Source organism: Magnolia sinica, chromosome 11, assembly GCF_029962835.1.
Source record: "Magnolia sinica isolate HGM2019 chromosome 11, MsV1, whole genome shotgun sequence".
Taxonomy (NCBI): Eukaryota; Viridiplantae; Streptophyta; class Magnoliopsida; order Magnoliales; family Magnoliaceae; genus Magnolia; species Magnolia sinica.
Genome location: NC_080583.1, coordinates 4,904,438 through 4,976,526, shown reverse-complemented (window position 1 = coordinate 4,976,526; position 72,089 = coordinate 4,904,438). Strand labels below are relative to the sequence as shown.

At 40.1% G+C, this 72,089-nt stretch overlaps 3 protein-coding genes and 1 non-coding gene across 7 annotated transcripts in view; 2 read left to right on the top strand and 2 right to left on the bottom strand.

The window, feature by feature from the left end:
• Positions 1 to 2,124, bottom strand: part of LOC131218614 (pollen-specific leucine-rich repeat extensin-like protein 3) — a 3,609-nt gene extending 1,485 nt beyond the window's left edge. The window contains exon 1 of the mRNA XM_058213262.1: positions 1 to 2,124. This exon is cut by the window's left edge and continues 1,485 nt beyond it. Within this exon, the coding sequence (XP_058069245.1) occupies positions 1 to 976 (976 nt within the window). The 5' untranslated portion in view covers positions 977 to 2,124.
• A 1,426-nt stretch (positions 2,125 to 3,550) lies between these two features.
• On the bottom strand, positions 3,551 to 7,447 carry LOC131218617 (CCG-binding protein 1). The gene is made up of 3 exons (XM_058213264.1): positions 7,197 to 7,447; positions 4,116 to 4,189; positions 3,551 to 4,014 (listed from the first exon to the last, which is right to left on the bottom strand). The coding sequence occupies exons 1-3, from the start codon at positions 7,402 to 7,404 to the stop codon at positions 3,700 to 3,702; spliced, it is 597 nt and encodes a 198-aa protein (XP_058069247.1). The 5' UTR covers positions 7,405 to 7,447; the 3' UTR covers positions 3,551 to 3,699.
• A 14,819-nt stretch (positions 7,448 to 22,266) lies between these two features.
• LOC131219680 (small nucleolar RNA R71) lies at positions 22,267 to 22,373 on the top strand. Its single transcript, XR_009158326.1, has one exon. It is a non-coding gene; the product is annotated as a small nucleolar RNA R71 (small nucleolar RNA).
• An 11,304-nt stretch (positions 22,374 to 33,677) lies between these two features.
• On the top strand, positions 33,678 to 70,972 carry LOC131218612 (uncharacterized). 4 transcript variants are annotated; one of them, XM_058213256.1, is made up of 15 exons: positions 33,679 to 34,004; positions 38,360 to 38,762; positions 38,865 to 39,042; positions 39,165 to 39,304; positions 50,892 to 51,744; positions 52,847 to 52,947; positions 53,234 to 53,378; positions 53,463 to 53,531; positions 53,686 to 53,731; positions 58,102 to 58,571; positions 59,725 to 59,804; positions 62,369 to 62,504; positions 66,198 to 66,390; positions 70,205 to 70,290; positions 70,402 to 70,972. In XM_058213256.1, exons 1-15 carry the CDS (start codon positions 33,905 to 33,907, stop codon positions 70,522 to 70,524), a joined length of 3,123 nt encoding a protein of 1,040 aa, XP_058069239.1. In that variant the 5' UTR covers positions 33,679 to 33,904; the 3' UTR covers positions 70,525 to 70,972. The 4 variants fall into 4 exon arrangements, with proteins under 4 accessions (XP_058069241.1, XP_058069239.1, XP_058069240.1 ...); XM_058213257.1 differs by having other exon boundaries at positions 66,198 to 66,393; positions 70,211 to 70,290; XM_058213258.1 differs by lacking the exons at positions 70,205 to 70,290; positions 70,402 to 70,972 and adding an exon at positions 69,350 to 69,884 and having other exon boundaries at positions 33,678 to 34,004.
• Positions 70,973 to 72,089: the final 1,117 nt, after the last annotated feature.

Here is a 72,089-nt window from a genome sequence, read left to right as displayed (position 1 = left end):
GGCAGATGCTCTCTGGCACGAACCCAGTCAGCATGTTATTTGAGACATCCAGCTCCCAGACAGACTTCAATTCAGAGAAGCTCTTCGGAAGAACCCCTGTCAATGAATTCGATCCGGCATGGAATACCGACGTATTCGCCAACATCCCAATTTCAGGTGGTAGACACCCTTCAAGGCCGTTATTCAACATGATAATCTCATTCAAAGTATTCGTCATCTTTCCAATGCTACTTGGAATGCAGCCGCCGAGATTATTATTGGCTAAAACAATTACAGATGTCGGCGAGTTCCCAAGATTTTCTGGAATGTGAGAACTGAAACGATTGTCATTCAAGAACAGAGCATCAAGTTCCTTGTCAAAGAGCTCTGGAGGCAGAGCCCCCTCAAAATTATTAAACCGGACATCGAGGAACTTCAACGCCGGGAGCCCGATGACCACTTTCGGGAACGGGCCAACAAAGCGGTTATTGCTGATGTCTAGTTCATGGAGGATCAAGAGTCTGGAGAAGCTATTGGGTATAATTCCGCAGAAGCGGTTGGTGTTGATGTGGAAGAGGGCAATGTCAGTGAGGAGTCCCAATTCAGCAGGGAGGAACCCGGCGATATCTTGATGATTTAGATCGATGCCGGAGACCACCTCGAGCGATTGGTCGTCAAGGGCCGATGAACAGAAGACACCATTGTAGGAACAGACGTCGATGCCGTCCCAATTGGCGGTGGCCTGAGATGGGTCGGAGTACATGGCCTTCTTCCATGCCTGGAGGGCGATGTAGGCTCTACGGAGCCTGGGATTTTTAAATTCTAGATTGACATCAGCCTGGAGATCATAATCATCAGGGAGATCACCATTCTCGGGGAGGTTGAGGAGCTGGCGGCGGGTGATGAAGGCGGCCTCGGCATCAGAGAGGGCGGAGGAGAAGGTGGAGAGAGAGAGGAAGAGGGAGAGGATGAGACAGAGGCAGCCAGAGGCTTGCATTGTAATCTGAGGCAGAGGGGAAGAGAGAGAGAAGAGAGAGGAAGTGGGAAAAGGGAAAAGACATGTATCTCTCTTTCCTATTTTTTTCAAATTTCTGTTTTTTCTGTTAGGGGGTTTTGGCGGGGGAACTGAGAGCCTCTTATTTGCCCCGGGAAATGAGGGGTATCTGCCACTCACCCTTACCACAAGAGTTTTAGGTTGGGGTTGACATTAACCACCTTCTGACCAAAATGCCCCTAGGTGGGGCCCACCGATGTGATGGATTTTATTTTTTTTTCCTGGATTGGAATAGGTGGGTGGGGTTCATGGTAGCCCGTCCATACTGCGGATATGATGGACGCGGTTTGGCTAGTGATGCTGACACTAGCTAGCCAGGTGGCTACTGGTCGGTGCTCTATGGACTCCACCATTATGTATGTGTTTCATCCACGCCGTCCATTCATTTTTTCTGATCATTTTAGGCCTTGATACCAAAAATGAGGCAGATCTAAATCTCAGGTGAACAACACCACAGAAAAACAGTAGTGATTGAATGTCCAACATTAAAAACCTTATCGGGCCCACTGTAATGTTTATTTGACATCCATCCTGTTGATTAGGCCGTATAGACATGGATGAAGCGAAAAATCAAATACCAGCTTCATTCAAAATTTACGAGGCCACCAAAAAGTTTTTAACGGTGGGCGTTCAATCAACACTGTTTCTTGCGATGTGGTCCACTTGAGATTTGGATCTAACTCATTTTGTGGGATCCTACGATAAAATTATCTTAAAAAATGGATGGAGCGTGGATGAAACACATTCATCATGGTGGGAGCCACCGAGCACGACCAATAACCCCTGGCTAGTGGCAGCGGCACTAGCCAAACAGCGTCCGGATGTGATAGCCTCATCGTGAATAGAACCTGTACATAGAGCTCAGCGGGTGTCAACCCTTGGATTCGTGGGCCGCGAATAGATGGGCGAGAAAATACAGCGATGTTCCACGTTCAACCACAGAGAAGGAAAAGATCCAACGGCTCTGATCTTCCAGTGTGGGGAAATTTTGGTGCGGGGGAAACCACCCTGGGGCCCATCATTCTTGGATCGTTAACCATTGCCATTGCATAATACCTCACGGGAAGCCCCCCTAGAGTGACTGGATGTTCCTATTCTTAAGTGATCTGAACCGTTAAAAAAGATGGATCGCATCATGGGTCGGGAACACTAACATATTAGAGGTGGGAAGATATAGATATGTAATTCGCCACGTTTCTTCTTGATCATTGTATCGACTACTTGTATACCAATGATCCATGAGTTTGGATACTCGAACTTGGAAAAATCTCGGGAGAATCCCTCATCCAACGACGAGGCCCATCCGATCAACGGTTTGGATCACCCAGATACTCGCCCTGGGCTTTGCACGGTACACCTGGGTTGTAAGTTAGGACGCATGGTTCAGTCATCAAGACCATTGATCTGTTAAGCCACACAGGAGATGGGACTATGCCCTCAAAATCCTCCATTTGTGGCCCACACGTAGCCTGCTGAAAAGACATACCCAGCAGTCCACTTCAACAGGAAAAAGGCACAAGATTCAAGCTATCGATGACTACCGAATTGGCAGAGGTCCTGGGCCATCCACTTTGGAACGCAGCGTTTCAATGGTCCGTATTACTGCAACATACGCGCCCCACTTGGTCCTTGGTGATGGCAACCAACTACATTTACTATGTAATGTAGAGCAGCCACGGACCTATTCTTTATTCTTGGCAGAACTGGACCGAAAGAAGCCCAAACGGAAGCAGACATAATCCGTTGGATTTGAGGCAATCCTAAGCACTGTAACCAGCCGTTCAAAGAAAAATTCAAACGGGGTAAAGAGAAACTGTGATTCAAAGTGTGAATAGTAAATCGGCCATAACTTTTGATCCAGGAATCATCACCTACACATGTTTTTTCAGTTTAATATTTTGCAGTTTTTGATAATTACAAATTAAGACTTTGTTTTTTCTTTACAAATGATGTAATGAAAAAGTACGAGACATTATTGAATAATAAAATTTTAAATTTCTCCTTTTCTTTTCATCTCATGTATTTAAGAATAATTTTCTGAATTCAAGGTTTTGCTTACTCGAGTAAGGCTGATCTTTCTCATTATTATTTCTGGCTAAAACATGTACTTTGCTCACGCAAAGCACTGGAATGGCCCGCCTCAGCAAGGCATGCAGAATTCATCCTGCACAGTTGTTTGTAGGCGTGGGACGACCAAACAAGAACAAGCCGACTTTGAGCCAGGCCTAGACCTACTAGCTTTTTCCATGGGTCTTGAATCTCATAATGCATGGCCCGAACAATTTTCAGGTTGGGCTTAAATGTCATTTTAGCCAACCTGACCCAACCCAAACTTTTTATACATATGTTTATCCTAAAAATATGACATTCTAGTCCTTAGCAACCATCTATCTTGATGTTCAGATTACAGAGGTTTAGGTCGAGGAGGAAGAGGAAGATGTAAGAGTAGAGAGGTTTGGATCATGCACTGCATCTGCAACGGATTCATGAGAAAGAAAATAGACAACCTTAGTAATGTAGAGCAAAGGAAAACCTCATATATTAACAGAGAGAGCTTCAGCTGTTTCTACATATGTGCATGCTTAAATAACACAAGACGGAATCAAAACATAAAACACACTGACGTATCTACAAGAACTCGACAGTGATATTGAAAACAAGATCTATCAGTCAGTTTCATGGTCGGGGGCTGGAGAATACCAGGCGGGATGTTTTCCCTTGCTTCTGAGGAGCCTGGTGAAAGGGGAGTCCGGCATTCTTCCTTTCTCTTCTTCTTCAATCTCTTCTTGGGATTTTGGGAGTCCATCAGGTATAGGGAAAGGCCTTTCGCTTTGCTTCTCCATGTTTGATGGCTTATGGTTTTCGAGATCTTTGTTTCTCATTTTCCGGAATGCCGAGATGCCGTGTAAACAACCGATCAGAGATTTCACTCCGCCGGATTGCCTGATCAGGTTCTCTATCTCATCTTTGGAAGATTCCCTCTAAGGTTGAACAAATAAAGAAGAATGGTTAGAAGCTAAACCAGAGAAGTTTCAAATGTGTTATTAGACATGCGCGATGCATTGCAGTCAAAAGAACTTACTTCGAGATCTTTCAGTTCGAAGTAGGCTTTCCAGCAGCTGTAGGAATCATCGCCTTCAAGTGTTGAACAGTAATCTGAAACAACATGAACAAAGAGAATGTTATATACTAAAAGAATAAAAGAACATAATCAATTTCAAATCTTTCTCTATGCTGAGCATGCTGCTCTTTCGTAAAAGATGGTAAATCTAAGATGGAATTGAATGACAAAGGCTTAAAAAGAAGAGCAAAACCGCAACAACAGAGATCCACTATAGAAGAATTATGGGGGTCTTGAGCCCCAGCAAACATATAGCTTGCTCATGTTCAGGATTCCTAACATGTAGGCCCAACAGTTTTGGGAACTGGAATATTGATCTGACAGTCCAATTGGAAGATCCTAACACTTCAATCTTTGGTCTATATATATATATATATATATATATATATATGGCTTAAATATGCTCTTCTTTTTTAAAAAGAATGGCTTAAATAGGCAATTAGGTATTGTAATTGATAGAGTGGCCTTCTTGTGAAACCTCTTCCGCACTAGTCACAAGAGTCTCCTACTTCAACTCAACATCCTCCGCTTCCTCCTAAGTACTAAACTTCGATTGCGCCTACATCACCTATCAATTAGATATTTGTAATAGTAGTAGGGTTCAACCTTCTTGCCTTTATATTTCATTTGCAAATATAGTCATCTGCTACTGTTTGCTTACAGTTTGTTCCCAGAAGACCTTTCCCTTGAAGGCGAGCCACATATGACACTCTTGGCTGGACAAGGGATTTGAACAGCTTGGATCGTTCAGAGAGGTGTTCAATGGGCCACACAATGATGCGTTCGTATGTAGGATTTAAGATTCGAATGGACTCTGTCCTTATCGTGAGAAGTGTGGAGGCATGAGGGATAAGAGTGTTTAGTGATGATGGATAGAACCAACTCCCAACCACATCATCTATAAAAGGGGTCTTGTTCCCAACTCGGATTAGGCATTCAAGAATCCCATTACAGATAAGTGTGGGAACAGGGAGGAAGATCCAAGTCGACCATAATCATCTTCGACCTTCATCAATGGTGGATCATGGGTGTATGTTTGGTTCCTTTTCCTTGTGATCAGTGCATTGCAAGCTTATATGAATATTGACCAACATAGAAAGTCCAGTTGACATTGTTTATGTGCCATGAGCCCGATTGTTGCAATGGGACCTGGGAGCTCGCCATCACCAAATTGGGATATGAACTGAACTCTCACTCGAGAAAGCGCTCTGACCATGTGCATAGGCATTCGTGTGAAGCACCATAGATTTCGATGTACATAAATAGGTAGAGAATCGGACACAAGATATGTAGTTCATCACATCGTGACTACATCCATGGGGAAGTGCTAGAAATCATTCCACTAGCAAATTAAGTAGAATACAAGATACATGGGAGGCAATGCTCAAATACAAGAAACATCTATCACCTCTTCTCATCATGCTACTAATAACAATAATACCAGGACTGATTACAAGCCATATCATGCATCAGACAATAAAAGGATCTAACTGAGAACTGACTAAAGCTGTGGACACACCAAATCAAAGAGTCTGTTCCGTGAACCACGGTATTCTATCCTTTAAAAAGGCCAAGAAGCTTTGCCACCTCCTCGAAGGAGGAGACCACACCAGCGGAGGAGATTTCGCTCCACTCCTCCCAATCTTCACTTTACTCCTCCCAATCTTCACTTTACGCCATCCCGTAGTCCCTCAGATTTCGGACATAGGAGGTCGAGACACGGCCTCAGGGCTATGGGGAAAGATGTGAATCGATCACCCTAGAAAGAAAACTACATAGGGAGTTTCTACAAGTATATATCTATATATACAATATCGGTAGTTGTCCGATCGTACCCAAAAGTAATATTCCAGAGGGAGATGCATCTAAGATCCAATATTTCGAGCTGGAAAATTCAGACTTTCTTTCCAACACATGAGAAGAAATTCATGGAGAAAACTCTCATCTTGAGAGAAACCCCCTCTTATCTTCTCCATCTTGCTAGCACAAGAACCCTTCTATGCTCTAAAGAGAAAATACCATCCCCTAACTTGGAGACAAATGAAAAGGCCATTTTCCCTTAAAATAATGGCCCCTCATCAAACATGCAGAAAATGACAACTTTACCCTTAGGAAAATTCAGAATTTCTTTCCAACACATGAGAAGAAATCCATGGAGAAAACTCTCATCTTGAGAGAAAACCCCTCTTATCTTCTCCATCTTGCTAGCACAAGCACCCTTCCATGCTCTAAAGAGAAAATACCATCCCCTAACTTGGAGAGACAGATGAAAGGACCCTTTTCCCTGAAAATAATGGCCCCTCATCAAATATGCGGAAAAAGACAACTTTACCCTTAGGAAAATTCAGACTTCCTTTCCAACACATGAGAAGAAATCCATGGAGAAAACTCTCCTCTTGAGAGAAACCCCCTCTTATCTTCTCTATCTTGCTAGCACAAGCCCTTCTATGCTCTGAAGAGAAAATACCACCCCCTAACTTTGAGACAGATGAAAAGACCCTTTTCCCTTAAAATAATGGCCCCCTCATCAAACATGCAGAAAATGACAACTTTACCCTTAGGAAAGTGTCCTTCACCTGAAGCCAAGATGATTTGTCACTACCCCCAACCGGCTAATGTTCAACGTTTTTTTGTCACTCAGAACATGGTGAGTTGACTCAGCTAGATGTGATCTGTTCTAATTGCCATGTTATACATAGAAAAAAATCACAGATTTTAAAAACCCTTTCCCAGAAGAGAGAGATATCTTACAATCTGATGACTTTGAGAACCTAGGACGACTCGGAGAGAGAAATCGAACAATCAGACACAAGGAAAATGACCAGATTTCGATGGTCTGTATTAAAAACACCATAAAACCTCATAAAATCAACAGATCTCTATCGATTTCCACAACATGATCGTATAAATCAAAGAAAAGCAGCAATCAACCACGCAATTTCAACAACTACATAGAATCCTGTGCGAATGGCAGATCTTCGCCGATTCAAGTTCGGAAAAGGTCGAAAATTTACAAAAGAAAACTGGAAAAGGAAATCATACCGGCAAGCTCGGTCTCTGATTTTTGAAGGAAGGAAGGCTCTTTGACTCCTCGATCGATCTTGCTTCTGCTGAAAGGCTCGAGCTTTGGAATGTAGGCGTTGCTTCTCTGAGCATTGCAGATCGTAGAAGCAGCTCTCGATCGAGAGATTTCGGAAGCTTCTATAAGAAGTGATGAAGAAGATGAAGGAAAAGGAAGAGATGTTATCATCTTTGCAGAGAGAGAGATATTTCCTTCTTCTTTTAATCGGAGAAAGATCAGACGAACGGATGAAGATATATATCACGGAGTACTTCGGTTCGTCTCGATGAACTGGGATTGGTTTGTTGCAACTCGAAACTGTATACGGGGCTGTAATACGGTCGGTAAATCTGGACTGTCCATGCGATGGGTCTGACTTAGGCTGTTTCTAAATTAAGAATATACAACTTTTGGAAGATCGTAGCGTTTATTTATTTAGTTTATACTTTGAATGTGGACCGTTGGATCATTTTAGGCTTTACGGTTCAAATTGGAAAGGTAGGTGACCTGATTGGCTTTTTATTACTAATTTGGGCCATCTATGATGGGATTTATTAGATGAACGGTCTAGATTCAAGACTTTTTGTTGATGGTACAGATATCCACCGTGAAGTTGGTATTGCGGGACGAACTGGATGGGTAGTCTTTTGGATGAGGATTCGAATTATTGTATGAGTTCATTTTTTATCCGTCGCGATTGGGAATACTGCGTGTTTTTGCAGCCATTGGGGCCCACATGGTAGATATGCGAATATTTGAACCGTTCATATTATCTTTTATGTGATAATTAATCAATTTGTGGATAATAAACCTTTAATTGTGATCATATCCTTTGATTTTTATCATTGAATATGATCCATTGTATACTTTCTTCTACTTGTTTTAAATTCATCTACAGATGGTGATGGACAAAATCATCCGGAATAGCCTTTACATCATAGAGACAAAACATGGACGGCTTTGATCTTGGACTAGCATGTGGGCCCCACCTCCCCAGTGGGCGCAACAAACACTGAATCCAGAGTCGCGACAGAGGTAAATAACTCATGGATCAGGTGTATGCTAACGTAAAACCGTGGGTATTGGACGGCGTACGTTAGCGATGTGTTTTTGAAGTGGTTTCGTTCCTAATCCCACACGCGGGTACAGCCCAGCCCATGTACAAGCCCGTATAACTTCTCACAAGGAACAAGTGTGAGATCATATCGGTCCATAGCGTGGACCCCACATATTTTGTTCTCTGACGTAAAAATCGTTAGGTTTAAATCATCAGATAATCCACAATATCCGATGAAGAAACAAGTTTTCCTAGCCGTCCATCTGTTTTGTACACGGAGATTCATCATTGCACAGACCTATTTCTGATCAGAGGGCCCACATGATGAACTCTATGTTCACCGTACATATTTTCACGTGCGATGGTATGGTAGTATGTGGGACCGACGGGTTATAAAGGCGTGTGAGATTAGCCAACGTCCGTAAATACGAATACATCAATGTTAAAACCGTGGATTTTCCGGGAGAGCGAATTAGGCCTCACCCAAGACAGTGCGGCCCTTACTGTGGGTCCCATTCTGTTGCATTTATTATTTATCCACGCCGTGCATAAGTTTTTTCAGATCATTTTGTGGTATTAGTACAAAAATTAAGCAGATCCAATTATCATGTGGACCATAACATAATAAAAGTGTTGATTGACCATTAATGGGCCACGAAGATTTGGATCAAGCTTATATTTGTTTTTTCCCTTAATCCAGGATTTTTTGACCTTACCAACAGATTTGATGGTAAATAAACGTTATTAAAACATTATTTTCCGCCATAAGAAGTTGTTGATGGTAGGACAGTCAATCATCACTGTTTATTATGGTAGGTCCAGCTGATAATTAGATCTAGTTTATTTTTGGGATAATACTCTAAAATGATCTGAAAAAACGGATGGACGGAATGGATACATGATTCATACATCAAGGTGGTCCCACGGTAATCGGACGGTAAGGGGTGCACCGTTTTGAGTGAGTCATGGGTCTCACATAATCCACTCTCATTTTCCGTGACGTCACTAAATTCTGTGGGCATGTATGTGTTATATCCGCATCGTCCATTCATTTTGTGGGATGAGGTAGATAAAAACTTCAAGTGGACCACACCACATAAAGCAGGGGATTGAACGGTTACCATTGAAAAGTTATTAGGGCCACGGTAGTTTTGCATGATTTTTATATTTGTGTTTTCACTTCATTTATGTCCGTGTGACCTTATTAATTTTTGGTGTGGAAAACATGAGCTTTGGATCTGCCTTATTTTTTTTTTCATGTTTTAAAATAATCTCGAAAAACGGATGGACGGTGTGGATATAACATTTATACCATTTTGGTGACCAGGGAGCCTGATGAGGTCGGTGATATGTCACACACTGCAGAAACCGCTTCCAGATTTTTCCTACCTTCTTCTCTGCACGTGCTTGTCACGTGCCACTCCCTCTGATAATATCTAATGAGTCTCGGATGTGAGAGGCGAATAGAGACATTTCGTGCCCATCGTTTTACGCTTTTTCATTTTTCTTTTTCTTCCGGACAGTAGATAATACCGAGAGCGGATTAGGTGCAGCCCCGGCCTCACCCATGACGGTGTTGACGTTACCGTAGGGCCCACCTTGATTCATTTATTTTATATCTATGCCGTCCATTTATTTTTTTAGATCATTTTAGTGCATGATACCAAAAACGAAGTACATATAATTCTTATCTGGACTATAATATAGGAAACAGTCGTTATTGACCATTAATGGGTCACATTATCTTTGGATCAAGCTGATATTTATTTTTTCCCTTATACATGTTTTTTAATACCTTATCAACTGTTTAGATGGAAAATAAACATTAGGAAAAAATTGCGGTGGGCCTTAGGAGGTTTTTAATGGTAGGGTATTCAATCACAACTGTTTCCTATGGTATGGTCTACCTTGGATTTGCATCTTATTCTTTTTTGTTCCCGTTACTTAAATTAATTTGGAAAGACGGATGGACGGAGTAGATATATAATAAATATATCAAGGTGGGCCCCACGGTAAGATCCGTACCGTCTTGGGTGGGAAGGGGTCATCACCGCATCCGCTCGCGATAATATCTAAATATACGGAAGCGTATTGGCTGGTGCACCACACACCAGCTATATAGCTGCTGTAAGTACGTGTCGTGCGAAGACGAGCACGGACGCTCCTCGAGCTCCGAGTAGTACGAACGGTTCGAAGGAGATCAAAGTTAAGAGCCCTTGTATTTGTTATATGTACACCGTCCATCTATTTTTATAATCATTTTAGAGCATTATTCAAAAAATGAATCGTATTCAAAGATCATGTAGACCACACCACAAATAGCAGCGGAGATAATATTTTCACCATTAAAAAATTCATAGCGCCCACCCATCACGTTGATTTTCAATCTATTCTGTCCATATGGCCACAAAGGCCTTAATGGAGAGAAAACCAAATTTTATATTAATCCAAAACTTATCCTAAAATGGGTTTCAATAGTAGACGTTCAATACCCCCACTGGTTTTTGCAATGTGGTCCACTTGATAGTTACATATATGTCTTTTTTTAGTTTCAAGCTTAAGACGAGCTCACAAAATGGATGGACGGTTTGGATATAACACATACCTCTTCATCAGACCCACGTAACTTCCTTACGCCAATACAGCAGCTATACAGCTGGTGTGAGGTACACCAGCCAATCCGCTTCCTAGACGCTCCTGACCGTACGTGGCAAACATATCTTTTATCTGGTGATGGGATTGAATGGTCTCTTTTGTCACCTTCCCTTCGAACACGCCAAAAGCGAAAGAGTAGTGGTTGGACGAGCATGACCGTCCAATCTAAATCTATCATAGCCATTCTTGCTTGGTGCACTCGCCCGTGTGCATCTGTTTCTGTTCCCGCTGACAAGGGCCTGGATCGGGTATTACCCCACTCGAAAGGCGAACCTAGGAAGAGACGGACGGTCATGTCAGAGGATTTGTAGGGCCACAACGATGTATATGTTTTATCCACACCGTTCATCTATTTTTACAAATATTTTTAGGGCATGAGCCTAAAAATAAGGTAGACTGAAGGCTCAATTGGACCACACCATAGGATGCAATGGGGATTGAATTCCTACCGTTGAAAACTGTCTGGGGCACACCAACTTCTTAATAAGGTCGCACAAATATCAGCTTGATCCAAAAGTTTTGTGCTTCCAATAAATTTTCAACGGTAACCTTTCAATCTCCACTATCCCACTGTTTCTTGTGGTGTGGTCCACTTAAGCATTCAATCTTCTTCTTCTTCTTCTTTTTTCAGGCATTTGACTTAAAATGATCTTTCAAAATGGATGGACCGTGCAGATAAAACATATAGATCATAGTGGCCCCCACATAGGTCTAGTAACCAATTCGCACCCTGCCTAAATGTAGCAGCATCGCACACACGTGCAACATCTAATCCAAGTCACTAAATGAGTCCCACCGAATAGATGCATGGGGACAAATGCCAGGCTGGCCTGCTTATTAAATGTGCCAGAAGAAATGGATGGTTTAAAGATATTGACCATATGCATATTGGGACTACTCTAAGGGCGTATTTGGCCCCAGTATTTGGAAGGATTGAGAGGAATAGTATTGTAAAATTCCTCACAATCCCAATATAATCTTCTTTGGACGGCGATGGATGGTAGACTGCCTGTGCATCCGTCGAGCGGATTTCGGTGAAGATGCGGAGGGATTGCGAAATCCCCCTTTAGATTTGTCACCTTCTTTTACTCTGTTATTGAGCCCATCCCGTTATCCTCCTCAGTCCATCGTCCGAACTGCGGGATGGAAAGTTTCAGCCATCTACAAGTGGACGAGATGGCGTGAAATGATTTTGTTAGCGCCAAAGAGGGGGTTATTTAGAGGTGGTGGGTGGCCGCCGAGCGGATTGGGTGGAAAGGCATTCATCATGGCCAGCTGCCGGATTTTCCAGGAAGAGGTAAGTCTTCTTTCCAGCGTCTGGTGACATGTGGATCATGTATGCCACTTTGACACACGGTTAATATGTGTTTTCCCTTGCACACGTGTGGGAGCAAATCTTGAGTAGTCCCACCATGTGGCATGCAGTTAAATTCAAATTAAACCGTCCAAATTGTGGGCCCCTTAGATCACAAATCAAAGATACACTAATCTGCTTTTTCTAACTTGACGATTGTTGGACATTGATGGATTGTTGAAGTGCAAAGCAACTAATACTTTAAATTCAACACTTAAAATTACTCTTTCACAAGCATCGTTTGGAAAAATGTATTTTAATTTCTCCAAAATATCCTTAAGTAGGATGCACCATTTTTCTAAATAGACCAAAGTGGATGCAACTCAATTGAGTTGACTCGGTTTGTTTCAATCTGCCTGACTCGACTGGCCCTAAGCTAGTAGAGCGACTCAGCTGCTCTGTTGGCTTTGGGAGATTGAATTCTCAACCTATGGAGTGTGCCACCCAATTTAAAAGGAATGTGTTCACCCGTAAAAATACATTTCATTTATGACCTTTCGCTTATTGTCTAAATGGAACTTTGGATCCGATCGGGACTCTCCCCTCTCACTCATTAGGGAAGCGAGATAGACCTCACGAATGGAAGGAAGATTTCTTCCATGCTGGGAAGCTGAGTTATACTGGATACACATTTCATAAAAAATGACCAACCCACTAATTAATGAGAGCCCAATCTGAAACATGAAAAGTAAAAGAAAATAGTCATTGAACCGATCACAAGAATGCCAATTATAGTACATATCGGCCCAAGCAGAATCCAACTAATCAATCAAGACGCAACACGAAAATTAGTGGAGAAACCAATTGTATGACTCGGGACACTGTTGTGGCCTACCTATGGACGTACATAGTTGCTCCCAGTAAGTGATCAACGGTGGGGCAAAATCAGGGTATTTGGCAACAAATCAGCCGAAACTTAGCTGACTCGGTGTGACTCGAACAGAGTCAATTGCTAGCATTACACAAGTAGAAGTTGTGCTTTAAAAAATAAAATAAATTTATATATGAATTTTAAATATTTATTGCAGACTTACATTCATCAATTATATGTTGTAATATCAAGTCGAGTCAATTTAAAACTCGTTCAAGTCAATCTGACTTGACTAGACATCAAATCAAGTCTAATTTTCTAATTTTTGGACTATGGTAACATGGAACCTTCTAATTAATCACAAAGAAATATTAGCCATATGAAAGTCTTCTACTCGAAATAAAGAAGAAATCATCTATGTAATAAAAGCTTGTGGCTGGACAATATCTTCTTTGGTGATGCAGATTGTATATGGGAACCCTGCCCAAGGTACTTGGGTTATTTTCACCAATGTGGGAGAAATGATTTAACATGCATGTGATCCTGATCATCAATCATGTATACTCCCTCGTGTTGAGCTTTGATCCAAAAAATCAAGATGATTTAATAGTCAGGTGTGCCTCGCCAAAAAGTACGTATCTAAAATGTTTAAATTCATGTTATATGGCCTACCTGAGTTTTAGAATACTCTAATATTTTGGTAAGGGTTACGAATGCGGATTGAGTGCTACCCACATGTCCAGAGCTTGACACCGGTCCATATTGTCCATCCATTTTGTCATATTATTTTAGGGTATAAGCCACAAAATGATATGATTTCAAGCTAAAATGGACCACATTACATGAAGCAACATGTTCACTCCCCAAGTATAGGGTTGTGATGTAGTAATAAACTCGGTAAGACCGAGGTCGAATCCACAGGGACTGATACCTGTACGTTATCTTAAACCAAGTAGAACTAGAACTAATCTAAGATGTTATCTAAACCAAATAGAATTTAAGGAATAATTGTAGAATAATTATCGAAAACTTAAGGAATCTAGAGGAAGGAAACTAGGGATTCAGAGGATCTACTTGTAGAGATCAGGGAGATCTTATGCCTGCTTCGCAAATCATGGAAATCAACTAGACTTCCTTTGATATAGTTTTCAAGAGATGAAAGGTATATGAATTAGAATGGATTCCATCATCTAACCATGCCCAGGAGACAAAGCAAACAACAAGATTAAACTAATTACCAACCAATCAACAATGTATGAGGATCAGGAAGGGTACTGTCATCCTACCATGCCCATGGAGCAATGATGAACAACAGGGGTTCCTGACTTCATAAACTTAAAAAGGGGAAAGAAATACTCAAAGTCATTGCAAACCCATTGTAATTTCAGTCACAACAGACCATAAAAGACTAAGAAAAATATTCCTTTAATAATCAACTATATCAAATTCAATTTAGAAATTTTAAATTAAAGGCATAAAGTAGGTTCTCCCATCTCGCTACAGGCCTCACCTCTTAGCCCTAGCTAAGAGGTTTAGCCACACATGATATGGGCTAAATTAAAAATCAACAACAGAAGAAGGAGAAAAGAAAAAGGAAAACAACCAGGTCCAGGTCTAGCCCAAGCCTTCTAATACTTCCTCCACATGCTCATCTCCAAAACCGAGCTCACGTGCCGGCAAGATCATGCCAAATTCCACGTTCCAGCCGGTAGCCTTGTCAATCCCAGCAGCCAAACAAACCTGTGCTCATGTTGCAGCAGCAAAACACCTCCCGTTACGTGCCAGCAGCCACGTCCCTGCTCCCTTTCTCTCTCCGCTTCTCTTCCTTCGTCAAAGCCAAAACGAGAACTCCTCCACTGCCTCCAACTCCCTGGTCAAAAAGCTCATTTCCTCCCCACGCCAATTCCCTTTTAATAGGGCTTTGCTGACGGTGAAACGCCCTCCGCAAGTCTGTTTACGCAACAGGGGGCAGTCGCTGCGAATCAGAATGCGAAAGGACTTCCGCATCGAGAGAACGGGTGTTGCATACGCTAAATCTTTTTCTTTTTTTTTTAAGAGAACAACGTCCCCTGGGACATTTTGGGATGGTCTACCCGATGGACGGTCCAGATCGTTCACACGATCATCATCATGACTGTACAATGATCGCAGAAATCGGCCAGCGGCCGGACGCGGAAACAGGGGTAGCGCTGATCTCTGCGTGACCCACTTGTGATGTTATTTTTGTAAATCAGGTCCGTTCATTGGCCTTGCAGTTGAATTTCGGTGTAGAAAGGGATGATTTTTACTTCCACTATTGCGGCCCACTGACTCTGTTCTTCATCCATCCGACCGGCGTTTGGACTCCCTGTACATGCATTACTTTTGTAAAATCGGACCGTAGATCAGTGTGCGGTCGGTTTGACCTCCTGATCACGTTGAACGGTGTGGATCATAAAAACATATGCTAATATTGGCCCACTTGCAACGCCCTGCCACGAATCGGGGTCTCTGTTTCCTCTTAAAACACGGACGTCGGGTCAGCGCCAGCTGACCGACTCCGTCTGCTCGATGTACAGCGAGTGCATCCTTCCTCTATACACTGCTCGCATAAAATGGGCCCCACCTTGATGTATAAGCAAAATCCAATCCATTCATCCGTTTTGCCATCTCATTTAGACCGTCTAGACCAACTTTGAAATATATCCAGATATCAGGCAGGTCCCACATAACGATTAAAGGGGCTGATCTGTCCGTTGGGCCACTTCCAGGGGGATCCAATGGCTGAATTTTGACATGTACGGTTAGTTTTTGATTTTTAGGCTATATGTGAAGTTTCGAACTGAACGGATGGTAGAAACCCTGTGATCTTGCATTCTGGTTGACTTTCAGGCCGTTTGAGCTTCAGTTTCTCGATTTTTCCGGGTCCCTGATGTGTAATTCTGTTGATCTTGGGTTTCTGCAGTCCGTCCCATGCTTTGGTGTCATTAGAGCGTTAAATCCATGCTTTAAGCACCCTTTTCGGTCCAGGCTCGTACATACACTCTGCATTACAAACACGATTAATCAGGCCATTAAGCGGTATCATGCGTGTTAATCTATGCAACAACTAGGTCTGATATGCAATATTTGACCCTCAACACAACCCCCAACCAGTATTTTGCTAGTCCCGAGCAAAATATGCGAAAAATAAGTTGAGAATTACAGAACAATTTATAAACTCGAGTGATTTTTGCAGAGTAATCCAGATATGAGAATTTTTATATTCATGACTGTTGGATATTACTTTCTCTTAGACTCCAGCGCACGGTAAACTTCATAATCAAGTTCAAAGTATTATTCCATTAATTAGAAAAATTCTAACCATTGAGATCTATGAATATATAGTCTAATCTTGACTTGTCAACATTAAGATTCACCTCGATATTTAAGGATATCATTGGTAACAACTAAGAGAATTCACGATAATTCAACTTGGCTTACACATTATCTTTTTATTCTTTTAATTTTTTTGATTTTTTCATTAGAAGTAACGCCAAGAAGAGGGATCAGATCCTCACCTATAGGGAGCAAACCTAAGGTAAAGACTGTACACCCAACTTTTTCACATATCATTCATGGGGAATCGAATCCTCACCTAGAGGGAGCAAACCTATGGTAAAGACTGTTTGCCCAATCCATTCAATTTTCCAAGTTGGTTCCTTTCATGTTTAGTGATTACCAAGTTAATCTTTCAATATCAAACTGAAACCTTAATATGCACGCGAGATATGTCCTGCGAATTCATGTCTCAATCAGTGTTTACAATTTCTAGTAATGGATTAACAATTCAAACTTAGCTGTGAAATTTGATAGATAACTGAATCCAAGAGTCATAAAGTACCAACATCACGCATCTTGTAGTTCTAAATCCAAGATGGCCGTCAAAATCGCTTCGAATTCATATGAAATTCTAGAAAAATTTAAAAATTTTCATAATTTCTGCTCAAGACTAAGAAAATACCGATTAAGAAACCTAATCTCCCACCCCCAACCTAAAATCTACATTGTCCTCAATGTAAAAGAAATAAGCATGCAATGCACATGGGACAAAATAAGTAAATGAGAAGTGATGGAAAGATAATACCTGGATGAAATAATCAAGAGGCTTTCCAAAGATATCTACGTAAGAGCAGGTCAGCACAAGAGAGAAACCAACAGAAGAAAAATGAAATCCTACCTACACCACTTTCGTAGGTGCTCTCGATTGCATTTAGCGCATGCAACAAGCCTTTAAACCCCTAGGTTACCCCTAGTGGACGAGTTGTAGTCTCGTGAGGGTTTGCAGTAATGTTACCCACAAACATTGAACTAGCTAATGAAATGAAGAGCTGGATTGCCTTATAGGAGCGCTAAGTTTACCGTCTTCAGCCAGACAAATAAAGTAACTACTCTAGTCCTAAGAAAACAGGAAACCTACCTATACCTCCATCAAACTAGGAGATCAATCCTGGTAAACAGGATCAGTCAGAGGCATGGACACGTCCTCTGAATCAAATTTCTCGACAAATGGTTTCAATCGATGGCCATTAACTTTAAACTCCTTACCATTGTCGGGATCTCTTATCTCAACGGCCCCATGAGGAAAAACAGTAACAACAATGTAAGGGCCGGTCCAACGAGATCGAAGCTTACCCGGAGAGAGATGTAATCGAGAATTGTACAAAAGGACCTTCTGACCAGGCGTGAATGATTTTCGCAAAATGTGTTGGTCATGAAATGCTTTCATCTTGTCTTTGTAAATTCTCGCATTATCGTACGCATCATTCCGGATTTTCTCAAGCTCATTCAATTGAAGTTTGCGTAGCGAGCTAGCGTTGTCAAGATTGAAATTAAGATTTTTGATCGCCCAGTACGCTTTATGTTCCAGCTCCACAGGCAAGTGACAAGCCTTCCCATAGACAAGTCTAAAGGGAGACATTCCAATAGGGGTTTTAAATGCAGTACGGTATGCCCATAAGGCATCGGTCAATCGAATTGACCAATCCTTACGATCAGGGTTGACCGTCTTCTCCAAGATGTGTTTAATTTCCCTATTAGAAATCTCGGCTTACCCACTTGTCTGTGGATGGTATGGGGTGCTCACCTTATGAGAGATACCGTATTTCTTCATTAAGCTCTCAAATGGTTTATTACAAAAGTGTGAGCCCCCATCACTAATGATGGCTCGAGGCGTTCCGAATCGAGAAAGGATGTTTTCTTTTAGGAATTTAATGACTGTGCGATGGTCATTCTTTCGACACGGAATCGCTTCGACCTATTTAGTGACATAATCCACGGCGAGCAAAATATACAGATTCTCAAACGATTGGGGGAATGGTCCCATGAAATCGATGCCCCAGCAATCAAATGCTTCAATGATAAGGATGGGATTCAAAGGCATCATATTTCGACGGGACAATGCTCCCAATTTCTGACAACGCTCACAAGCTTTGCAAAACTCATGAGTGTCCCTAAACATAGTGGGTCAGTAAAAGCGACACTGCAGAATCTTGGCCGTGGTCTTTTTAGCAGAAAAGTGACCACCACAGGCCTCTGAGTGACAGAAGGAGATGACGCTCTGATGCTCATCGTCTGGTACACATCTCCTTAGAATTTGGTCTGGGCAATATTTAAATAAATAAGGATCATCCAAGAAAGAGTTGCGCACCTCGGTGAAAAATTTCTTCTTATCTTGCGCAGTCCACTGTGTCGGTATGGCACCTGTAGCAAGATAATTAGCAATATCAGCGAACTAAGGTGAATGGGAGACTCGAAACAGTTGTTCATCAGGGAACATGTCGTTGATATGAGTCGTCTCAAGGGACTCGGAGGTATTAAGGCGAGAAAGGTGATCAGCCACTACGTTCTCCACTCCCTTTTTATCTTTAATTTTCAAATCGAATTCTTGGAGTAGGAGGATCCATCGTATCAGGCGGGGCTTAGAATCATTCTTAGAAAGAAGATACTTAAGTGCCGCGTGATCAGTGTAGATAATGATCTTGGATCCGATCAAGTAGGACCTAAATTTGTCCAAGGCGAACACTACAGCTAAGAGTTCTTTTTCCGTAGTCGAGTAGTTCACCTGAGCAGAATTTAAAGTTCTACTTGCGTAATGAATGGCGTAGGGCCTCTTATCTTTTCTCTGGCATAGGACCGCCCCAAGAGCATAATCAGAAGCGTCGCACATAAGCTCAAAAGGAAGGCTCCAATCGGGTGGCTGCATGATAGGTGCAGTGGTTAACGTGCCCTTAAGCTTGGTGAAAGTTCCTGGCACTGCTCAGTCCACTCGTACGGAGCATCCTTTTGAAGAAGATTACATAAAGGACGAGAGAGAAGACTAAAGTCATTTATGAATCGCCTGTAAAATCCTGCGTGTCCTAAGAAGGATTGCACGTCTCTGGTGTTCTTGGGTGGAGGTAGGTTAGAAATAAGATCGATTTTTGCCTTATCTACCTCGATTCCTTTGGACGAGATGATATGTTCAAGGACAATTCCCTTCTGAACCATAAAATGGCACTTCTCCCAATTAAGTACCAAGTTCTTTTCTTCACATCTTTTCAGCACACATTTAAGACTTTCCAAGCACTTGCTGAAAGATGGACCGTAAACAGAGAAATCGTCCATGAAGACCTCTAGATATTGCCCTACCATATCAGAAAAGATACTAAGCATACATTGCTGAAAGGTGGCAGGGGCATTACATAGTCCGAATGGCATCTTTCGATAGGCAAAGGTGCCGTAGGGACATGTAAATGTGGTCTTTTCCTGGTCTTCAGGGGCTATCTCTATCTGGTTGTAGCCCGAATACCCGTCAAGGAAACTGTAATAGGAATGACCAGCTAACCTTTCCAGGATCTGATCAATGAATGGTAAAGGAAAGTGGTCTTTCCTCGTGACGGTATTCAACTTCCTGTAGTCAATGCACATTCTCCAACCAGTAGTGACTCTAGTTGGTACGAGTTCATTATTAGCATTGGCTACAATGGTGATTCCGGACTTCTTAGGGACCACTTGAGTTGGACTCACCCATTGACTATCAGATATAGGGTATATAATACCCACATCCAATAGTTTAAGAACCTCGGCCTTAACCACTTCTTTCATGTTTGGATTTAGTCTACGTTGTGGTTGCCGAGCGGTTTTTGCATTATCCTCAAGATATATGTGGTGAGTACAAATCGAGGGATCGATTCCCTTGAGGTCCGCTATCGTCCATCCCAGGGCTCCTTTATGCTCAATGAGAGTAGATATGAGCATACTCTCCTGTTCTTTCTCCAGTTGGGCAGAGATCACCCCGGGTATGTCTCATCTTGACCTAAATAGGCATATTTCAAATCAGAGGGCAAAGGTTTTAGGTCAAGCTTCGGCAGCTTGAGGTTAGACGGTAGAGGCACTACATCGGTTTGTGGCAATTCTTCAAATTGTGGCCTCCACCGGTTAACTTCAAGTACCGGTGCAGTATCAAGCAAGGCACACGTCTCCCTAATCATGTCATCATCAAAATCATGGGAGTGGGCCAGGAACGTCTCCAGATGGTCGAAGGATAAGGTCAGCGGTGTCGTATCTTCCACGAAAGAGTCAATCATGTTAATGTCATGAAAATCGTCATCATCCTCTGTGTTGCTGCCGTTATTGAAAAAAATGTTTGACTCCAATGTCAAATTTTCAAAAGACATAGTCATAATACCATTCCTGCAATTGACAATTACATTTGACGTGGCAAGGAATGGGTGACCAAGAATAACGGGAATCTGAGTGCTCATGTTATTGATGAGTTCGGTGTCCAGGATGATAAAATCTACAGGGTAGTAAAATCTATCAACCTGGACTAACACATCCTCAATTATCCCTCTTGGTACACGAACAGAGCGATCAGCAAGTTGTAGTGTGGTTAGGGTGGGTTTTAATTCACCCAAACCTAACTGTTTGTATACCGAGTAGGGAATCAGGTTAACGCTCGCTCCTAAGTCAAGAAGTGCGTGATCAATTCGATGGTTCTCGATTACACATGATATGGTTGGGCTACCGGGATCCTTGAATTTCTGCGGCACGTCTTGCTTCAGGATGGCACTCACTTTCTCAGTCAAGAAGATTTTCTTTTGAATAATTTTCCGTCTTTTGGTCGTGCATAAGTCTTTCAGGAATTTGGCATATGAAGGTATCTGTTTAACGACATCAAGTAGAGGAATGTTGACTTTCACCTGTTTCAACACCTCTAGGATATCCTGAGAGTTAGAGAGAGATTTTGGTGAAACCAACCGTTGGGGGAATGGAGCAACTGGCTTCTCTAGAAGTTCCGGTTCTACTTTTTGTGGGGCATCACTGGATCCATCATTGTTGTCCTCTTCTGGTTCTTGAGGCTTTTCGGGCCTAACCGAAAGAGTTTTATCAATGATCTTCCCACTCCTAAGAGTGGTGATGGATTTAGCATGCCCCATTTGATTTGAAGAGCTGGGATCATTACTCTCGTACTGCGGTTTAGGATTGGGGAGAGGTTGTGCAGGAAGCATCCCCTTTTCTATAACCGTCATACGAGAGTCTATCTTTTGAATAAAATCTGTAATTCCCCGCATTGCCTGAGCCAGCTCTTGTATGGGATTTTGAACCGGTTCCTCTTGAGGTTTCACTTGATTTGGATTTTGATTGAAGAAACCTGAAGGAGTCGCCGTTTGTCCGTTCCTCCAACTAAAGTTTGGATGATTTTTCCAGCCAGGATTGTATGTGTTGGAGTTAAGTCCAGTAAAAGGTCTTTGATAATTATTTACGGCATTGACTTGTTCATTCAACACTCCTCTAAAGGCGGGTATTGTAGGACAGTTTTCAGTTGTGTGAATGTTGCAATCACAGATGTCGCAAACAATTTCATTGACCTTATCCTTCTTTCCTTCCATGGCCTCAACTTTCCTTATGAGCGTAGTCACTTTACACTTGAGATCATCCTCTTCTTTCAAGAGATATAATCCACTTTTTTCCTTTAATTGAGTCGGCTTAGACGTGGTGTTCGCCATTGGGTAATAGTCCCATGATTGTGTTTTTTCAGCGAGACTATCGAGGTAATCCCATACCTCGTCAACATCTTTGTTGATGAACTCTCCATTACACATTGTCTCGACCATTTGGCGCATGGAAGATGTCAGTCCATCGTAGAAAAAATTTGTAATGCGTCACGTTTCAAATCCGTATTGTGGGCATGAACTGACCAAATCTTTGAACCTTTCCCAACATTGGAAGAATGTTTCATCTTCCTTTTGGGCAAAGTTCATGATTGCTTTTCTGAGGGTAATCGTTTTATGATGTGGGAAGAATTTTTTATGAATTCCCTCTGCATGTCGTTCCATATGCCAATGGATCTAGGATGCAGTGAATGTAACCACGTCTTAGTTTTCTCTTTTAAGAAAAAAGGAAAGAGTTTCAGCCTAATTGTATCCTCAGATACATTAGGAAAACATAATGTAGCTATAATCTCATCGAACTCTTTCAAATGTAAATATGGACTTTCTGATTCAAGTCCATGGAATTTGGGAAGGAGTTGGATAACTCCTGGCTTGATGTCCATTTGTCCTTTGTTTTCAGGAAAAATCATGCATGAGGGCGTACTCACTCCCGCTGGTTGTAGATAATCTCGTAAAGTACAAGGCAGGGGTGCCTATTGCACCTCATTTTCATCTTGGGTATCCTCCACCATGGGTGGAAGTAGAGGAGGTTGGTCTTCAGCCATAACCTCAGTTAACTCAGGGGATTTCGAGCGGTGTCTAATCCTGCGATGGATAGTCAACCCCTCAACCAATCCTCCTTCAGTCAAGAGACGTCGAGTGTTGTCACGGGCCCACTTGGGCATAAAACACTCGCAGCCCTCAATCAAATTCAAAGTCTAATCCTAAGAAAGGAAAAGAAAATCTAAAAAGAAAGAAAGAGAGAGTTGGAAAGAAATTACCAAATTGATGCCCTTAAGTTAAGGACCTGCAAAAATAAAAACAAAATAAGTTAGATTCTAAAAGAAGAGGAACAATCCTTTGAGATAAAGGTAGAAGTAAACTAATTTCTAAAAGAAAGTGGAAACTTTTAAAATGAATTAGGAAAGTCCTAAACTATGAAGTAAATTACTAAAAGAGAACTGAAAAATAGGAAGTAGAGAAAGAGCTTACCGAATTAGAAATTTCTATTTTAAAAGCCTACAAAATAGGAAGGTTAGTTTCTAAACAAAAATTCTAAAAATAAATGAGGAAACAAATTAGATTTAAAAAGAGTTAAAAATAGAAAGTGAAAAACAAAAGAGAAAAGTTTCTAAAATTAGAGGATTTTTCTAGAAAGAGAAATAACTAATCTAGTTTCTAAAAATAAACTGCTTCCTAAAAATAGAAAAAATACTAGAATTAAAATTTTCAAAATTTAAACCCTAATTCTAAATGGTAGAAAAAGTAAAGACATTAGGAAGGAATTACCAATTTATGGACTTATGTCAGGATCCTACAAAATATGAAAACAAGTTAGTTTCTAAGAATAAAATAAAATAAAAACTTTTAGCCTAAAGTTAGTAAAATCCTAATCCTAACCTAATTCTAAAACTAATTAATTTCAGAGAATCGTAACCGTCAGTCCCCGGCAACGGCGCCAAAAACTTGTTCACTCCCCAAGTATAGGGTTGTGATGTAGTAATAAACTTGGTAAGACCGAGGTCGAATCCACAGGGACTGATACTTGTACGTTATCTGAAACCAAGTAGAACTAGAACTAGTCTAAGATGTGATCTAAATCAAATAGAATTTAAGGAATAATTGTAGAATAATTATCGAAAACTTAAGGAATCTAGAGGAAGGAAACTAGGGATTCAGAGGATCCACTTGTAGAGATCAGGGAGATCTTATGCCTGCTTCGCAAATCATGGAAATCAACTAGACTTCCTTTGATATAGTTTTCAAGAGATGAAAGGTATATGAATTAGAATGGATTCCATCATCTAACCATGCCCAGGAGACAAAGCAAACAACAGGATTAAACTAATTACCAACCAATCAACAATGTATGAGGATCAGGAAGGGTACTGTCATCCTACCATGCCCATGGAGCAATGATGAACAACAGGGGTTCCTGACTTCATAAACTTAAAAAGGGAAAAGAAATACTCAAAGCCATTGCAAACCCATTGTAATTTCAGTCACAACAGACCATAAAAGACTAAGAAAAATATTCCTTTAATAATCAACTATATCAAATTCAGTTTAGAAATCTTAAATTAAAGGCATAAAGTAGGTTCTCCCATCTCGCTACAGGCTTCACCTCTTAGCCCTAGCTAAGAGGTTTAGCCACACATGATATGGGCTAAATTAAAAATCAACAACAGAAGAAGGAGAAAGGAAAAAGGGAAACAACCAGGTCCAGGTCCAGCCCAAGTCTTCTAATACTTCCTCCACATGCTCATCTCCAAAACCGAGCTCACATGCCGGCAAGATCATGCCAAATTCCACGTTCCAGCCAGCAGCCTTGTCAATCCCAGCAGCCAAACAAACCTGTGCTCATGTTGCAGCAGCAAAACACCTCCCGTTACGTGCCAGCAGCCACGTCCCTGCTCCCTTTCTCTCTCCGTTTCTCTTCCTTCGTCAAAGCCAAAACGAGAACTCCTCCACTGCCTCCAACTCCCTGGTCAAAAAGCTCCTTTCCTCCCCACGCCGATTCCCTTTTAATAGGGCTTTGCTGACGGTGAAACGTCCTCCGCAAGTCTGTTTACGCAACAGGGGGCAGTCGCTGCAAATCAGAATGCGAAAGGACTTCCGCATCGAGAGAACGGGTGCTGCATACGCTAAATCTTTTTCTTTTTTTTTTTAAGAGAACAACGTCCCCTGGGACATTTTGGGATGGTCTACCCGATGGACGGTCCAGATCGTTCACACGATCATCATCATGGCTGTACAATGATCGCAGAAATCGGCCAGCGGCCGGACGCGGAAACAGGGGTAGCGCTGATCTCTGCGTGACCCACTTGTGATGTTATTTTTGTAAATCAGGTCCGTTCATTGGCCTTGCAGTCGAATTTCGGTGCAGAAAGGGACGATTTTTACTTCCACTATTGCGGCCCACTGACTCTGTTCTTCATCCATCTGACCGGCGTTTGGACTCCCTGTACATGCACTGCTTTTGGAAAATCGGACCGTAGATCAGTGTGCGGTCGGTTTGACCTCCTGATCACGTTGAACGGTGTGGATCATAAAAACATATGCTGATATTGGCCCACTTGCAACGCCCTGCAGCGAATCGGGGTCTCTGTTTCCTCTTAAAACACGGACGTCGGGTCAGCGCCAGCTGACCGACTCCGTCTGCTCGATGTACAGCGAGTGCATCCTTCCTCTATACACTGCTCGCATAAAATGGGCCCCACCTTGATGTATAAGCAAAATCCAATCCATCCATCCGTTTTGCCATCTCATTTAGACCGTCTAGACCAACTTTGAAACATATCCAGATATCAGGCGGGTCCCACATAACGATTAAAGGGGCTGATCTGTCCGTTGGGCCACTTCCAGGGGGATCCAATGGCTGAATTTTGACATGTACAGTTAGTTTTTGATTTTTAGGCTATATGTGAAGTTTCGAACTGAACGGATGGTAGAAACTCTGTGATCTTGCATTCTGGTTGACTTTCAGGCCGTTTGAGCTTCGGTTTCTCGATTTTTTCGGGTCCCTGATGTGTAATTCTGTTGATCTTGGGTTTCTGGAGTCCGTCCCATGCTTTGGTGTCATTAGAGCGTTAAGTCCATGCTTTAAGCACCCTTTTCGGTCCAGGCTCGTACATACACTCTGCATTACAAACACGATTAATCAGGCCATTAAGCGGTATCATGCGTGTAAATCTATGCAACAACTGAGTCTAACATGCAATATTTGACCCTCAACACAACAATGATAATTGGAACCTTCTTAAAGCCCACCATGATGTTTATTTGCCATCCAACCCATTCATAAGGTCATATAGACCTAGATGAAGGGAAAAGATAAATACCATCTTGATCCAAAACTTCTATGGCCCCCAAGAAATTTTCAATGGTAAGTATTTAATTCACGTTGTGTGGTCCACTTGAGCCTTGGATCTGCCTCATTTTTAGGCTTATACTATAAAACAATATGGGAAAAAAATGAATGAAAGGTGTGGATAAAGCTCAAATATCATGGTGTCCTGTCAAAGCTTCCACCGGTGGGACAGGCAGGAGTATACCCAAACCGTGTCAAATGCTTTCATCCTGATGTGGTAAGTTAGGTGAATGGAATGAATGGCGTGTAAATACTTTCGGTGCGTTGTGTATAAAATTAACGGTAGGCATTTCATCCCAATTATTTCTTATGGAATGGTATACCTGCGACTTTGAATGATCATGATTTTTATGTCAGAGGTTAAAAATGAGGCAGTGTGCCTAATGTATAGACGCAGAGAGTGTACTTAATGGACCACACGAATTAAGTACTACCCTATCCTAGGCTCCAGGGAGCCCACCGTGATGTATGGGTTTATCAACACCACTCATCCATTTTTCTATGTCATTTTAGGATATAAGCCCCAAAATAAGGCAGATCCAAAGCTCAAGTGAACCACGCTTGGGGGATTAACTCCCATCCCGAGAAGTTTTGGATGAGTTGATATTTGAGTTTTGATTTCATCAAGGTCCATGTGACCTTATGAATTGGTTGGATGGCAAATAAACGTCACATTAGGCCCTATGATGGTTTTCAATTGTGGGTGTTATTATCACGACTGCTTCATGTAGTATCGTCCATTTTGACCCTTGGATTTGCCTCATGTTTGGACTTATATCTTAATGTCACAATGGATGGACGGTGTTGATAAACCCACAAATCACGGTGGGCACTTCGAAGCCACAACCTTTTATGAGTTGGGATAAGCAGGGGTAATACCTAATTTGCTCCTTAAGACTTCCTTTGGATGCCATCAAACAAGTAGTTTTTTAACTCATACGAGTTAATATGTTACTTTTCTTAAATTAGTTAATTTGATTATTAAAGTTAAATAAATAGATTTTAATAAAAAGAACTTTGGTTTTATAATATTTTTTTTTTTATCGACTTTCAACTTTCAATAATGATTTATTTCCTTAAATTTTTATTGGTGACATGATAATTTTAAAAATTATTTGAAGAAATATACTTTTTAAGGCTATGAAACCCGTATAAGTCAATAAGATTAAAAGATCATGGCCCCATGTTATGGATAATTCACATAATAATGAATGACTTGCATCTAAGGTGAGCCCCACATGATTGGTAACCCACGATGAAGGTGGAACCCACATGATGGGCAACTCATATCAAAGATAGGCTCTATATGATGGGCAATTAATAATGTTGGGCCCAATGTGATAGATGATTCACCTCAAGGTGGGCTCCACATTATGGACGACCGACATCAGAGGTATGCCCTCACGATGGACAGTCTACACCAAAGGTTGACTCCACATAATGGGCCATAGATATTGAAGATAGCCCTTACATGATTGATGACTAACATCAAAGGTGAGCCCTATCTAATGAACTGTGTACATTAAAGGTCAGCCCCTAACGATGAATGACCCACAACCAAACTGTGCCGGCATGATGATGACCCACATCGAAGGTGAAGCTCACACAATGAACAATCCACCTCAAAGGTTGGCCTCATGTGATAGACAATACATATAAAGATAACCAAATAAACTTCCAAAATAATTACTTGCAAGGTTGAAAATTAAATATAATTTTTTTAACTTTTTGGATGATAAATATGTTATTTACCAGGGTAGCTAACTTTTTAAAACCAAAGTAGCTTATCTCAAAGTTTCACACACATGCGGTTCTGGTCTTTGAGAGCATTGCCCTTTAGCTGCTTAGTGATAACATTTTTCTTTAACTCACATGTTACATGTCCACACATATAACTTGTGACATGCTAGCCTAAAATACATGGATGTGAAAGTTCAGCCAATGTATGTTATTATCTACCTTTGAAAAATAGATTCAGCAGGGGTGCATCAGGAAGTGCGTCAATCTACCGCATCCACCAAGTGGGCCACTACATTTTCACCATGGATTCCAAGAATCAGTCCAGTCCAAGAGATAGGTGGGCCACACGGAATGGTGTAAAATCATGACAGAAAGCTTAATTCACCTGCTGTGGCCCATATGAGTCTTGGGATGTCCTGATTTACGGGTAATTCATTCATAATTCAAATGAGTGGATTGGATGATGCCTAGACGATTTTGACGATTTTAATGGTGGGACTTTCCATCTCAAGTGTTCCCCTGTGGTGTCGCCCACCTGAGCCTTAAATCAACCTGATTTTTAGGTCCTGGTCTAAACATAGTGCTACGCACCTGATGGACGGGGTGGATCTCATCTACATGAAGTCCTATATCCACGTCAGTACGCCCACATGATTAAGCATGGTCAAGCAATCGTTTTAAAATCCGTCTTTCACAGTGTTGGAATGATTCTCTGCAATTATGAAAAGCAAAAGGGATAAACCTAATGATGCTCCGCACTCTGAAAGTGCACGGAAAGGTAGGCCCCACCATGAATATCACCTGCCACAAAAATGGGTGTGGCCCACCTACTACGTGGATCATCCTTGTTCTTTGCGTGGGTGATATTCACCATGGGGCCTGCCGTTTACACGGTGCGGATGTCGTGCACAAGTGAGTGTTGTCAGGAAAGAAGGGTCTGGATGACAAGTTGGCATGCACCCGGCTGCAGGTGATCAATTCTCATTTGCAAGATGTAACCATCCAACGGTTGAGCTTTTTTTACCATTTATCTCTGCCCATTTCGGTTCTAACCGTCCATCTGTAACCCACCGTCCTGATTGTCCCAACGGTACAATTTTTATACGTGTTCCGTCCACGATGAGCCAAATTGATCCAATGGTCCGATCACCACGCGTGAGCCACGTCCATTAAATGCACTTCCCAACACTAGGCCTAGATCATAAAGCGCATCCATAATTTAAGTGGGCCACTATAGAAACTTCCAGATGGTATGGTGCTCATGAGGATAGTAACCGAATTAATGGTTTAGATTTCACATACACATCAGTAGTGGCCCCATTTGGCTTGTTGATTTTGGGATGTAGCCAGAAATCTAGAAGGTCAGGAAACATGGTGTGGAGCTTGGAGTGTATGACATTTTATTCAAATGAATTATATATTCATTTTTATTAATAATTTATTTATTATTTAGTATTATTATGCATATATAAAATGAATATATTTAAGATACATTCGCCAAATCTTCTTAGTTTATAAGAAATCAAGTAGTATAAGTTTGATATGATATGAAATAGGCTACTTATTATGTTTTTTAATAGGTATATAATATTGTTTAGGTTCTTAATAGGCATATAATATTGTCATGTCTAGCCATAAACCATATAACTTCGTTTACGGTCCATCATACACAGTGTAATTATTGTACACACACTTGGCTAGATTTTGTTATTAAATATTGTCCCTGGACATATGGGGATGTATGCATGTGATAGTTACACTTTCCATGCTTGATATCTTTACCTTAGACTTAAGAAGCCTTAGGTCATTGGTGAGTTAAGTGGTTGATCATGTAATCATGGAGATTGGGATTCTTAATAAATGATATATCTATGATTTTTATAAATTTAGTCTTATATATGAAATCATAATAATTGATTGTCATAACTTAACCATCCAAACTATATTTATAAAGTGTTTTGTTTATATAATTAACTTTGAAAACATTATATGTATTGTCTTGCAAAATTAATGGTTCATATTTATTTTAAAATTATCAATCATGATTCATAAGCATGTGATATACTAAGTCCAAGACATCTTTATAGTGGTGCAATCATGAACAAATGTATAAGCGCGAGATGTCACACTCCGAAATTCGAGTACAAAGTGTGCACTTTCAAACCCAAGTTTTGAGTCGTAACTCACTTCACTCCATTATAAGATTATTAAGAAGATTTTTTTAAAAAAAAATTCAATCAGATCCATTCACAATCATTCACTCGAATAATTTAAGCACCAACATCTGTCCATTCTCATCATACGTAAACATTTAATTAGCATGAATTATAAATGATTCACCAGTCAATAATGCTTACCAATGAATACTTGCTACAGACATATAATAATTTAATTAAATAAAATCAATTAAATTTTAAAAACCTTACAAATAATACCATTATTCATTATATATAAATCAAATCATCATAATAAAGTAATTTTTATTAATTAATTATAAGTCCAAATGTGGTCAATTCCTCTCCTGATAGATATGGTCATGTCTCACGCGTGTCGTGCACTAGTTTAGTCACAACTCATTGTTTTTGTTCCTACGCCAACTCATCAACTAATTGTTTATCTGTATGGTTTTTCCATCAATAAAAAAGTAAACTGGTCAGGCTCAGTGAAATAACTCAGCATGATTTATCCTTATTGAAATTAAAATAATACAAGCATTGAATGTAGTCATGCATGCACAATAATATGGATGCAAATGGTGTATGAGCGCATCAGATAGGATGATCATTCATCTGCTTGGGTTGGAGATCGCTAACCCACATCCACCTGTTGGGTAGGCTTGGGCATGGCCCGCGTCTGATAATATTCTACCAGGATCGACATTTCTTTCAGGGAGGGCTCCTATGATCAACAGTGCAATGCAATGAATGATGGATAATGTATAAATGTATTATTTTCATAACTGTCATAGATATTTGTCTTGATAAGAACATTCATATGTAAATTTAATGTACAATTATCATAATCATGTAATTTGACACAAATTAACAAGTGATTTACTTTAACATACAATATTGCAACAAAACACTCAAATCAGTCTATCAATCAATCAAACAATCACAAATAATTTATTTTAATTCCAATGAATCACGAGACACGTTGGGTTACTCACTTGAGTCCGGTAGTATATAATCTACTACGTAATTAGGTTAGTTTGAATTAAGAGATTCTATCAGTTACATCAACAACAATAGTATTCATCTGGTTATATTACACGGTGAAGCCCATCTTTAATATATATCTTAAGTGGTAAAACCATAAATGATCAAATAATTAAATTTATGTTTATTAAATTTAATTATCAAATTTTAGATTAAAAAAATCCTACAATTAAATGTCAAATGATTAATCGAGGTGACCTACTAGATGATTGGATCATCCAGATTTTTGAGGTCTTGACATATTTTGTTTCTACACATTAGATGAATGATATAGATCTAACCATACATACACTGATGACTCACCTCGACTTTCTACGCTAAGTGATACTAATCAATTGTACATAAATTAAGTTTTATTTATTAAACATATACATTGATGGCCCATCTCAAACACTCATAGATGACATCAAACTATCATCTCAACCATCCAGAAATAAAATATGATTTTCTGAAAATTCTTAATGGAATTAAACACTCATCAATGACATCGAAAGAGTGTCCAGTTAGTTTGGCAACTAACTGAAGAAAATCTATAAGACATCGATGAGGTTGAGAATCGTTCGATGTCGCCGAAGGTAGCATCGAACGGACTGTTGATGACATCGACAGACCCAATAACATACTTGATTTAAGACATTTATTACAACATAAGACCCAATAATTATGCACATCTTTATACATAACGTGTATATAAAAATGTTTAACTTATATGTGTTTGGCTTAATTAAGTTCTTATTTAGTTAGAAAAATATATTGCAAATATAGCTTGTAATTTAATTAACTTGCAAAGTCCTATAACATTGAAAAAAAAAAAAAAACCTACATAATACATGGAGTAGAAACTTAAGTTATTAGGTTTGATAAAAGAAACGAGGAAAAAGCGGAGTGTCAATCCTTTTTTATTTCCAATAAAAGGTACCATTCGTTTCAACTTTGAGCTGATTCATGCCTATAATATCTCTATTTGTAATAGAGAATTGTTGGAGTACATGCCACCGTGTTATAATACAATACATCATTTTATTTTGGATGTATATAGAATGCTTCATCAAAATGCCAAAATCCAACATAAAAAAATAATATCATGCTTGGCTGCGTGCATACGATATAAAAATGGTATCCTTGTGCATGTTTTGGCGGTAAACTCACGAGCTTTTAACATGAGTTAATGACTTCGGGTTCCCATTGTGCTGGAATCTCACTACTGTGTGAGGGCAGGGGTGTAATTGTCGTGTGTTAAACTTAAAAAAAAATAAAAAAAATAAAAAGAAGTAAATGCTTCGTAAATAAAATGACAAATTTGCCCTTTTCACCATGTCCCATCCAACACCATGCGGGGGAATCCAGCACCACCTTGTACGGTGGAAAATCAAAAGTAAAAACTGCGACTCGGCTAATTTCAACCGTTAGATAATTTGTCTTCTGCCTTGAACAGGAACCGTCAAAATAACAACCTTATGATCGAAGTTTTGAAATATTTAATTCGAGAGTTGCTTCCACCATCCACCGTCCAATGTGAACCCTGTCAATTCAACGGCTGGAGTCATCCAAAAAAGAGCCTAAATCCAACGGCTATGCAAACAGAAGAAAATAAAAGAATTGTACGGTGCTTGCAACCGGTGGTTGATCATACACACGCATCCACCCTTCTGTGCATACATAGATGCTCAATCCAGACCGCTCCATCTGTGGGGCCCTCCATGAGCACATCATAAAGATTCACATCTAGATTATCTTGACCGTTTAATATGCGAACAATCAAATGGAATTTTGAAAAGAAAAATATTCAACGGCCCACATTTAACAAGCAAATGCCCATTGATCTAAGTCAGCATTATCCAATCAAAGAGATCTCAGCACACCCCCTCTACTGGATTAAACGCATGTTTGCCACGTGTACGGCGGATGCATGGAAGGCATTTTCCAGCATTATTCTACCGGACTATCAGATTCCGTATCTACTGCAGGAAGCGATATACCGTGCCTTTGATACACTAGCAGTTGATAAACGTTAAACAGGTGCATGACAGGACACCCGTTCGCGATTCGGACCGTCCACCAAGTGGGTCCCACCATAGACATGCTCCTATTGAAGAATCATGCTGGTCCACTCATCAATATCCCAACCGTCCATTTTTCTAAACAACTGCGGCCCACTTGATGAGTGGACAGGTCACTTCCACAAGAGGCCTACCTCAGGAGCGGTCTAGATCTCGCGCTCAAGAACCGGTTTGACACGTGTGCTGCTGATTGCCTCTTCAGCGCAAATAGCTTACAAGCATGCAGATCCACGCCGTCCAAACCGTGGGACCCATCATGAATAGATCAATGCCAAAAAAGCACATCAATGGAACACTGTCAGCCATCTGAGTTCCTACTAAATATGGACGGAGATACAGTTCTTAAATTAAGTTAGGTTTCGTGGCCACTGGATTATTAGGATGACCTATCCAAACCATGGCCCATGAAATAGACGGTAGCGGATAGAGATTGGTTGCCCGTAAACCATTTTGAACGGCGGATGAGGTGCCACAATTTAGTTAGAGCTGTATCAAACATACACCATAAGCATACCTATCTACAGATGCCAAAACACACAGGAATTTCATCTTTCTTCCCCACGTACGCCTGTGAATGTGATATGTGAAAAAAGCAGTGGAAGAATTTTCATCTCCAGAATTGCGGAAAACCCCTTCTATTTTCTAGGGCTTGCAAAAAAACCGAAAATTTCTAGGGTTTTCTTCTTCTCCGTCTTTCATTTCCCATTCTCCAGGACTTGATAGAATTTTTATCTCTCTCTGAGGAGGAATTCCAGTTAGGGCTTTCACATCATGAAGGCGATGAATTCGCTGCAAGATTTGATTGAGGAAGCGAAGGTCCGGACGCTGTGGTGGGCAATCTGTGTCTTCGGGATCGCCTACTTCTTGTCGCGTGAGATTTTCTTGCAGTTTCTCATCTTTTTATTTTTCTTCAATTTCTTAGAAGTGTTTGATTATCATCTGAATCGAAGAATTGGGGCAATTACATTGCATATTATGTGATCTGGGCTCTTTTCTCACTGAAATTAGGGTTATTTAGAAGGATTATAGTATTATTTGCTGTAATTGGGGTGTGATTTGAACTGGGTAATGTAGGCTTTTGTTGAATTCAATCCATGCAGGGATTTTATCATCTTCGGATTGCGGTTTGAGAAATTTAGCTTTGGATGCACTTGTTTGCGCTATTGAATTGAATTGCTCTGGTTAATTTGATAGGTGGGAGTTTACCAAATTTTAACTGCTTTGCAGTTACATTCCTTTCGAGTTCACTTGAACGTGATAGAATCGCAGATTCCGAACCTAGTATTTCTGGTCGTGTTATTTCCACTTTATTTAACTAATTGCTCCAATCCAATCCAACACATCTTTGTCTTTTGTGTGATATACGTTTGTAAAAAAAAAACTGATTGATTATACATGTGTTGGTATTCTTAATGTGGGTAAGAAAAACCCAAAATCTGTTTTATATAAGATTGTAAGATATGTATTATCAACATAGGTTCATAAAATCATAAGATACAGAAAGGTGTGTCTGAACTAAATGCATTTGAGTTGTAAGAATATTGTACGTGCGTGCGTGCGTATTATATTAATAGGCAGAGATTGTTTGCGGTCAAAAGGGTGCTGCAATGGCAACATAGAAGCTGGGCTGATATCTATGGGCCTGTTTGATTGATGCATATGGCTGTCAATTGGTACCTGACTGACCTATAGGCGTGCGTATTATATTAATGGGCAGAGATTGTTTGCTGTCAAAGGGTGCTCCAATGGCAACATAGAAGCTGGGCTCATAGCTAAGGGCCTGTTTGATTGATGTGTAGTGCTGTCAATTGGTACCTGACTGACCTGATTTAAACGTATGCTTGGTTCCAATTTTTGGACCATCTTAAAGTTGGTTTGGGTGGTGTACCTAATCTGGTAGTCATCGGGTGACTAATTAATTTCAGTACTAATATTATATATTTGTATAGACACTACAACAAAATTTGTTTTACTTGTAGAATATAAATGTCCTCCTAGGATTCAAACTGAGGTCTGTGGCTTCAGTGCCCATGCTGTTAACTACTACATTATGGAACCGGGTTTCTTTATCCGCTCCTCCTATTAGAGGGTTCCTATCATGTAAATGCCCTCACCCAAGAGTCAGGCTGGTCTGCTTGTCAAGTTGGGTGCTCTTGCAGACACAAATCTGGCCAGTCCACACGTTGGAGGTGGGTTTGGTCCACCTGTTGAGTGGATCGACCTGATTTTCGTGCTAGGCGATCTTCATAGTGGAGCCAATTTTTTTAAATGGGTTGGATGTACACAGACATACACACCAGATTAGGCAAGTCCACTCATTGTCCGCTCATCGCACATGTGGCCCACCTGTTGAGTGGATTGACCTGTGGGACATCTATAGATATCATAATACGAACATCCCCACCTTCATGGGATGTGAGCAATGTGCCCTGACCTTTTAAGCAACGTGGGAACAACAAGTCATGGATTTGGACTGTCTATTTTGTTTCACACCAACTATTGGAAGGCCATGATTAAAAAATCACACCAATTGAATGGTCCTAATCATCTAATCAATAGCATGAAAATTGACAGTCAGGATCGAGCAGTGAAAAAAAGTCCAATCAACATCTTAAAACATCTATCCCATAGTGTGGATACGGGTTTGATGATCTAGATAGACAACAGTGGAAATGCCAGAAAATGAAGGGCCCAGTTAGAAACCCAAAATTTTTAAAATTCATTCCGAAGCTTATGAGTTAGAGATCCATCCGAGAACTTTGGTGGTGGGAAGTGTTAGGCACTTTCCCCAACTGTGAAATTGCTGTCTTTATTCCATCAAAAGAAGTGAAACTTTTTTGAAACTGAATGTCAGTGCAATATTTTTCCAAATGTGAAAAGAAAAACTGCAGAGAAATAGAAAAGAGAAGTGAGAGAAAAAACTCCCTGAATGTGTATTGTGGTGTCTTTTTGGGAATCGATTGACTTCGACTCTTGGAAAGTCTTGTCTTCAGCATCATCAACTGGTCATCATCATCTAAGCCTTATACCAATTACTTGGGGTCGGCTACATGTATCTGGTTCCGATTGTTCGGATTCACGATGGAAGTTATGGCATAAGTTTGACGCTGGCTGCCAACCTAATGCAACCCCTGCCAACTTGAATTCCAAGAAACTAATCCATCTTTGGGTAGCCTATTGAAGGATAGAACTCTTGCGGTTCAAGAGGCAAACTCTTTTATTTGGCTTGTCCATAGCTCGGGTTGGTTATCGTCTAATGCATGGTGCACCTCGTAATCAATCATCCCATATCATTGTTGGTTTTATGGTTCTCCTCCTTGGGTGGTGGCGTTTGGGTGGTTAGTGGGTAATAGGACAGTTCTTAATATTGATAATTTGCAAAGAACTTTTCTTATTTTGCCTATCACTTGCCTAATGCGTTTGGAAGCATTGGAATCGGTGGGCCACCTTTTCATTCATTGCTCTTTTGTTCGTAAGGTTTGGGATCATTTTTTGGGAATGTTCCATATTGCTTGGATGAAGCAAAGATCAGTCGTTGAGCTTATGTGGGCTTAGCACCAAGGGGGAGTTGGGAAAATAGGTAAAGTGATGTGAAGGATGCTCATTTTTTGGGTTCTTTGGGGCAACCGTAATAGGAGGGCTTTTTAGAATAGAACTTCTTCGGTTCAAGAGGTTATTAGGGAGATTAAGTGGATTTTGGTGGATTGGGCTTCTTTTGTTAAACAAGTTAAATCTGTAAATCTTTTCTCTTTCTTTGAGTTGTAGTTAGCTTGTATTCTTTTGTTTGCTCTTCATGCGTCTCTAATAAATTGCTGTTATCTCTCTCTAAAAAAATAAAAAAATGGCAAAGTTAGTTAGAAGGGTGAATTTTGTGATTAGAGGGTAGGCTGGGGTGAACCAGGGTCCTAGGGGTAGTTTGTAGGGAATAGATTGAAAAATTAGAGCTGCGTATTTTGGGTAGGGTTAGGGTTGGGCATTAGGGTAGTTTATAGCTAACAATTTGCCTTTTGGTTGGTTTAGGAGCTTAACTAAATTTCTGCGAACAAAAAAGTTTTGACATGACCCTCTTTCAAAATCAATTAACATAAAAATTCAGGATCTCATGTGAGGTGGGGTGCCTACACATAGGAGTTACCATGTAGTGTGTATGATTTTGAAGAAGCACCTTGGTCAGATGCCTCTTCCCATCTGATCTCTCATAAAAAGCTGACAGTTACAAAGAAAAGGTCAACATTCAAGGCACTAGGATCATCAGATTGGCATGAGTTTTGCATCATGGCCTGCCTGCCCCTAGTGCTACGGAATGAGTCCAGATTGATGATAGATTGTTCCACAGTCAAATTAAGCTTCGGGAACATTGCTACCCCATAAAGGTGGGGACAGATATTGTTTCCCATATAAATTTGTATTTATGTATTCCTTTAAAGCACCAAACAGGCCCTAATACTAAGTGTTTCTTATCTGACCCAGACTCATGTCATTGAATCTATTATGGACAGAGAACAATTTATATTAACCTTGTATCTTAGCATTTTTGGTACTGTTTATATGGTTTTGGTGTGTTTCTAGTTGAGAAACGTTATGCACAGACAGGCATTTAGTCGCACAATATTTGGTCAAGCACTGGCCCATCAATAAACATTCTCACATTACCAAACCAACCCTGAATTGGGTGCATGACCAATCATCAAATGGCCATGCGAATACACAGGATTTCTCATTTCTATATTTTCCGTAAAAATGGATGTCTCATTTCTAGTTAACAATAAAACATTCTTCCACATCTTATTTTTTTTAAGGTGCGTTTGGTTACACAAAATTTCATGAAATATCTTGAAAATTTGCAACAAATTAGACTGATTAATGATGAAAGATCATGATATTTGGTGCAACCAAATGCACATTTATGCACTAACATTTACACAATAGTAGTTTTCTTAATTTCATTGTCTGCACGGACATGTCAGCATCCCTAGATCCACATTTCTAGCAACTTGTGTTTGTATCTGATACTGATTTAAGATGTCTGTAAAATAAGTCACATAGCTGATTCTTAATGATGTGCTGGTGTTTGCTACATTTCCAGACATGTCGAAGAACATGATAACTATTATTCCGTTTCCATTTCATCCTGGGTTAGGCGTTTGAGATAGACTCTCAAGCCATATCAGCCAATTTCTGGTCATGAATTTTCTTTTCCTAATGTCTACTACATGCTTATTGCAGACACAAGTAAATCTATGTGGACAAATATCCCCATATCCATTCTTATGCTCTCTGGATTGCGCCTTTTATCATATGAGGTGGATTTCCGTTGGAAGGTTCGTCCGGTTCATCGACAGTCATATCTATCTCATTTGCAGAAGAAACAGCTGTCACTGGATGATCCACGTCTTTCAACTTTACCAACTGCACCAAGATGGAAAAGGAAAATTGATTCTCCTCTTGTGGAAGCTGCGATAGATGATTTCATTAATAAGATTTTGCAGGACTTCATGGTAGATTTGTGGTATTCATCAATTACTCCTGACAAGGAGGCCCCTGAACAGATACACATATTAATCAATGATGTTCTTGGTGAGATATCTAGAAGGCTTAAACAGATCAACCTTCTCGACTTATTAACAAGGTGCTTTTACATTACTTTTGTAAGTCATCAACAAGCTTTCTTCAATCGACTGAATAGTTGTGTTCATTCATTGTCAGACTCAAACAACATTCCATGTTTCAGGGATATGGTTGACTTAATAGGGAACCACTTAGACCTCTATAGAAGGAATCAGTCTTCCATTGGTGCGGATGTCATGGGAATACTATCTTCTGATGAAAGGGATGAAAGGTTAAGACACCATCTAATAGCTTCTAAGGAGCTTCATCCTGCTCTGCTCTCTCCTGAGTGTGAGTACAAGGTGTGAGTGGAGCCGTTCTGTTAGCAATATTTGATTTTGAACTGATAGAAAACCTTTTGATGTGCTGCATTGCTTTTATCTAAATTGCCATAGATGTTTATTTTCTTCCATGGTGGTTTTAGGTTCTTCAACGGCTTATGGGTGGAGTGTTGGCTGTAGTCTTAAGACCACGAGAGGCTCAATGCCCCTTGGTTCGGTGTTTTGCCCGGGAGCTTTTAACTTGCTTGGTAATGCAACCTATAATGAATTTAGCCAGCCCTGGGTAAGCTTTCAAATTGTTTATTGGTAGCTTAGTCATTTTCTGTAACATTATGTTGTTGCTCTTGTTGCATTGAAGTGCATATTTTAGCAAAACATTTAGTTTAAATTTGTAAAAAGTTACCATTACAATCATTTTCAGGTGAGTTGTATGCAACTTGATGAGTTCTATGTGATCTTGCATGATTTGAGTTGTCTACTTTTTCTTTATTGACTATTTAGTTGGCCACAAATAACCATGTAGTGCAATCCTAAAGGGGATGCAAATGAATCAAAGAAAAGACAAACAAGATTAGAGGGAAGAATCCAACAATCCACTAGCTAAGTGCTGGGGATCTCAACCGCCCCTCTTCCACCAAATGGAACCAAAAGGAAAACCCCCAAACTGAGTTTTTTTATTTATTATTTATTATTATAATTCCATAATATCATAATCAGCTGCTACAAGGAAGAAGGTCTTTTATATTGACTTTGATAGTTAAAGAAAACTCTAATATAATAGGAAATGACCAAAATAACCTCGAATCCTGTCACCACCATATGGGTCTTATGTGCATCTGCTATAACTCTTAAATGGCATTGAAATTGTATGATGTTGGTCTCATTTGAAACCTAACTCAATTGGCTATTAGATGGGACCAATTTTATGTCATTTTGACATTATTTGATGCCCAAAAAATGGCCCACGAAGAAAGTGACCAAAATACAAAAGGGGAATTAGTTTAACTATTTCCAACTCTAACCACGAATTAAAAGATTGCCAATCTAGTTCATAATGTATATCCAAACCATTAATCTTCCATCATACCAATCCTAGCCCTCAAAGTGGTCCACATCCTTGTTCGGGACACTTGGATGGGCCTATTGATGCGGACACCAGGCCATTCAAAGTATATCAACGCAGGAGGCGTGTGTTACCCGTGTCAATGTGGTTGGATGACAGATACGGGTCGGGTCTCTAGAGGTTGAAGACCTTACACATGTGTTCGTGACATGTGTAAGTTGCTTATAGGAGACACTTGGACCGTTGGATCATGATGATGGTGTGATCGGACCGTTGGATCGTCACGGCCCACCTTCATTACACCACCTTCACGGCGCTATCATTGGGGTCTATCGGGCATTTTCAATTTGCATTTAGTTTATGAACATTAAACTTATTTAAGTTTTGAGACAGTTTCTGCACAAATTTGTGCGAATTTCTTTTTTTTGAAACTTTGTTTAGTAGGGGTATTTTGGTAATTTCATGTAATTACGAATTTATAAGGGTTGCCCTAAACCCATAGCATATGATGTTAGGTTTATGAAAAAAAAAAGAAAGCTTTTTTGCTTTTGATGATCTTATCTTCAACTTCCAGTGATTGGAAGAGGGCGTGAGGCCCAGGTAAACGATTTCTCATCCCCTACTTCTTTCTCTTTCTCTCTTTTCTCAAGGTGTTCTTTTCTTTAACCTCAGTCTCTTCCTTTTCTCCTAGAATCTTTAGATCTAGAAGCCAAATCTTGTTTCTTTTTATCTAGATCATTAGACCTCAAAAGATTTTCATCCCCCCATAAAACCCATCACCCAAATCTAAATTTGAAAAACCACCATTTTTTTATTTTTTTTTTCTGAAATTTCCAGATTTCCTAACCTAGGAAATTCCTATTTTTCTGGATTAGAAAATCCACTTGGATCGTTAGACGAACCTATTACAAGACGAAAGTTCTATCTTTCGCCGGATCCAACTAAATTCAGATTTTAAGATTCAATACTTCGTGTTTGTGATGGATGGCCCTAATCAATGCTATATTAACCTTATTTCTTTCTTGTGTTTATGATGTATAAAGCAGGTTAATATTTATTTGTTTTTTTAAGATTGCATGAATCTGCCCCTTTCAAATACCATGCTCATTTAAGGTTAGATTAGGCCGTCCTACATCAATTTTTGGTATCAAAGCTTAGGTCCTTGCATTGGGTCGTCTTAGATCGAGTTATCAAGAGTCTAGATTGTTATTTTATTTTATTTTTTTCTATGGTTTCATGCATTGCATATAAAGTCTAGATCTGAAATTTTCAGATTTGTAAATAAAAAAAAATAAAAAATAAAATTCTAGATCTGAATTTTTCCACATTTGCATCATTCTAAAAGTTAGGATCATCGGTGTCTATAGTCTTGTGTCAAAACAATCTCCTAGAGTCGTATTTTAGGAAACCTAAGTTGAGTCTTATTGTGTATGCCCACTCGGACTGGTAGAGGATTTGGTCTACGCCCGATTTTCAATATGGAACAGTTGACTGAGATGATGAATACGATCAACCAATGTTTGGCCGCCATTGAGGCACAATCTAGGAACACGAATACCCGTATGGATCAGATAGAAGCATCCTTAAGAAAAATCTTTGACATTGGAGGGGATGAACAGTCTCACGCAGGAGTAGTTGAGAAACGGGTAGAAAATCGTGGTAGAGGTCGTGGAGCACGTGGCTGAAGGGTAGGACGTGGAGGGGTGCGAAATCCGCAGCCCGCTGTCGAGTATCATGACCGTTATGATGTCGATGAGAGGGTCTTAAAGAGTGTTAAAGTAGATGCTCCTAGTTTTGATGGGCGTCTTGACTCAAAAGCATTCCTTGATTGGTTAGCGGATATGGACCATTATTTCGAATGGTATGAGATGTCTGAGAACCGACAGGTGGGGTTTGCAAAAATGAAACTTGTGGGTCAAGCTAAATTGTTTTGGACAAATACGGACAGTAGGATCGAGAGATCAGGAGGTGTCCCAGTCGCACATTGGGTAGAGATGAAGGAGTTATTAAAGGAAAAATATCTTCCTCTCTCTTACCGTTAAAAGCTCCTAGATCAATGGCAAGCATTACGCCAAGGATCTATGTCGGTTGCAGATTACATCGCAAAATTTGAGGAGTATATGATGCGGTGTGATATTCAGGAGGATCCCTTAGTGATGCTGGCGCATTTCAAGGTGGGTCTTCGCATGGATCTGCAGCGTGAGCTTATGACCCATGCAGTGAGTGACTTGGATCAGGCTTACCAAGTTGTACAAGAGTTAGAGCTTTACCTAAAGTCTCTTGCCACGAGGCGCTTTGAGTCCCAAGACTCTACTGTTAGATCTGGTTTTCAGGAAACCAAACCTAACATTGGAAGTCAGCCTAAGGCGCAGGCTAGTGCACCGCCTAAGCCTAAGGATGATAAGGGCAAAGGTGTCCTTGGTGCCAATCTTGGCAGTGGTAGTCACTTGAGATGTTACGAGTGCGGATGTACAGGTCATTTCGCATACCAGTGCACAACAAAGACTCGCAGGAAAGCCTTAGTCATAGACGAGTCAAATGAAAATGCGGATGAGATGGGTGATTATGAAGTTGAGGAATATCACCCAGAGATAGGTGCTAGCGATTATGAAGAAGAAGAACCAAAGACTGCACCACTAGCTGTAGTTAGATGTGCTTTAGCGCAGGCCAAAGAGAGTGATGATTGGCGCAGAAACACAATTTTCTATACGCTTATCAAGAGCGGTGACAAAAATTGCAAAGTCATCGTGAATAGTGGTAGCTGCACAAACGTGGTCTCAGCTAGCATAGTCACTCGTTTGGGTTTGAAGCCCATCCCTCACCCTCAACCCTACAAGGTTTCTTGGGTTGACACGTCTTCCATGCCTGTGTCCCAGCAGTGTTTAGTTCCTATCCAAATCGGTTCATATAAAGACATGTTGTGGTGTGATGTTTTACTTATGGATATAGGTCACATCACTCTAGGGAGGCCGTGGTTATACGATAGAGATGTCACAATTTTTGGTCGCTCAAACGTGTGTACATTCACGCATGAGGGCCAGAAAATCAAGATTAATCCGTTGCCACCCAAGAGCCACATGGACAAGGCTAGGGATGTGAAAACGAGTGGGTCAAGGACGGATGTGAGGAAATCTATTCCGAAGTCTCTACATAACTAGATGCAAAAGAGTTTGAGAAAGAGACAGAGGATGATTTGACGGTATACGCCCTAATGGCTAGGGAAGTTACACCCGAGGTTCATGTAGAGTTATCCCCTGAGGTGACTTCAGTTCTTGAGGAGTACAATGATGTATTCCCTGAGGATTTACCGGATGCGCTTCCACCTATGCGGGACATCCAGCGTGCCACTGATTTCGTCCCGGGGTCTACTTTACCGAACCTTCCTCATTACAGGATGAATCCTGCAGAGCATGCAGAGTTGCATAGACAGGTAAATGAGCTCCTGCAAAAAGGTTTCATCTGTGAGAGCATGAGTCCGTGTGCCGTACCAGCGCTATTAACGCCAAAGAAAGATGGTACGTGGCGGATGTGTGTGGACAGTAGGGCCATTAATAAGATCATGATCAAGTATCGGTTTCCGATACCAAGGCTTGATGATATGTTAGACATGATGGCCAGATCCACCATTTTTTCCAAGATAGACCTCAAGAGCGGGTATCACCAGATACGCATACGCCTTGGAGATGAGTGGAAGACAGCCTTCAAGACGAAGGATGGGTTGTACGAGTGGTTGGTCATGCCCTTTGGCTTGACTAATGCACCCAGTACTTTTATGCGTGTGATGACCCAGGTTTTGAGACCCTTTATCGGGAAGTTCTTAGTGGTTTATTTTGATGACATACTCATATATAGTACCACTAAAGAGCTGCATGTCGATCACTTGAGGCAGGTCTGTAGTGTCCTGAGGGCGGAGAGGTTATGTGCGAACCTTAAGAAATGTTCGTTCTTGTCTGATAGGGTTGTCTTCTTAAGGTTCATAGTGTCGTCTGTAGGGATGCGAGCAGATCCAGAAAAAGTCAAGGCCATAGTTGACTGGCCTTAATTGCGGAACATACATGAAGTGAGAAGCTTTCATGGCTTAGCCACATTTTATCGTCGGTTCATTCGAGGGTTTAGCACTATTATGGCTCCCATTACTGATTGCATTAAAAAGGGAGAGTTCATATGGTCTAAGGTCGCAGGTAAGGCATTCAAAAATATTAAACGCAAGATGATAGAGGCTCCCGTCATGCGTCTTCCAGATTTTTCTAAAGTCTTTGAAGTAGCGTGTGATGCTTCAGGCGTAGATATAAGAGGAGTACTAAGCCAAGAGGGTCATCGAGTTGCCTATTTTAGTAAGAAACTGAATGAGGCAAAACAAAAGTATTCCACCTATGACAAAGAATTTTATGCGATAGTGCAATTGCTACGTCATTGGCGTCATTATCTTCTACTGCAAGAATTTGTCTTATTTTCTGATCACGAGGCTTTGAGGCATTTGAATTCCCAAAAGAAGCTTAACCCAAGGCATGTCAAGTGGGCTGCGTTTCTTCAGGAATATTCATTTGTCCTGAAACATAAAGTCGGGATTGAGAACAAACTAGCCGATGCCCTTAGTAGGAGAGAGACATTGCTTAACTCCTTCAGTGTAGAAGTTGTTGGGTTTGAGCAATTGAAAAACGAGTATCCCATGTGTCCAGATTTTGGGGGAACATACGTGTCACACTTAGGTGTCTAGCATAGTTCGGGTGAGTTCGTGCTGAAAGATGGTTTCCTTTTCAAAGGAGACCGACTTTTCCCCGCACTTCTCTCCGGGATTTCTTTGTTTGGGAGCTTCATGCTGGAGATATTGCTGGCCATTTTGGTCGAGATAAGACCATCGCCCTAGTGGAGGATTGATTTTATTGGCCAAGTCTCAAGCGAGACGTAGTCAAAATTTTAGGGCAATGTCGAACATGTCAACTGGCAAAACAGAAGAAGCAGAATACTGGATTGTACATGCCATTGCCAGTGTCACACGCATCGTGGCAAGACATCAGTATGGATTTCGTGCTTGGACTTCCTAAGACAATTAAAAAGCACGATACCGTTTTTGTGGTCGTGGACCGTTTCTCAAAAATGGCTCACTTTCTTCCTTGTTCTAAAACCTCAGATGTGTCCAACATAGCTAAGATTTTTGAGGGGGTGGTTCGATTACATGGTTTGCCTAAGACCATTGTGTCTGACAGGTATGTCCGATTTGCTAGTTATTTTTGGAAGACATTATGGCATATGATGGGTACGAGACTCCAGTTCTCGTCTGCCTACCATCCTCAAACTGATGGCCAAACTGAGGTTGTGAATCGAAGTCTCGGAAATCTACTACGATGTTTGGTGGGTGAACACATTAAAACTTGGGAGTTAGTCTTGCCAGTCGCCGAGTTTGCATATAACAGTTCAGTTAATAGGTCTACGGGTATGAGTCCATTTGAGATTGTTAGTGGTTACAAGCCTAGACTACCCATAGATTTGTTACCAATGTCAATCACCCAGAGGACCTCCGAGTCAGCCGATGCATTTTCCCATCACATTCATGAGTTGCATGCAGAGATTAGGAGGTGGATAAATGCTAGTAATGAACAATACAAAATTTTAGCTGACTTACATCGTAGAATTCAAGAATTTAATGAGGGTGATTATGTAATGGTTAGGATGAGGCCAGAACGGTTCCCACAAGGTACCGTTAAGAAGTTACAAGCACGCAGTGCTGAACCATTTAAGATTCTAAAAAAGATTGGGTCTAATGCGTATGTGATAGATCTTCCACTTCGCATGGGGATTAGTTCAACATTCAATGTGGAGGATCTAATGCCTTGTTTAAGCCATCCCATAGACCCTAATTTTGTTCCAAACCATTGGCCAATTTCTGAATTTTCTTCCCAACCTACACCACCTATGCCTACTATACCTGAGATAAGAGAAGAAATTGAAGGAATTGTGGATGAGCAAATTGTTTCCACTCGAGACAGTGGATTTCAGAGGTACTTAGTGAAGTGGAAGAACAGACCATTATCTGACTGTACATGGTTGGCAGAAGCAGAATTGCAGCGACTAGATCCAGATTTGTTAGAAAAGCACAAGAGTTTTATCTTGCCGGAATCGAGATCTTCTCAGCCGAGGGGAGTTGATGCGGATACCAGGCCATTCAAAGTATATCAACGCAGGAGACTTGCGTTACCCGTGTCAATGTGGTTGGATGACGGATACGGGTCGGGTCTCTAGAGGTTGAAGACTTTACACGTGCGTTCGTGATATGTGTAAGTTGCTTATAGGAGACATGTGGACCGTTGGATCACGAGGATGGTGTGATCGGACCGTTGGATCGTCACGGCCCACCTTCATTACACCACCTTCACGGCGCTATCATCGAGGCCCATCGGGCATTTTCAATTTGCATTTAGTTTATGAACATTTAACTTATTTAAGTTTTGAAACAGTTTGTGCACAAATTTTTGTGAATTTCTTTTTTTTGAAACCTTTTTTTTAGTAGGGGTATTTTGGTAATTTCATGTAATTACGAATTTATAAGGGTTGCCCTAAACCCATAGCATATGATGTTAGGTTTATGAAAAAAAAAAGAGCTTTTTTGCTTCTGACGATCTCGTATTCGACTTCTAGTGATTGGAAGAGGGCGTGAGGCCCAGTTAAACGATTTCTCATCCCCTACTTCTTTCTCCTTCTCTCTTTTCTCAAGGTGCTCTTTTCTTTAACACTAGTCTCTTTCTTTTCTCCTAGAATCTTTAGATCTAGAAGCCAAATCTTGTTTCTTTTTATCTAGATCATTAGATCTCAAAAGATTTTCATCCCCCCATAAAATCCATCACCCAAATCTAAATTTGAAGAACCACCATTTTTTATTATTTTTTTCTGAATTTTCCAAATTTCCCAATCTAGGAAATTCCTATTTTTCTAGATTAGAAAATCCACTTGGATCATTAGACGGACCTATTGCAAGACGAAAGTTCTATCTTTCGCCGGATCCAACTAAATTCAGATTTTAAGATTCAATACTTCGTGTTTGTGATGGATGGCCCTAATCAATGCTATATTAACCTTATTTCTTTCTTGTGTTTATGATGTATAAAGCATGTTGATATTTATTTGTTTTTTAAAGATTGTATGAATCTGCCCCTTTCAAATACTATGCTCATTTAAGGTTAGATTAGGCCGTCCTACATCACCTATTCTTCAACTGATAAGCTTGTGGGTCATAGACGCATCCATTGATCGATCATGTATGGTCTTGGATTGGTGTAGCCAACGAATGAGATTCATCAACTGCACACAATTATAACAAGCCCTAGCACCACCCATCTAAGTAAGTGAGACTCTTTGATATTCATAGCTACCATACGCTAGATTCATACGATATGCAGTGTCTCCCTCTGTATAGAAAATCCAGCCGTTCATATAATCCTTTGCTCAGTTGACCTATGAATCCTTGACCACTACTATAGACTAGGTCCGTTATGGGGGGTGGTGACTATTTGACACATATAGTTTAGTTCTCTGAGGCTACCCCAACTGACGGTGCCCTTATGTGAGATGGCCCCCGATGATTTCACATGCTACCATAACTATACCTGTGTTATGCTACAAATGAGTTTGCCAAACACACCCAATCCGAGGAAAGAGATTCTTCCACTTGAAAAGAAAGGAAAATCAATGTAATAACCAATGAATAATCAAAGCTTTCACTAGTTGATGGCCTAGGTCACGCACCCCACTTGTGAAAAACATGCACTTGCACAATCTCTAGAGAAGGGTTGATGCCCAAGGCTTGTAGGAAAGAAAAATGTCCCAAAAGCTGCTGGTCATTTTTTCTTATTGAGTTTTTATGTGACGGAAAACAAAGAGAAGCCTTAACACTAATCTAGGTTTACATCAAGCATAGACTATGGGCTAGATGTTTTAATCTCAGTATTACAATCTTAATTTAAAGGAAAATGACTAAAATACCCCTATCTACTTAAGTGAGACATAAGCAAAGCAAAAAGAAACAAAAAATTATCAAAAAATACGAAAATATTCTTAAGGGAAGTGCCATTAAAAGACCCCTTTTGTGGATCCAAAAGTGTACTACGGATGCCACAATGCGTGGTCCATTGATGGATTTATGGATTTAGCCCATTATGGAAGATATTTAAGCCCATTTTCATGCTTTAATCCATCCCAAAACTCCTCAACAAGTATATCTGTCTGATCCATTTGCATTTGGTTGCCTATGTCCTCATCATGGATGCATCATTTCCCCCTGGCTTTGAAGTGGTTTCTATTATCCACAAACAGTTCTAGCGATTGGTGGTTGCGGTTGAGATGCCTTATGAGGTAGTGATATCTGGGGTCAAAAGGGGACGGGATGTTCTTTCTGCTTGTGTTTATGTTGTTTAAGAGATTCGATCCTTGATTGGAGGGTTAAACATTTCGTTTGTGCTCACAAGCAAAGGATCTAATTCTTCAGTTTTTTATTTTTTGAAAGTTGGAGCTTTGTGCCCCTATATTTGTGTTGTAGATTCCCTCCTCTTTTGGTTTTTCTTGAATGGATCTAGTCATCTTTTCAGAAAAAAAAAGGTGCTAGTGTCCATGTCCTGCTGTAGTGGGATTTCACCACCTATCGGTATTCGAACCCAAGACCTCGTGTTGAAACTCCTGAGAGTCTACCACCAAGGCAAGGATTCAAACCCCTGTTCAATCAAGGTTAGAAGCAAGTTTTGATATTCCATGAAATATCCTTGAAACCTTATGCAATCTCTGTCTTGAATTCTTGATTGCTTAAATCTCTTCCTTGGTTTCTGTTAACTGTTCCTCACGCATCTATTGAAAATCCTTGCTTTTTGCTGATATTTTCATGCGACAGAGTGTATTTGAGTAACTGACATATTGCTGCTCTGGTTCATAACATCAAGAGGGGCGTTGATAGGGATCGCTGTGAGGCACACAGGAAGACGGTAAGACTTGGGATAATATGAATAATGACTATAATAGTTATGGTAACCTGGATAGGAATCAGGTACTCAGGAGATGAATATGGATGGCCATACTAAGCATGAGAGTCTGGAATCAGAATAATCATACAAAGCATATGAATATCTTCCTTTCATCGACATTTCTTATACAAAACATGTGCTGAACTTTAGGTTTGGGCTTTGATGGATTTGGGGAATGGGTACGTTTTGATATGATGGGCATGCAGTTTTGGGGGGAAGGGAAAACGGTTTGATGGGATGGGCTCGGCTTAGAAGGTTTGGGAAAGAAGGGGAGCATGTTGATGGGGAACTATGGGGACGGGTGAAAAAGGAAGAATTAAAGAAGAGGGAGATGGTTTTTGGAGGGAAAGGGAGGGGATAAATAAAAGGAGAAGAGAGAAGATAGAGCAAGAGAGGAAAAGTCTCAGAGTTCCCTCCCAAGGAAGGAGAACTTGCGTTGATACCAATTAATGCAAATCCCAAATGGTTCAGATAAAAGAAAAACAAGATTGTAGGGAAGAACCCAACCATCCACTAGCCAAGTGCTAGGGATCACACCCGCCTCTCTTTTCCATAAAATGGAACCAAAAAGAGGAGCCTCGAATCTTTTTTTTTTTTTTTAATATCTTAAATCCTTTGTTACAAGTAAGGAGTTCGTTATAGTTTATATGGAATCCGACAACTAAGAAAGCCCTAATAAAATAGCAAATGACCAAATTGCCCTTGAATCCCATCACCATCATATGGACCTTATATACATTGGCCATAACCCAGCGGTGGAATTGCATGATCTTGGCTTGTTTGAAAGCTAACTTAATAGGTTATCGCATGGGACCAATTTCATCTCATTCTGACATTGTTAAATGCCCATAAAATGGCCCACAAAGAATGTGATGAAAATACAAATGCGGAATTAGTTTAACTAGCCCTAACCCTAACAATTAACTGGAAGGTTACTAATATGGCTCAGAATGCACATCCAAACCATTCATCTTCCATCGGACCAATCTTGTCCCTCAAAAGTGGTTGAGATACTTGACTAGGACACTTGGGTGGGGCTGATCTTTGATTGATCAGCTTGTGGGTCCTAGATGTATCCTCCGATTGATTGTGTATGGTCTTGGATGCATCACCATGTCTCAAAAACCCTTGTCACATGGCTACTCCATCTCTGTTTTCCAGGTCACATGCAGATGGAGATAATTTTGTGGCTGATAAAAATGGTTGATGTTGAGGCAATAGGAAATAATCCGTAATCTATTTAGAAAAAGGAAAGTGATCTGTAAAAATGGAATACCCTTCTTCTGGTGCAGGGGAGCAAACTGCACCTGCGTTCCCCTTTTTCTAGCTGGCTTCAAGCAAAATGTCTATTATGAAAGAATGTGTTTCTGCTTTTCTTAATGTATACAACTATGCATGCAACTATACCTATGGGTGGTGTTTATAAAGCTACAAAATATGCACATTTGTTTTATTTAAGAAGGAACCTCCTGTGATATGATGCAACCCAATAGTCTTCTTAGGGTTGAATGATACCTCCATGAAGGAAATGTACCTATAAGTTTTGAAGTCTCTGGAGAGTACTCGGACTGATGTACATAAGTCTGTATGGTTGATCTTTTTCCTTGGTATGAATAGTAGCTGTTGAATATAGAGATTAATGTTGTGGAACTTGATGCACTACAACTGGATTTTGTACTATTTAGATTGGGTATTACGAGATAGTGTACAGTGTTGTCCCTGCTGTTATTTTCACAAGTTGTTCCGTTCTTTGTTTTCTATGGGAAAAATCCATCTTCAACCAAACCATTTCCCTATTTCAGGTATATCAATGAGTTGCTTGAATGTATTTTCCTTGCTGCTAAAGATGACAGGAGTAAAGAGGCCAGACATGATAAGTCAACTGATGTAACCAGTCATCATTCTGTTACCACAGGAGCTTCAAATCAATCCAGTGACATGGCATTGGCATTGGCAATGGCAAAAATTACTAATCATGGAGAAATGTCCCAGGCTGATTGTGTGCATGATATGCATTCACGTCCAGCAGATTGGGCAAGGAGTTTGGATGCTGCAACGCAGAGAAGAACCCAAGTTCTTGCTCCCGAAAATCTTGAAAACATGTGGACCAAAGGAAGAAATTATAAAAATAAAAGTGACAGTCATGTTAGAATAGGAACTAAAGGACCGGTAAAGAAGACTTCAGGAACCATTAGCACCAGTGGGCATGTTGGAAACACGGGGAATGAAAAGTTAACTGACAAACATGGAAGTCCAACAAGAACAGAAGATAAATTTGTGGTGCGGGAAAAGCATGGGTCGTCTCATTCTCAAGTAAGTGGAGAGGTACATGTCAAACCTCAATTATCTCAAGATCTGAACAAGGTACCATCTTTTGAGGGAGGTCACCTTGTTAATGAATGGAAGGAGCATACCAACCAAGCTGCTGAAGGCAACATGAGACTGCTTAAGCGTTCCAATAGTACTTCTGCCTTGAAAAGTCTCCCTGATATTGACAAAACACTTATAGGAGAAACTGGGGAGGCTTTGGGTGCCAAGGAGTTACGTAACCCACATTTGGACTTCCAGAAGGAAGAAGGGTCCAGTGGTGTCAGTGTCTCTGAAGTGGTTCTCCACGGTGAAGGATCCTTGCATGTCCCCAAGCTCAAATGTCGGGTGAGTAACTTCTTACATCAATTTGTGTATTTCACTCTTTCTCAGTGAACTATCATCCTTCTAAAAGGGAAAAAAGACGAAGAAGAGGAAGAAGGTTGGTGAACTGTTATCTTTGTTCTGCCTTTAACTCATGATTCAGTGTGCAGCATCACTTTACTGGAATCTTTTAAGAATGCATCCTCTATTTTTTTTTTTTTTATTTACCATGGATTTGAGGATACCTGTTATTATACTTTCTTTCAGATAAGCATTGATAAAGTTACTTTATCTAAAGATCAGTTGGCTTAATGATAGGCTGGTTCTAGAATCTAGAGTTTGACGCACATTGCTTGTACTTGTGCCTGAAGTCTTATGCCTGGTTGCATGTGTATAATTTGCACTAGTACATATATAAATACCAGTAGCTCTTTTTAAAGTCCTTAATTTTATTTTATTTTTGGAAACCAATGCTACAAGTTTTACGTGCCTGTTTTTTTTTTTTTTTGGAATCCTTAAATCAGAAAAGGAAGCAAATCCTTTTCCATTTCAAATGTTTGTTTAGCAAGGTGAATTTCTACAGAAATGCATTTCTTTTTCCATTCCCATTGTTTGTTTTGCGTTTTTGAATGGGTAAATCTACCTAAACCAAGACAAAGTGCAATAATGACAACTTTAAACATCGCATCAGAGGTCATAGCATTTTCCCACCAATTGAGAAATACTGTGGTTTTTATTGGGGAAATGGTTTTACACACCTTTCGAGTTTTGAGTAATATTGTGGAAAAGGACACTGATTCAACAGTTTTCTCTACTTCTGCAAAAGGGTCAAATTTCCCATAAGTGGAAATCAATTGATTTTCCACCGATTTCCAGGGTTTTCTCTCTAAACAAACATGCCCTCTTTTTTTTTTTTTTGAGAGGTAATGAGGATTTTATTAAGAGACCCATGAACTGGAAAGGAAACATGCCCTTAGTGTTGGTATCTTGAGAAAGATGAAAATGGTTAAGGTCATGGTAGCTTCATTAACATCTTTACTTTCATGTTTCTATCTTATACAAACCTTTTAATTTATCTTTACATTGTATCTTTGCTTCATATCATAGTGCTTACAATTTTCTATAGGTTGTGGGAGCATATTTCGAGAAGATTGGGTCAAAATCTTTTGCAGTTTATTCAATCGCTGTGAGAGATGCAGAGAATAAGACCTGGTTTGTGAAAAGAAGGTACTTCTCTTTTGAAATACTTTTTGACCTGGTTTGTGAAAAGAAGATACTTATCTTTTGAAATACTTTTATCTTAGCTATGTATATCTTAGGTTGAGCAAATTTTTTGTCCTCTAGCATTCCTTCTGACCACAGTTATTTTCTCATGAATCCTGTTGGTAGTCATATATTTTCTAAAATCCTTGGCACTAAGTCTAAGACAGTTCCTAAAATGTCTTTCTGCATCAGAATGGAGAGTTCTACATTTGGGAATTTCGACTGATATTTTATGACTTATTGTCTGCAGATACAGAAACTTTGAGCGACTCCATCGGTATCTTAAAGATATACCAAATTATACATTACATTTGCCTCCAAAGAGGTTTCTTTCATCAAGCATCGAGGATTCTTTTGTTCACCAGCGGTGTATTCTGCTTGACAAATATTTGCAAGTGTGATATAGTTGCCCTGCTTTGCATTCCTTCGATTGTGTATCGGTTCTATCGGGCTGCTTTCTGATATGTTCTTTCTTTCAGGATCTTTTGTCAATAGCCAATGTTGCAGAACAACATGAAGTGTGGGATTTTTTAAGTGTTACCTCAAAGGTATGCAGCCATTCAACATATTGATTTCTGCAATCCTGAGTCCTGTCACTTCTGGTGGACATGCACATGTTTGTATCTTTAGGCACATTTAGGTTCTTTTAAACATGAACAATAGTTGCCACCCTCTAATCCTTTATATTGTTTTGTTCTGAAGAATTATGCTTTTGGAAAATCTACCTCAGTGATGAAGACATTGGCGGGTATGTGGTTCTCTTTGGTTGCTTTCAATTATTTCCATTTGTCTTTTTAACATTCAGCATTTTATATTATGTGTATTCCTCTGTAGAGCTTCACTAAGCCCAAACATGTGCACTAGAAATACCATATACACTCCACCATATGTGCCACTGTGGCCGAAAGGTGCAATATTCAAATCATGAAATAGGTGGGTCTGACCAAGGTGTACCAAAACGGTTACGTGTCGGCCATATTGGCCGATTTGTACTAGTAATGGCCAAGGTGGGGTGTGGGAGAAAAAAGGAACCACAATGGCTGTTGTAGTCCCCAAATCGGCTGTTATAGGCTATGATGGCCGTTATGGCCCTGTGACAGGGAAGCAAACGAAAAAGAAGAAAAAAAAAATCCAAAAAAGAGTAAAAAACAAATACTTGGCTCTCTTCTTCTTCTTCTTCTACTCTGCTGCGCCGGCCCTGTGTTTTCTTCTCCTTCTTCATTCTTCTACCTGAGATTTGCATCTGCTTCATTTTTGGGACCGTTCCCTAAAAGCTAGCAAAACAGATGGATGACATGAATATACTACACATACATTGCAGTGGGCCCCATGATCAGGGCCTCACCCACAGACGTGGATTGCCTACTAACATTGCCAGTAGCCAGTCACTACTGGATGGTGCTCTGTGGGCCCCACCACGATGTATTCGTTTTATCCGTGCCATCCATCCATTTTTCCAGATCATTTTATGGCATGAGCAAAAAAATGAGGCAGATCCAAATCTCAGGTGGACCACACCATAGGAAACAGTGATGATTGAGCGACCACCATTACAAACTTCTTTGGGGCCACAAGTTTTGGAAGCTGATATTTGTGTTTTCCCTTTGTCCAAGTCTGTGTGATGTAATCAACAGGTTGGATGGCAAATAAACATTACAATGGACCCTAGGAAGTTTTTAATAGTGATGATTGAGCGATCACCATTACAAACTTCTTTGGGGCCACAAGTTTTGGAAGCTGATATTTGTGTTTTCCCTTTGTCCAAGTCTGTGTGATGTAATCAACAGGTTGGATGGCAAATAAACATTACAATGGACCCTAGGAAGTTTTTAATGGTGATCATTCAATCACCACTGTTTTCTGTCGTGTGGTCCACCTAAGAATTGAATCTGTCTCATTTTTGGGCTTATGCAATAAAATGAGTTGGCAAACTGGATGGATAGTGTGGATAAAACGTATGCATAATGGTGGGGCTCATAGAGCACTGTTTAGTAGCATTTGTGCCCTGCCCTAAAATTTTTGGGCTCATGCCAAAAAATATCAAGGCATGGATACAACACACATCGAAGTGGGCCCCACGTTTAGGGCCTCAACCGTTAGTGGTCCACTTGAGATTTGGATATGCCTCATTTTTGGATCATGACGTAAAATGAGTTGGCAAAACAGATGGATCGGCATGGATATACAACACATACATCAAGGTGGGCCCATGTACAAGGCCTTAAGAAATTGTACATGAGGTTAATTTTCGAAATATCAGTATCGCGTTACGTATTGCACCCTTGGGATACGGATACATATTGGTTATCATATGGGATATATCGATTGTATCGCGTAATGTATCATTGTTGTTGGAAACATGGGGAAACATTGGAAATTGGTCGATTTTTTCAATGAAATTTCAGTGATTGTTAAAAAAGACATCAATACACACTTACAAATCAAAACATCACAAAAAACAAGTGCACATAATAGGTTTTCTTTATTTGGAGTCCTAATCTATGTGTTGTCTAACTGAATTGATGCAAGTATATTCAAAATTTATTCATATAATTTATAAATGTAAGAAGACGTGTGGAAACACAAGAAATACATTCAAAAGCAAAATAAGAATCACTAAATCAGGTTACATACATGTTTGATTCTATGTTTGGACACAGATTGCAACCAATTTGCAAGAAGTTGAGAAAATTTTATTTTTATTTTTCAAATTTCTACAACTTGATCATTCTCCAAATCTCAAAATCGAAGCTCCCAATCCATGAATTTTCATGCAAAACATAACAAAACATGGATTTGTAACAATTTGACAATGATTTACAGAAAAAAAATGCTCACCGGATCGAACATGTGGGATATATCCTATTATTTGTGCGTTTCGGATCGCATAGGTGGGATACAAGAAATATCGTGGGATATATCAGCCGATATCATCGATATTTAAAACATTGCATGGGGTATATTGTAACTCAAAATTAACCAATTAAATTATGGGAATGTTGTTGCTAAGTCACAATCCTAAATCAAATTGTTTGAACGATTTTAATTGCTGATTTTGTTTTTTGAACCATATTTTAACCATAATTTGCAGACACTTGGTTTTTGAAATATGACAATTTGATATTTTTTCCCTGTCCAATAAATGTCCACTGATCTGTTAGTGAGAATTTGAGGCCGATTTAGCACATTGAGTGTTCGACCAAATCAGCCCCGAATTTTTTCTTAAGATCTATTGGGAAAAATGATATCAAATTGTTAGGTATATGAATTACATAATAAGACACAAAAGTCTCTAGACTCTGATGTTGAAATGAAATGTACATGAGTCACGAAGTATTTAATAAACTAACACTATAAATAATAGTAAACCCTACAAATGTGAAATGTTTTAGTATTGCATTCATTCTAATAAATTTATCGTTGATATTATATAGTTCGAAATTAAATGTAGAAGGTTTCAAGTCAGTCTCAGGTTGTTAGGTTCATAAGTTCATCAGACGGCCCGATACAATATTCTCATCAATCAGTGGACCGCTACACTACCATAAACAAGTTCAAAATAATAATAAAAAATTCAAATTTGGAATATTTACATTTTTCTGGATTTTTCGAATATTTTCTAGAAGTCTTTGAGGAAAAAAATTTCAATTGATACGGGGGTATATCGGCTGTTACGTTGATACCTTGTATTAATAACAGTGGTGACCATTATGGCCACCGGTACTGATACAGAATACCTTAGGTCTTACCCTGGAGATCTTCTCACCTAGAAAGAAAACTGGTCCACTCAGTAGGGGGGGCGACTATATTAGGAACAAGTGGACGGACCCTGCTTTGGTGGATCCCTGTCCGTGGGGCCCACCTTGATGTATATGTATTATATCCACGCCGTCCATACATTTCGCCAAATCATTTTAGCACATGAACCCAAAAATGCAGCAAATCCAAATCTCATGCAGACCACATTTAAGGAAATAGCGGTGATTGAACATTAAAAACTTTGTGGGCCACATGTTTTGGATCAAGCTGATATTTGTGTGGTCACTTCATCTAGTTTTGTGTGACCTTATCAACAGGATGGATGGCAAATAAACATTTTGGTGGCCCCCAAAAAGTTTTTAAAGGTGGGCGTTCAATCACCGCTGTTTCCAGTGGTGTGGTCCACCTGAGATTTGGATCTGCTGCATTCTTGGGCTCATACCCTAAAATGATCCGGTCAAACATATGGATGGTGTGGATATAATACACATACATCATGGTGGGCCCCACAGTCAAGGATCCACCGACCCCCGTCCCAGGTGGACCAGTTACAAAACTTCAGCTAATTTTTTCTCAGCCATGCATTTAAAAATAAACTGTCCCACCTGACTAGTGGACTGACCTGATTCTGGGTCCAGGGCATCTACAAATTGGTACCTCTGGTGGATGTATTAGGTCTCCTACCTATGTGCCATGGTGGTGCATGGGTGACGTGTACATGAGTTGCCTTATATACATGTGTGGGCTTAGCAAAGCGCTGCTTTGCCATGAATACATTGAAAAAAAACTGGGAGTTGAACAGGGCACTGGGGCTGCTTGGTATACACGTTGTTGTGTGCGGATTCAAAACGGTTAATGTGTTGTTGATGCAGGGGTGGCAGTGGGAATGGTTTGGGATGCCCAGACCAGGTCACCAGGCTTTGCCAACCTGACATTGAAGGCACTATTAGTGACTATTTTCAAGACCTCCATGTGAACAACTATAAGCAATTGAAGGTTTTAGGTGTGCACGTTAAGCAATAATTAGAAGCAAATGCATATGATGTTTTAGTTTAACCACTTATGAATGAAAGACTTGCCAGTTCTCAATGAAGCGCTATTTTTTATTTCATTTTTCCATACTGAAGTAAACGTGGTAATGAACCATGCTCACCTTCTTAATCAGATCATAGACCTGAGAGATGTGTCTCTTGGCTTGTTATAGAATGCTAGTGAGAATATAATGCCTGCATGATGGTGCTATTTTTCTGGTCAATGTTCCTGCTGGTTAGCCTTCATGTTAGTTCCTTGAATTCCAACTCCAAAAGTAATTACTGATGTCCCAATTGGTTAATTTTTATTCCTTTTTATTTTTCACAGTCAATGTGGATGATGCTATGGATGATATTGTTCGCCAAGTCAAAGGGGTTTCGGATGGTCTATTGCGCAAAGTTTCTGGATCTTCATTACCTTATACAACTTCTCCTACGGTAGCAGAAAGGCACCTGGCTTTGTCCTGGAATGAAGAGGAGATTGGTAAACATAGCTCAAGCCACAGTAATATGGAGACATATCATAGCTTATCTGATGAGGAAAGTACAAAAGATGCGGTGCATGATGAGGCGGCTTCTGCTGCACTAATTCATGGATGGCATTCAGACAATGAATTGACCTCAAAAGGCTTCCCACCTCGGGTGCTAAAGCGTTTTGAAGAATCCAAAAGCTTGGCTTCCGGGAGAAGCCAACAGTTGGGGATGAAATTTGAGAGGTTTGGTTTGTATGGGGATTTAGCAATGAATGCTTCGGCAGCCTCTAATCTTCTAGAGTATCCAGTTGGAGTGCCACCAGAGGTATAATGAATTCTTTATTATTATTATTTTAGTTTTTTTTTTTTTTTTTTGAGAGAGAGAATGAGACTTTTATTGAGAAAAGCAAAACAAAATTACAAAAAGATAGCGGCGAAGAGGAGGTGACCTAGAAGCTTCCCAAGAAAATCAAAATTACAATCCCACAATTTAGGAGAACAAGAGGCCCATTCATTAATTAATGACCTTGCCCTAAGGGATGTGGCCTCCACTGATTTCCTAGCACTGTTGAAACATCTAGCATTTCTTTGATTAGTGTTATTTTATTTTGTTTTTATTTGGCTCCTTAGAAATGATTTGTCTTTGTTGTGATATGCACTTGGCAAACTTATCTTCTCTCTCTCTCTCTCTCTCTCTCTCTCTCTCTCTCTCTCTCCCTCCCTCTCTCATAAAAAAAGAAAAATAGTAACAAAAAGATTAATTTTTTATTTTTTATTTTTAAAAAGAAAAAAAGGCACAGTTACACCTTTCAGAGTTTATTTTATCATTCGATGATGATGCTGAACTTGCTAATCCTAAATTGCCAGTTATTTATATGCATCTGCTTCTTTACTGTTGTAGTTGAAGGATTTTTTAGGAGGTTGAGTGAGTTGTTTGAATCAGGTAAATAAATCTTTATGAGATTTCTTAAAGAAAACCATCTCATCTTTGAGAATACTTCTTTCATATGTTCACTGCCTAAAAGTACCTAGCTGGTGATGCTTTGATAACCTCAACTACTATGTCTCCTAGGTCTGTATTTCGACTGGTTTTTTGGTGGTGCACTTATATTTCATCTTCCTGATAAGAGTTCCTTTTAGGTTCTTTTTTTCCCTTAATGATACTTCAACACCCTAAGATACAAGTTGTCTTGGTTAACAGGCCCACAGGAAGCTTGTTTGGGGGAGTGTTGCACACTGTTTTATTATTATTATCTAGAATTCCAATGAATATAACATTTTTTGAAATTTTTAGACAGCATGAATAAATTAGAAATTTGGGCTGTACAACTGAATCAAAGAACCATATCAGGAATCCCAATTTTTAGTGGCGTCTATTCTTTAAGATCATGTTGTTTGGGTTCTGATTGTTTTATATCTGTCACATATGTAGTTTTGGAGGTACTGATAATGATGCTCTGATTATTATTATTTTGCAGTGGACACCGCCTAATGTAAGTGTACCGCTGTTGAATTTAGTTGATAAGATATTTCAGCTTAATCGAAGAGGTTGGCTAAGGTGAGCCATCTTATATCTTGCTTCACTGGTGCATTTATTTATTATTATTATTTTTAAAGCTTTTTTTTAAAAAAATATAAAAAATAAATGGCAACTTCAATTTATTAAAGAGAGCCAAAGGCTCAGAAAAAGCCAAACAAAAGGGGGATGATGAGAGATCATCCAACGAACAATGAAGAATCAGGTCCCCATAACTGATAAAAGATAAACCATTACAACTGACAACTGCTTTTGAAATCAAAGCCCAAGAGATAGCCCAAACTTCCTGCCGAGAGCTGGCAATGTTGCTGGAAGTTTTATTGGTCCACTCTTTTCGGATGGCCAATAAGTTTTAACACAGAAAAGAAGAAGGAGAAGAAGAAGAAGAAGGGGGAGTTTCGAGAGAGGAAAGGGTTGCGTAGAAAATACTCAAGCTCTCACACCTAATATTATTATAATCAACCATAATGAACAAAAATAAAAGGAATTGTGTTGAGTAGTGAGTGTTCGAAGTATTGTTATCGTTACAAGTTTCCCTAACTGGGGATACAGAAACAATATTGATATCGTTGATAATATTGCTGATTTCCAGAAAGCAGGGAAATATTGGGGAAACATGGGGGAAACAATGGAAATTTTCAGTGAAAATTTAGAACATGCTAAAATACACATATTTGCATATTTAAGAAATTTTTTTAAAAAAATTGCAAAAAGAATGTATACCTAGTAAGGTTCCATTTAATGAGGCTGAAAAGTATATACTATCGTAAGAAGTCGGTCCAATAGTAACACAACAAATACAATTACTTAAATCTCATTAAACCAATTAACAAGCAAACAAACGTGCATAATGCATTCATACATTATACATCCATGCATAAGCATAGAAACATAGTACATGTCTATGATGATCCAACCATCCATCCCATCTAAGCATCCATCCATCACATCCATCTAACCATCTTTTCCAATCATCCAAATATCCATCTATCCCATCTATCCATCCATCCAAACAATTTTTTAATAAATAGATTTTTGATGATATCGATACATCGGCGATAATATCAAAATATTGCTAATACATTGGTGATATAAGCGACACCTGGAATTTACACAATCGAAAATATTGATATTGAATTGCCGATATCGATATATTGGTGATACAAGCAACACCTGAAATTTACGCAATAAAAAATATTAGTGATATTGATACATTGACGATACTTATCAATATATTGCTGATGTCTGAAATTTCTGATACTACCATTATTATTAGAATCGCCGAGCTAGAGATACAGATAATATCAAGGATATTATCGTAATATCCGGATACTCAGAATAATGAGTAGGAGCACCAAAATACAGTATACACACACACCAACCCCAAAGATATAAGAGATTTGCACACAAATACACAGACATGCACATGCACGCACACACACACACACACACTAACACTATCTCTCCCTCAAGCTGGAGTAGAGATGTCACAAATGCCCAACTTGCCCATAAAGCTTGAAGATGAGAAGTATGAATAGCCTTTTGTAAGAATATCTGCTAGCTGATCATGGGTGTGAACATGAGGAATATGAAGAACCTAAATGAAATCTTCTCATGAATGAAGTGACCATCAACCTTTATGTGTTTTGTCCTTTCATGAAAGATAGGATTGGCGGCAATGTGAATAGGGGCCTGCTTGTCAAACAATAGTGGAATCAGAGTAGAAACTATGATGTGCATATCACAAAGGAGGGACCAAAGCCAAATAATCTCGCATGCAAAATGTCCCCCCCCCCCCCCCCCCCTCACACACACACACACAGTCTCGCTTACCTGCACACCTTCAAAGGGAGGAAACTATTTCCTTTTGCCATGGCCCACCGGAGTTTTGGCTCAGGGTGAAAGTTGGGCCTTGGTGGTTTCATAGGGTGTCGCATCACGTGGATGGTTCAGATTTTGTGCTCATATCATGAGTTCTCAAAAAGTTCTCATGAGAATTGGTGCGCAGGTGCGTGCGTGCGTGCGTGCTACTGATTGTTTGTTACTCTTCCATGAAATGAGATTTCCTTTGATAAGCATGCGATAGCCAGAAGTGGAGCGCATATCCTCTGCTTGGTGATTCCTTGAAAAAGATTGTTCCACCCTTGCTTCAGAAAATTGATATGCCTAGCTGTGTTGGGCCTCGCGATGCCTTATCTCTATTTCTGTTGTTGCTCCTGCTCTCCTGCTGCTTAATGATGAACAAGGCTGGAAGTCAATGTCAAATGTCTTCTGATCCATCTTCGGACATCCTTTTTTTTTTTTTTTTCAAATGGCCCAGTATTCTGACTTGGAGCTTAATTCTTGACCACTCTCCTTCTTTGTGTATGAACAATATTTTGCATGATGTCACAGTTTCTTTCATTCGAAGAATGTTAGTCCATATTATTTTTAGCCTACTTAGAGAATGAAAATTCTGGGGCTTCTGGGACTCGCTGCCGTCCTATATCGCATGGAATTAATGCTGTTTTGTTTGTTTTAGTTTCTACATCTTAAATGACCTTAGGATTTGATGAAATCGTACTTTTTTATTATATTTTTTGCAGAAGGCAGGTCTTCTGGATCTCGAAGCAAATTTTGCAGTTAGTGATGGAAGATGCTATCGACGATTGGCTTCTCAGGCAAATTCAATGGCTCCGAAGAGATGACATTATTGCTCAAGGGATTCGCTGGGTTCAAGATGTAAATATTGAATAGTTTTTCTTGTCAGCGTACTGTCTTAGCAGAACAAATTCCTTTTAAACTAATAGTTCATCATCATTATCAATGCCTTGTCCCAGTTATTGGGGTCAGCTTTAGAAAGCAACGTATTCGTACCCCTGTGACATATACACCATAATGCACTTGATCCTTCAAAACAAATGTCAGATGCTACTTATTTGCACATTTTGTTACGTGCCATATTTTCCGTTAGGAATCTTAGGCTGCTTTTGTTTTTCTTGTGGCCAGTCTCTCTCCTTGGGCATAGAAAGTTCAATTTTAATGTCTGCCTTGTACTCCAGTACATAAGTTTTGATTGTACAAAAGTATCTTTATATACTAAATATGCATATCATGTTATTTTGGATAGAAATATGATAGTATACTGTCCTTAGGAAAATGATAGCATACTGTGATATTTATAATTTATACACTATGGACATTTTATGCCACTTGTCCTTGTATACAGTCATAAGTGTGAGTGCTTATGGTATGCAATCATAAGCATGTGTTTGTGTTTGTGTGGCAAGGGAAAAGTTTAACCTTGCAATTAGTTTTCCTAAGGTGGAGAGACTTTGAATATTCAGAGGACATGGGAAGAAATTTTAAATGAAGTTGGGGGTATTTTGGGAATTGGAAAAAGTGACTGCTGTCCAACATACGGTTCACATTTTACTTGCAAAAAGCCTTTAACTGGCTTAGATTTTACCCATGAGCATGTTTTAACAAATTTACCCCTACAATTAGTATTAAGAAAAGATCAATTTTGTTTTGTTTTGTTTTTTTTTTTTTTTTCGAGGATATTTTTGACATTTCAATTATTTCCTGAGAGTAGCCTGCACTCCTCTCATCTATATGTAACCTAGACAAAGTCCTATTATTAGGGAGCTCATGTGAGAATGTGAGAAATCTGGAGGGATGCAGCCAGAACAGCGGCTATCGGAAGCGGACGGGTAGCAGGTTATATCTGATAGATTCTATGGGGGCGAAGAGTCGGAAGCAAAATGGGAGACAGTTTGCTACCGAAAGGGTGGAAAAGGAAGGTAACGTATCAAGGGGAGTAACAAGATTATCGGAATACCCAACTTTGTTTGTCGATAGTTTTCTGGTAGGATGGTGAGTGGGAAACTTTGAGAGAGTGTTCGGACAGGCCAGAGTAGTTATGGAGCTGATGATACACCGAGAAACAAATTCTACTAATCTTCAAGGCTTCACTTTCGTTTGGATGAGCTCTGAGACAGAATTAGAAGAGGCGGTTCAACTTCTGAGTTGGGAGAGCTTTGGAGGGATTAAACTTTGGGTTCAAAGAGCTCCATATGGCCCCAAGCAAAAGAATATGGAAGGAACAAGGGAGGATAGTTATCAAGAAAAACAACACTACAAATGTTAGGGAAGAAGCGTCAACATCCACAAGAAATGTGCAGGTGTCGTCAAATGCAGAGGATGGAAGATCCTTCAAAGACATATTGTTGAACGGTTCAAAGCAGGGTGCAGAGGTATCAAAGAAAGGGGAGCCAACAAAAGAGAAATGGGTATGGAGGGTTCTCATGGATTAAGGGCCGAAAGTGCAAAGGGAAGGAACAGGGGAGGATAGTTATCACACTACAAATGTTAGGGAAGAAGTGTCAATATCCACAAGAAATGTGCTGGTGTCGTTGAATGCGGAGGATGGAATATCTTCAAAGAAGCAATGTTGAATGGTTCAAAGCAGGGTATGAAGGTATCAACGAAAAGGGAGCCTATGGAAGAGAAATGGGTATGGAGGGTTCTCACAGATCAAGGGCCAGAAGTGCGAACTAATAATAAGGTTCCAGATGAGTCCATGAAGACCTTTTAATTTTGCCTGGTAGCAATAGCTAAATCGAAGCATAATGAAGAGGAATTGGGGGAAAGGCCATTGCAGAACTGCAGAGGACTGGAAGAGTAAGATATTGTTCTTAAGAGTATTCAAAAGAATGGTTTCTTTTTCTTTTTTTTTTTCTTTTTAATAAATATATCTTTAAACTCCCAGGATTGCATGGAATTAGTGCTTACCACATGTAAAGGATGGCAACATGGTGCAACGATAATGATTCAGAGATGGGAAGAATGGTCGGTGTTTGGCTAAGAAGAGCATTGGTATCAAGTCTGGGACTTCCTAGATTTGGTTTGCATGTTAGACATATAAAAAGCTTATGATCATGTCGATTGGAACTTCCTAGATTATATGCTAGCAAGGTTGCGATGCGGGGTTGGCGGGCCTGGATGCAAGAATGTGTCAAGTTAGCTAAATTTTCAGTTTTGGTGAATGTCTCCCCCGAAGGGCTTTTTTTGAGCATGGAGAGGTCTTTGTTGGGGGGACCCCTATCTCCATATTTGTCCGTGGTGAACATGGAGGCATTCAGTAGACTCTTAGGTAGAAGGGTGGAGATGGGGCTCATGAAAGGCTTTACAGTGGATAATTTAGATTTCCAGGTTACTCATTTGCAGTACACAGATGATACATTACTATTTTGCAAAGCAATTCCTCCCTTTGTGGAATATCTTCGAGCAATCATAGTCAATTTTCATGCATTTTCAGGTTTAAAAGTTAATATTAACAAGAGTGAAATTTTGGGGGTGGGAATTCTGGAGGAGGAAACCAAGTTATTCGCTTGCAAATTTGGGAGTAGGGAGGGTGTTTTCCTTACGTTGTATCTAGGCCTCCTGCTTTGTATTGGAAAACCAGTAAAACATCTTTGGGACAAAGTGATTGAAAGGTTTGAAAGAAGATTGTCTCATTGGAAAACTCGTCACTTATCTTTGGGTGGATTGACCTATTTTTGGGTCCCTGGCCAAACGAGTCAGGGCACCACTGATGGACAACTAAGATGTCATACAGACATCACGGTTGGCCCCACACAATGTTTCACCGAACTTCTGTTGAAAATGTTGGTAATGAATGGTTTCCCTACACACATATACATACATATGAGCTTTGTGCCTACGCATGTGCAATAAAGCTTAGGTACGAGATCCAATCCATCTGTTAGAACGACGCCACTATGTTGATGTCCTACCCCAAGAATCAGGTTGATCCACTGGTCAGGGGGGCCAAAATTTGCAAAACAAATGTATGGCTCTGAAAACCATGGCTAAAGTTTTCTTACCCATGTGCCTGTTTCCAATATCAGGGCCCACATGATGAGTGGACCAGATTTATTTTTGGCAAAACATGTAGAAGGCTGGACCAACCTGATGGATGGATTGGATCTCAACACACACCTATGTGACATGCTGGCTCATGTATGACATGTACCTGAGCTTCATTGCATGCCTGTGTGCACTTAGCAAAACTCTATATAATATGTATTTATCCTACTAAGCGAGATGAGCAGTTTTGTTCTCCAATACTTGGAAGTAAATCATTTCAGATGCAATCTTTTGTTCTATGACCTTTGGCTCAGAATCATTTCAGAGGCAATCTTTGGTTCTATGGCCTCTCTTGGCCTAGGCCCATCTCTCTCATATTGAAAATTTATGTGTGAATTGACATTTGTTAGAGGAGAACAAGACGGTCACAACCTTATTGAAGTTAACAAAATAATGTATTGTTTCATCCCCTATATTTAAATTTTAAAACTCCTTTTTCATAGACAGAGAGGAGTCAAAACTACAATTGCGTCTTTCTGACTGATTTTTGTTATATTTTGTCAGGTTCTCTGGCCTAATGGCACGTTCTTTCTGAAGTTCGAGAATAATCAAGATGAAGTGAATAGCATTCAGTACAGTCAGAAACCTGCACAAACTGGAAGCCGGATAGGTGGTGATAAAGTCTCCCATCCTAGCTCCTTTGAGATGCAGCTTGAGGCAGCTCGGAGGGCTAGCTATGTTAAGAAAATGCTCCTTGGTGAGAAAAAATTTCATGTTACTCTCTGTGTCTCTCACAAGTTTCCATTTGGGTTTTATGTTTTCTGTTCTTGAATCATGTTGAGCACGAAATCATAATTATATCTTGACTAGCTTTCAAACAGTGAAAGCTTTTAATGAACAATAGGTTGCCTCTGAAATGATTTACTTCAACTATCAGAGAGCAAAACTACAGCTCAGCTTATTCTGGAATAGCTTAGGGACTACTATGCGCAGGCAAATGCAATTTTAGTCAGGAAAACTGTCTGCCTTTGTATTTAGCGGACAGGCTTGAAATTCGTGCCATGTATTGTAATGGAAGATGTTTATGGATGGTTACTTGAAGCATGCCATGTCTTTTTCTTTTTTTTTCTTTCATTGCTAGAAGCTAAAAATCTTTTAGAGCCCCTTTGTTGATGGAAAGCACAACCAATCATGGAATCCTTTGTTCATGGTGGTGCTGGTATAAGTTGGTTATATGGTATTGCAATATGAATTCATCAGGCTATTTATCTTGATTATAGATTCTGAGAATTGTCATTGAAGGATAAAACTTTGATTCAATCTCTCTCTCCAAAAAAAAGAAAGAAAGAAAGAAAGAAGAAGCTTTGATTCAAGGGAAGAATTGTACGGCATTGAAATCGGAAGCCTGCAGTGGAGCTTGAGCACTGTTCCAGGGGACATGAGTGCATTTGTGGGGGACCTCATACTCATTCGTACTTAATATGACATGTGGGTGTAGCGTAACAAATAGATGATGTGTAATGAGTCATAGTAACAAAAGTTTATTTAAACAAGCGCCAAGAGGCAAAACTATACAGAGAGAAGGTAAGAACCTCCCGCAGCCGATGCTAACCAGGCTTCTAACTTTCAACACGACCCATCTGACTGAGTGACTCAAATTTCTAAAACACCTCCCATTTCTTCTTCCCAAATAGCTCAAAGCGCTGCCAACAGACCCAAGCGCCATTGGACTTGCAACTCCCTTTTGAGATTCACCCCATGCCAAGACAGTAGGAAAAGATCAATAGCAGCCGGACAGAATCAGGAAACCCGAAAAGAAGGTAGGATGCTATTCCACAAAAAGGACGCTGTCAGGTAGTGCAGAAAGAGGTGATCAATAGGTTCTGCATTCGCCATACACATCAAACAAGCATTTGGTATAGCCATTCCCCACCTATGGAGCTTATCAACTGTCAAAACTTTGCCCCGAGCAACCAACTACGCAAACGCTGTTACTCTTGGGGGAGCTCCATAGCGCCAAATAAACTTGCTATCAACCTCACTGCTTGAGGTCTCCCTGAGACCACTATCTGAAAGCATATGCTATAGAATGATCAGACTGAGAAGTGTCCGGACTTATCTAACTGCCAGCACATCTTATCCTTGTCACCTAAGGATGGATAGCAAAATTTGACATGATTCAATAGCAAAACATAGTTTCACTGGCATGAGGAGAAAAAAGGAGGGGTTCAAGTGATGGTGTGAGCATGCATCATCATCATTGTCGTCATTTAAGCCTTATCCAACTAATTGGGGTCAGCTACATGAATCCTGTACGCCATTCCACTCTATGATGGACCATATCCACAGTTAAGCCCATAGGTCATCAAGACTTTTCTTACTATCTTCACTCGCGTCCTTTTGGGCCTTCCCCTTGCCCTTTCAAAACCATTATCAAGTCTAAATGGCCATGAAGCGGCACTGGAAGCAGGAGTGTGAAGGAATTATTAAAGGCTCAAAACCCCTTACCTCCTAATTGAACTTGTGGAAAGAGGCATTGATAGTGTTAATGTAATTGAAGGGATTATAATTGATATTGCCATTTGCCAGAATGACTTTCCTGTCTATTTAGATCAACTATCCTATGGTTGTGGATAAACTAGTTGCCCCATTGTTACATTTTTGGATTGAGGGGAACTACACAAATGCAGTCCTTGTGGCTGTACATTGTTTTATTTATTATTCTTATTATTATTATTATAATTGTTTCACATTGTTTTTGCTATACTTAGTTACTCTAGCTTTTCAGTGAGGCATTGCATGCTTCTCTGTAGGTATGCCATAGTTATGGCAACTGAACCTCGATGCCCTTAGATCTGTGAAAACCAAGCCATCATATCAACAAATAATAGGTACATTGGCTTGAAAATACAGCTCGAGGTTTGATTATATGGCACTTAAATTTCTCCAAGGCTGATATATCTTTGGGATGACTTGCTCTGGAGATGGAAGTTAATGGGGCCTGGAGGAGAATTGAGTGTTGTATGTTTCTTTATTTATATTTTTCAGAACAACAGTGATAGGGGACACGTAGTCATGAAAGGAAGGGCAAAGGATCTTCGGAGTAGTCAGAGCTTTCAACTTCAATTAATCGCAACAAATGTTCAAGAAAGTTGTTAAAGGAGAGACCAGCTACCAGAAAAAGAAAAAAAAAAAACCTGCGTAGGTATTTGGCCATTGGGATCTTATACACAGCTGGAAGCTGTTATCTGCATTCTGGAAGTGGAGTCAGTAATCCACAATGACCTTTTTGGGAGCAGTATGCCTCATTTTCAAGGCATTTTCTCTTTTCATAGTAGGGACAATGGGACACATGGGTTTTGATAAGATTGATTGTCCATTTTAGGTGGTTTTAGAATAGATTACGTGCCTCTGAGCCCCTGCTTTGATTCCAGTATGGGACTCTTTATGGTTTACAACTACCGCATTTTGGTCATATCAGAGAGGGTGAGAGGGATGATTCCTAAATGAATTAATGCAAGAGGGTGGGATGTTGCTATGATCATGTCGAAGAGTTCTGCAAAATCATCACCCAAAAGCGAGCTGCTAATGCACTTCTTTTTTGTATTCTCTCCTGTATTTCTCAATGTTGACTAGATCCTTGATCTGTTCCATCTTTCATGCTATATTTTCACTGCTACCATCTCTCATGTATATCAACATATCTCATGCAACAGCATATGTTTGCTGCTATGCATTTGATGGTTTATACAATCACGGTGATGATCTGCCAGTACTTCCCCAGAGATGGGATGCGTCTATGACCTCCTCGCAAGCTTTTGGCATTAATGTTGCGATAGCATATCTATACTTGAATATTCATGAATACAGCGGAAAGAGTCAAGGGTGCATTTGGATGCTCAATCAAACTGAAATATAATTCATTTAGTTCATTGTAGAATAAGTACCCAAGGTGTGGGGTGGTGCCATTTTGATACATAAAGACGACTACACCCCAAATTGTAATTCCATGCATTGCAAATCTTCAAGTTGGATGTGTGGTATCCCATAATGGCCGTTACATAATGGTGGTGCCAACCATTGCGCATTACGGGGTCATAACGGGCATAATGGCTGTTATGGAAAAAAATGACATGTATTGGCCCCGTAACGGCCATTGTGGCCCATTATGGAAAAAATGACATGTATTGGTCCCTTAATGGCCATTGTGGCCCATTATGGGGCCAATACAAGTTTTTTTTCTTTTTCCCAGTTTTTTCATAGAGGGAGGGAGGGAAGCAGCCCATAAAATGTAATCTGGACTTAATAGACAGTTCAGATCAATCAATTGGAGGGAGGGAGGGAGGGTTTGTATTTTTGGATGGCAGCCCATTAAATGTAATCTGGATTTAATAGACAGTTCAGATCGATCAATTGGACTGTCCAAGCCAGATGCAACTAAGGAGCATATAACTTAAAAGAGTGCTCTGAGAAGCTTGGAGCCAAGATTGGGAACCTATGAACTTTACTCCATGTTGGGTAATACATGTAACTTCATGGAAGCTTCTAACAAAGATGAGCTCTTTTTGCAGGCGGAGGAGCTCCAACTGCTTTAGTCAGTTTGATCGGGCCTAAACAGTACCGGCGTTGTGCGAAAGACATTTACTACTTCTCCCAGGTAAATCTAATGTTGTTTGCTCTGCAGTAACAGCATAGCATGATAATTTCCCTTCCCCCCTCCATTCTTCAAACTCTCAGAGAGCACTTCTAATGCCTTTGTTCATCGCAGTCAACCATCTGTGTGAAGCAGCTAGCATACTGCATGTTGGAACTTCTCCTTCTTTCACTGTTCCCAGAACTGCAAGATCTCGTCGTAGACATACATGAGAAGAAGGATGTGCACCCGGCTTAAGATGGCAGATCAGTATTGCAAATTCCTTTGGAGCACAGCATCTACACGACTCTCTCTCTCCTTGCATTCAGGTGACACTGGAACCTCCTCAAGCTTGAAAATATCCCATGCTTTGTCAGCAGGTGGATCCCTTTCTACCGAAAATCTGCCTACATGTGGCGGGTCCTGTAAAGAGCAGAAAGCATCTCGGTTTTCAATTGTGGATTTTTTTTCTTCTTTTTTTCCGGGTTGGGAATGGCCTTGAATTTCTCGTTCAAAATGTACAGATGTACATTTGAAATCTGTATAGATTTCTTTGGAGGAAACCCTCCCGTCGACACACATGGTCACTAAGTCATCACCCAAGTTTTCATAATGTACAGGCTTGAATATGAACTCTCTAATCGAATTGCGGTGTGTCCATTCTCTAGCAGTTTTGGAATACGGAATTTTGTTCCAACTTCTTATTCGTTGGGGTTTTGCATCGTCTTGAAATCACCTGTTTTCGCTGCTTTGGTGTAACAACCCTTGATTGAAATTTTGATGAGCTTGGCTAAGCGGTGCATGCATGTACGATAAAGCTTGTGTACGCACCATAGATGTGCCGGAGTGCCATTGGGGTGCGAGATCCAGCCCATCGATCAGGTTGGCCCAGCCTTCTACATGTTTTCCCAAAAATAGATCTGGTCCAATCAGCATGCGCTAACGATATTGGAAACAGGTGAATGGGTTAGAAAACTTCACTCAAGGTTTTCAGAACCGTGCACTTGTTTTTTGCAAATAGTGGCCCACCTGACCAGTGGATCAATCTGATCCTTGGGCTGCGGGATCAAAATAGTCGTGCCATTCTGAAGGATGGATTGGATCTTGGATCTATCACCCATGTTGGCAAATGTTTGGTGTAAACATCTTTTATTGCACACTTATGTGGGCTTAGAAAAGCTCAATTTTGATTATAAGCATTGTATTTTTGAATTAGGTAATTCCTGATTGATGATGAACCGTCAATCATAGTTAATATGGTCAGCCTGCCTTTTCCCCTTTATTCAGTTTGGTGAAAGGATTTGTCTTTCTTTTTTTACCCCCTAAATTAGTGCTTTGTTAGTGAAGGACAGTGACAGTGGAGAGATTCATCTAAAACTAGAGTTTACCATGAGTGCAGTTTATCAGTCTGACCTTGATTGCATGTTGATGGAAAGTGGGCCCTACTTGGTCTCACCTTATGAAAGATCCAAGCGGGACCCACTTCACAATGCAATGAGATTCATCTATAGCTAAATTCCACTGCTTTTGTGAAACATCATGGGTGCAAAAAATCTTATGATTTTCGACCTCAGTAGAAAATATCAGTGTGTTGATAAATGATAACCATCCAAAAATCTCTCCGGTGAGACGTACTTTGTTAACAGAATGGTTTCTCCATCCGGTGGGCTCTACCATAATGGGGTGGTCCACATGTGGAAGCTGAATTTGAATTGCTGGGGTCAGTAGTTTTCTAAATCTGACCATTCATTTCTTAACATGCCAGGACTGTTGGGGATGAGCAGATCCACACTATCACTGGCCCAGAATCTGCTAGAGGCCAA

Coding starts and splice junctions, on each gene's coding strand:
- LOC131218617 (XM_058213264.1), bottom strand. CDS start 7,404: ATGATAACATCTCTTCCTTTTCCTTCATCTTCTTCATCACTTCTTATA. Junction 4,190..7,196: donor ATCAGAGACCGAGCTTGCCG/GTATGATTTCCT, acceptor ATGTTGTTTCAG/ATTACTGTTCAACACTTGAA. Junction 4,015..4,115: donor TCGAACTGAAAGATCTCGAA/GTAAGTTCTTTT, acceptor GTTCAACCTTAG/AGGGAATCTTCCAAAGATGA.
- LOC131218612 (XM_058213256.1), top strand. CDS start 33,905: ATGAAGGCGATGAATTCGCTGCAAGATTTGATTGAGGAAGCGAAGGTC. Junction 58,572..59,724: donor CAGTTGGAGTGCCACCAGAG/GTATAATGAATT, acceptor ATTATTTTGCAG/TGGACACCGCCTAATGTAAG. Junction 62,505..66,197: donor GGATTCGCTGGGTTCAAGAT/GTAAATATTGAA, acceptor ATATTTTGTCAG/GTTCTCTGGCCTAATGGCAC.